The 72089-nt window shown below is 45.5% G+C and overlaps 2 protein-coding genes and 1 pseudogene across 2 annotated transcripts; 2 read left to right on the top strand and 1 right to left on the bottom strand.

The window, feature by feature from the left end:
- The first annotated feature begins 38505 nt into the window (after positions 1-38505).
- LOC136449828 (histidine biosynthesis bifunctional protein hisIE, chloroplastic-like) lies at positions 38506-47890 on the top strand. The gene is made up of 5 exons (XM_066450024.1): positions 38506-38778; positions 45781-46026; positions 46117-46212; positions 46291-46442; positions 47402-47890. Exons 1-5 carry the CDS (start codon positions 38515-38517, stop codon positions 47601-47603), a joined length of 960 nt encoding a protein of 319 aa, XP_066306121.1. The 5' UTR covers positions 38506-38514; the 3' UTR covers positions 47604-47890.
- LOC136449829 (uncharacterized) lies at positions 38786-43530 on the bottom strand (annotated as a pseudogene).
- Positions 47891-50042: 2152 nt separating the features above from the next.
- Positions 50043-51929, top strand: LOC136451951 (presenilin-like protein At1g08700). Its single transcript, XM_066452628.1, has one exon. The coding sequence runs from the start codon at positions 50137-50139 to the stop codon at positions 51577-51579; it is 1443 nt and encodes a 480-aa protein (XP_066308725.1). The 5' UTR covers positions 50043-50136; the 3' UTR covers positions 51580-51929.
- The last annotated feature ends 20160 nt before the right edge of the window (positions 51930-72089 follow it).

The raw sequence follows: 72089 nt of genomic DNA, 5'->3' as shown, positions 1-72089 counted from the left end.
GGGTTTTTACTTCGTTGTCCATACGGCGTGCTATAGTATAGATGCCATTCACTTGAGTGGTAATGTATGGATCAAATGCCTCTACGCCAAGGTAAGATGAGTGTATGACCGCAAGATGTGAGCGTGCGGTCGGGAAGAGTTAGCTTTGGTACGGCTATGTATGCATGCTTGCATGTGTATATGGTATGTATTTAATTGTGGGTTTAAATTATTGTTGGGTAGATTGATACGGAAGTATATGTATGGGGATACATATATGAAAGTATTTACAATTACATTCTGCATATTTCATTATGGGTTTAGGGCTGAAATGAAATTTTATGCAGGTACACTAACAACGAAATGTGTAGCTCGACTAGTTACGATATATATGAGAGAACGTATGTATGCCACCGTGTCTATCGTTAGAAACAAATTTTTCCTAAGTTTGTAAGGACGTACGGAACGAGCATGCATCATGTTAAATTACCATACACATAACTACATTGTTCCTCCCCTTATAAAATTCTTACTCGGTTATGTAACTCTTATCCATTATGGCTTTGTCTCACCAAAGGGTACATGTTAATGGTGCAGATGGCACGCACCAAGCAAACTGCTCGCAAGTCCACCGGAGGCAGAACTCCTAGCCGTCAGCTTGCTCCACGTACCCATCAACGTCACACGTTCCTTGGAGAGTTTGGGATGCCTACACTCTTGTGGAGAGTGCTCAGCTATGTAGGTTATCCTGATGGAATGGAACCCCGCTACTTCTGGGCGAATGAGCGGTTGGGAGAAGGTCTCTTAGTTACTGTGGAGGCTGTTGTTCATCCCCGAGGTGACGATTCTGAGTGGACAGGTTGGTGTTATGAGTCGACTGGCAGGACTGCTGAAGAAGCAGCTTGTAGGGCAGCCTTTGGGATCCTGAGGGATATCATGGATCATTTTCCTTAGGAGCTGGCAGCCGCTTTGGTTGGAGTCTTTCCAAGAGGTAATCCCTCCACTGACTCATGGCAGCAGGCAAGAGGAAGATCTTTGGAGATTGGTGCCATGGAAGGGCAGAACAGTGATAACCCTACCATGAGCGCCATGTTCGCAATGATGAGAGTGTTAGATGGAGTAGAAGGTAGCCTCAGACATGTGTCTGGTGCTCTTGGTCATGCCCGCGAGGACCGACATCAGCTTCAGAGGGAGCATGATGCCGAGATTGAGAGGCTCACTGAAGAGATGACTCGGTTAACTCACCAGCGAAATGCAGCTTGGTCCAGGGAAGATGTCCTGAGGGCTCGACAGTTTGAGCTAGGACAGTAGCTGGCCAATGCAGAAGAATACAACGATAATCTGCATGAAGAGGTTCATCTACTGCACAATTAGCTCCACCCTTATGTACCACCTGGAGCCGCAGAAATGGATCTAGAAGGGTACGAGGAAGAAGAAGTGGAGCCTGAAGAAGAAGTAGAACTTGAAGAAGGAGATGATTCTGTGTCTGACCTCGATAGTGATCATGATGAGGATTAGATCGCTCAGCACTTAGTAGAAGGACTAATGTATCACCTTTATTCATGTAATGGACCTATGGTTCCAAGTTGGCATTAGTAACCGGACTATCATGTAATGTTAATCGCACGTTTGGATGAACGTCAATGCAATTCCAGTACTTTGTCGGTAATCACGCTTTAAATTTGCATGCGTTTTGAGCACGATAAGTGGTCAAATTGGTGATGTCATGTTGCGAGAATGAATTATTATGCCTCTATTTTTATTGTGATTTTGAGAATTTTCTCCAGTAATTTCAGTTAGGCATGAGTATAAAATTCCTCTGTAATCTCTTGACCTCAACCAATAATCGCTTATTGTTGCAACTTCGCAGATGACGCACACCCGTGCAGGAGCTAGTAGCAGCCAGGATGGCAACCAGGATGATTTGCCACCCCCACCGCCACCGTCTGCTCAGGAATTCTTTACCCAATTCCTAGGGAGCCAAAGGACAATGGAGGAAGCTTTGCGCCTCATCGCGCAAAACACTGCTTGTGGCCACCCACAGCAACCAGGGGCCGAGCCAAATCAGCACAGTTCATTTAAGGAGTTTCTGGACACGAAGCCTCTGATCTTCAAGGTGGCAGAGGAACCACTACAAGCCGATGAGTGGCTGAATACCATCGAGCAGAAATTTCGTCTGCTAAGGGTCACAGAGCACCTGAAAGCTGAATATGCTTCTCATCAGCTGCAAGGACCAGCAGGAATCTGGTGGACACACTTCCTGTCATCTCTGCCTGCTAATGCGAGAGTGACCTGGGATCAGTTCAAGCTAGCTTTTAGGGGACACCATATTCCCCTGAGCCTAATGCACATGAAAGCAGCTAAATTTATGAGGCTCACTCAGGGAACAAAGTCACTTACAGAATATATGCATGCATTCAACAACTTGTCAAGATATGCTCCAAGTTTCGTGGATACTGAAGAGAAAAAGATTGAGAGTTTCAAGCGAGGTCTGGGTACCAAATTAATGAAGACTATGGCAAATTCTAGATGTGCCACGTACAATGAGTTTATTAGTGATGCCTTGACCCAAGAAAACCACAACAACATGCATGCAGTTGCTAAAGGTCGCAAGAGAGCATATGAGGCCGGTGCATCCGGATCTTTCCAGTCAAAAGCGCCTGTCACAGCTAGGCCCCAATTCCATCCACCTGCACCCAAGTTCAGGCCTCCACCACCGAAAGCTCAGAATAATAGGCCACAGAAACCATTCCGTAAGGCGTTCACTATTGCCTTACCAAAAGGAAATGGCAATCAGGACAGCTCCGCCGGATTCAGAAGTAATCAACCTTGTTTCAACTGCAACCAACTGGGTCATTGGTCCAAGGAGTGCCCCCACCCCAAGAGGAATAGCAACCCAAATCAGAACAATCAGAGGCAGGTGAATGCCAGGGCACATCAGGGACAAGTGCATTATATCGCTGTGGAGGAAGTGCCCGCCGGAGAAGTTGTCACGGCTGGTATGTTTCTCATCAACAAGCATCCCGCTGTTGTTTTATTTGACTCCGGAGCTTCTCATTCATTTATGAGTCAAGCATTTGCATCTAGACATGATCAAGAAATTATAGAAGTAAGTAAAGGGGGTTTTAACATAAGTTCAGCAGGGGGAACTGTTACTACCAAAAAGATAGTCAAAAATGTACTCATCTTGATACAAGGGAGGGAGTACACAATAGATTTGATAATATTGCCGGGGTTGTCGATAAGTGTAATCTTAGGCGTGAATTGGATGAAGGATCATGGTGTTCTTATTGACACTAGCACCCGCACTATTATGTTGAGAGAACCCATGGGAGGGAATGCTTTTCTAGTCCCACTCTCCCGCGATTTTGAACCCCAACATTTAGCCTGTGCTATCCAAACCACCACCATATGTGATATCCCTGTGGTTTGTGAGTTTCCGGATGTATTTCCAGAGGAATTACTAGGTCTACCACCAGATAGGGACGTGGAATTTAAGATTGAATTAGTGCCAGGTACCGCACCCATATCTAGAAGGCCCTATAGAATGCCACCCAATGAGTTAGCAGAACTTAAAGTTCAATTGCAAGATCTATTGGACAAAGGTCTTATCCAACCTAGCTCATCTCCGTGGGGATGCCCAGCATTGTTTGTGAAAAAGAAGGATAAGTCACTGAGAATGTGTGTGGATTACAGACCACTCAATGTTGTGACCATCAAGAACAAATATCCATTGCCCCGCATTGACATCTTGTTCGATCAGCTAGCGAAGGCAAAGGTATTCTCCAAAATTGACTTGAGATCAGGTTACCATCAGATAAAGATCAGACCGGAGGATATACCTAAAACTGCTTTCTCTACTAGGTACGGCTTATACGAGTATTTGGTTATGTCTTTCGGACTAACAAATGCCCCAGCCTATTTCATGTACCTAATGAACTCGATATTCATGCCCGAACTTGATAAGTTCGTGGTCGTGTTTATCGATGACATATTGATTTATTCAGAAAATGAGTCAGATCATGAAGAGCATCTGAGGATTGTCCTATCCAGATTGAGGGAGCATAAGCTATATGCCAAGTTTAGCAAATGTGAATTTTGGATGAGCAAAGTACCTTTCTTAGGTCACATTTTATCAAGAGATGGAATCTCAGTAGACCCATCAAAAGTACAAGAGGTCATGGATTGGAAAGCCCCAACTTCGGTCCATGAAGTTTGGAGTTTCCTGGGGTTAGCAGGATACTATCGTCGGTTTATTCCAGATTTCTCAAAAATAGCTAAGCCTATGACCAGACTACTTCAGAAAGATGAGAAATACAAATGGACACAAGAATGTGAAACAGCTTTTCACACCCTCAGAACTTTGTTGACTATAGCACCTGTGCTAGCACAACCAGACATTGAAAAGCCTTTTGATGTATTTTGTGATGCATCAGGAATAGGTTTGGGATGTGTGCTTATGCAAGAAGGGAGAGTAATTGCATATGCCTCTCGGCAATTGAGGAAACATGAAGTCAACTACCCTACACATGATTTGGAACTGGCAGCCGTTGTCCATGCATTAAAGATATGGAGACATTACTTGTTGGGCAATGTATGTCATATCTATACTGATCATAAAAGCCTCAAGTATATATTTACCCAGCCAGAGCTGAACATGAGACAACGTAGATGGTTGGAATTGATTAAGGACTATAATTTGGAAGTGCATTACCATCCGGGTAAAGCTAATGTGGTAGCCGATGCACTTAGTCGGAAGTCCCATTACAACACTATGGAAGCACTATTGGAAGATGGATTCAACTTGCTACATCCTGCTGTACTACACAATATCACAATCAGTTGTTCGCTTGAGGGCAAAATCATAGAACTACAGCAGACAGATGTAGGAATAAGTCACATCAAGAGAAAAATGCAAGAGCAAGAAACCAAACATTTTAGATTGGACGAAAGAGGTGTATTATGGTTTGAGGACCGACTAGTGGTACCAAAAGACCTTGAGCTAAGGAAACAAATTTTAGAAGAAGCTCACTCGTCCAAATTGTCTATCCACCCGGGTAGTAGTAAGATGTATTAAGATCTAAGAACCCATTTTTGGTGGACTAAGATGAAGAAAGAGATCGCAGCCTATGTTGCTAGGTGCGATAACTGCAGTAGAGTGAAAGCCGTCCATATGAAAACTGCTGGATTACTTCAGCCCCTGCCTATTCCAGGATGGAAATGGGAGGAAATCAGCATGGACTTTATCACAGGCCTTCCAACAACGCCACAAGGTCATGATTCAATCTGGGTTATTGTTGATCGTCTCACCAAGTCAGCACACTTTATACCCGTGAACACGCGGTATATAGTTGGGAAATATGCTGAGATATATGTATCCCAGATCATGAGATTGCATGGAGTACCCAGGACCATAATCTCAGATAGAGGACCACAGTTCATAGCTCGTTTCTAGGAACACTTACACCAAGCTTTGGGAACCCAGCTAATCAGAAGTTTAGCCTATCATCCGCAAACTTCAGGATAGACAGAGAGAGTAAACCAAATCCTAGAAGATTTACTTAGAGCTTGTGTTATATCTTCAAAAGGGTCATTGGAGAAATGGTTACCTTTAGCTGAATTCTCCTATAACAACAGTTATCAAGCGAGTATCAAAATGGCTCCATTTGAAGCCTTGTATGGTAGAAAGTGCAGAACTCCATTAAATTGGATTGGGCCCGGTGAAAGGAGATACTTTGGTATTGATTTTGTCAATGAAGCCGAAGAACAAGTACGTATCATCCAACAGCACATGAAGGCAGCTCAATCAAGACAGAAGAGTTATGCCGATAGAAGAAGAAGACCACTAACTTTTGAAGTGGGTGACTATGTATACTTGAGAGTATCACCCATGAAAGGTGTGAAAAGATTTGGGATGAAAAGGAAGCTTTCACCAAGATATGTAGGGCCATACAAAATTATGGAGCGAAAAGGAAATGTTGCGTATAAGCTACAACTACCACCAGAGATGAGTGCAATCTTTGATGTGTTCCATGTTTCTTAGCTAAAGAAATGTCTTCGAGTACCGGAAGAAGCGATTGCACCCACCAACGTGCAGCTTCAATCGGATTTGACCTATGAAGAAAAGCCAATTCGAGTATTAGAAGAAATGGAGAGAGTAACAAGGAGTAAGATTATTAAGTTTTATAAGGTGGTGTGGAACAATCATAGTGAACAAGATGCTACGTGGGAAAGAGAGGATTATCTGCGAGAAGTTTATCCCGCCTTTTTCCAAGAATGGTAGGTCTTGCAAATCTCGGGATGAGATTTTTATAAGGGGGAGGGGCTGTAACACCTCGGGTGTTAGCCTTGCATAACTTGACTTGCATAACATGAGCATGATCATCAAGCATTCATAAATCATCATTTACAATTGAAACATTTGATCGAAACATATGAAACATTGCTTGTTATCTCGTGTTTCTTGGAACATATGCATATGATCTTGTACAAATGAATGCAAGTGGGTAATTCTAGTCACTAAAACACCTTAGCTACACTTAGGTTAACAAAAGTAACCTTGTTCATGAAGGCCACATTTCATGGTCAAGTCTTTAAGGCATATTTCATGTGTTGACCTGGATAGCTCTATGAGTGACCACTGCATAAAATGATTGGATGGCCTTGCAAGTTGCTCAAACATGCTTAGGATATCATCATGAACAACTTTGGTATTTAAGGCTAGGGCTAGTTTGGTCATTTAGCCATGGTTTGAGTATATATAATGATTTCAAAGTGACATGTTTGACTAAAGTTGAACTAGATGTTAGAGACCTTGCATGGAGGAGTTCACTAAAGCAAAGTTGTAGTATTTGACATAAGGAACAACTTTTATTTTTGGGTTAGGGACTGATTTAGCTTCTAACATGCTTGAACAGGTCCCACAAAAATCAGAAAAATCAAGAATTCAACACTTGTAAAATTTTTCTAAGTCTAGGTTTACTGACCGACTGTCAGGCTGACATTGGCGATGATATAACTTGGTTTTGGTTGCGAATTAGAGTATGATCCTTTAAGAACAATTGAAGCTGGTACATGGGTCTACAAAATCTATTCAGGATATTTGCATGAAGGAGCCACGGATTAGCCGATAAATTGTTTTGAAAACTGGCTATCAGGCGTCCATTGCAGTGTCTGAATCGGCCAATCGGCTATCTTCGGTGGCCGATCGTTGCCAGGACAGAGCCGCCGCGTGGAGCCAGCGGCTGGCCGTGCGTCGTCGGTGTCCTGCCCCGCGTGGCAGAGCCAGGCCCAGGCCGCCTTTATCACTCGCAGCGCTCGCTCGCTCCCACCCAGAGCCCCATTTTTCATTTTCGCGGCCTCCTTCCTCACCCGCAGAGGCAGCCGAGCCTCCGCCATTACGGCCAAGCCATCACCGCCGCGCAGCTCCATCGCCGACCCACCACCTCGCCACGGCTTGCAACCGTAGACGCGTCGTGCTTCGCCCTGACTCCTTGAACCCCTTCGCTGTCACTTTAAGCCAAGGTAAAGGCCCATTGGCCGTTTCCATCGCTATCGCCATCTCTGGCACCTCGCCGGAGCGCGAGCTCATCATGGCCGGAGCGCCACAGTCCACCTCTCCATGCGTTAGCTAGTGCGTCGAGTGCGTCTTGGGTAGTATATGCTCGTCCGAGCTTGAGCTTACTTCGCCGTGGCCTCCTCCGACGTGTCGCCGTCGTTCCGCCCCGCCGTGCCGCCATTGTAGCCACCGTAGTCGCTAGCTCCGATGAGAAGGCCACCCACGTAGCTCAATCAATGCGCCAGGTCACCTAGGTCATGCCGTGATGATGTCACCGCCGGCAAGTTCGCCGTCAACGAGCTCTAGCCGCGCCAGCGCTGTGCAGCGCCGCTGCCCTGTTTCGTGTCACTGACGCGTGGGGTCCCCTGACCTGCGGGTCCCATCGGTCAGTGACAGTAGTGTTGTAGGCTAGTTCAAATATTCCAGTTTTTGATTTGTTTTGTGAATTTTGTATCTTCAGTTTGGTAGCTCCTAAAATTGTGAAATAAATATGGTTGTGTTCCTTAGGAAGTGTAGTATTTAGGAAAAATATGTTCTTGGCTTCAACAGTAGAAATTTCTGAAGATTTAAATAAGGATTTGAGATGTGCTTTTGAATACATTCAAATTTGTTTATTTTATATCTAGAGTTCCTATGCTCCAAAAATTATGAAATTTTTGTGGTAAGATAGTCTTAGCATATGTGAACTCTGGTAAAAATTTGAGGACCAGTGCATGTGTAGATCTATAGTTATAGATTTTTCTTTTATAAATAGTTGATCCTTGCATAAATTTTTATAAATTAATTATGAGTCCAAAATTCATGAAATTTATTGGAGGTAATACTAGTACCATATGGATGTTAAGAAAAATACGAAATCTATTGCTTGACACATTTCAATAGGATTTTCCATTTATGCTATTTCAAGCCTTGCTTCCTTATCATTTTTGTATAGGATGTTCTACTTAGTAAAATGACATGAAATTTTTATGGTAGTCCTTTTATAGCATTAGTAAGGCACTGTAAATTTTTGAGAATTTATGAAGTACATATGATATATGTTTATTATTTAACCTAGATATCTAAATAAAATAATAAAGGCATTTAAATAAATAGTTTGGACTTCACCTTTATATTATCTTAACTGTATATGGTATGCTTAAACTGGTGGTAGAGTCTAGGTTGTCAAATTTTGAATGATTACATGAAGTAGAAGTATTATTACTTTACATTGCATGTTAAATAGTCTCCAGACTGATCCTAGAGTGTGATGAGTTGCATGTTGAAACTGATGTGTACTGTAAAAATGGTTAATAACAAAGTTGTAGAGAATTTGATAAGCTTTTCAGAAAGTCCTAGATCACTGATTTTGGATTTGTAGAACTCCAATTATGAGTGAAACAAGTAGCTACTGTTTGTGGCATAGTCGATGCATTGTAGAAGTAGTTAAGTAATAATCGAGAAGAGATATGCACCTACTCAAACAACGTGATGCACTTGTTAACATATATGCATTTGTAATACTCATACCATGCTCATGCATCTAGGATCGGAGGAAGAGATCACGTTGCTGGAATTCGAAGAAGCAGAGGAAGGGAACCCGCAGGAGGATCCGCAAGCCGCAGCTCCCGAAGGCGTGGAGCAGAACCCTGAAGAGCTTCCAAAGTGTCCTGACCATCGCCCTACTTCCTTTCTGCGAGGCAAGCCCCGGAGCATTATAAGTCTCCCAGTAATTTACAAATGTTTACTTACGTATTTATGATTGATGCATTAGGTTATAAGAGTTGAATGAAACCACTTGATGCATGTACATTCCTTGTCCAGATATTAACCCTTTAACCGGTATAAGTCTAGGATCGAATATATGCTTAGCCATGCTTAGACCGGTAGAAGTCAGGTGATGTCCTATCACCTGCGAGATATAGGTGGATACCGGAGCATAGTTGGCTATATCTGCTATCGTGGAACAGAACCATGGGGTAAAAGTAAATTGAGACCGGACGGGAAGTCGATAGAGAAGCGACAAGACATGGAGGTCTTGGGTGTGGATTTATCCCCGTCTATGTTGATTAAGGACCGTACCGTTGTTGGCGCTTCTGACAAGATTGAACGCATGCCTCTCACTTAGCTGGCCGGATAACTCGTTCCGACCGCGAAGCCGAGTAATTCAACTCAGGCCGGGAACCGTTCTGTTGTGCGCTCCTTCCAGGGAACGATTAGACTGAGCCCAAGGGCAGGCTTGGCCTGAGCATCCTAGCATCTGGTGTTCCAGATTGTGCGGCACGGTATGGACCCGCAAAATGTGTACCTGAGTTGTACCAAAGGTGACCTAAGACTATCGTGGCTGGTAGATCTAGGTTTGTGTTAGGAATAAATTCCCAGCTGATTGAAATCGATTCGAATCGTCATCTCTCCCAGATAGTGAGAAACTTGGCTAGTCCCAACATCGTAGTAACTATATCATGAAACATGATGGTTCAGATGAATATGGAATTACAATACCTGCTATGGTTACTATTGTATGCTTCTAAATAATATACCACATGTTTGGCATAGGATAGTTGCTAATCTAGAAATGGATAGTCATAATTAACTTGATAAAGGAATCATAATGGTACAATGGGTAATTTGCTTTTACGCAAAATGTTGTCAAGTTACGTCCACTTATACAGCCTTGCATAATCCTTGGAGTCATTTTATTTCTGGTTCATGACGGGTAAGTCTAGCTGAGTACCTTCTCGTACTCAGGGTTTATTTTCCCATTGTTGCAGATGGCACTGTGTATCATGGTTATTGCAAGAGTTGCTTCTATCCCGCTGTGGATGAGGAGTAAGCCTTGGGCAGGCTTCTGTAGTAATTCCTATCTTTGCTTTTGTGGACCGTGATCTGGCTTGGCACTGTATCAAACTATGTTGGAAACTTTATCTTCGAACTTATTTGCTTCTGCTTTATTTATCAAACTCGGTTTGTAATAACTTTTATTCGTACTCTGATGATGAAAAGTATCTGTGAACTTTATGTAATATGTGGCATGTATGTTGAATCCTGTATGATCTTGGTTGTTGTAAATCGTTTATCGAGACCCGTCGTGGTACTCGATGGACTACCGGGTTTATATGGGTTCAAGTATGATAGTGCGACCGCTTGCAGATTGCCATTGTACTTGTATTCTTATAAATTGGTCGGTTCTGCGACAGCGGATTTCAAGCAGTAGTTTTGCACCTTGTTCTCGAGTGATGCATTTCTGCAATATCCCTTCCTTGGCACTTTTCCTCATCAACTTCCCATCCACCAGCACGTAATGCTTGCTATGACGGACGAGGCATTCATTTTTAGTCTTATTAGCGGGTACATCGGTGTTGGTGAGGTACTTGACAAACTATTCCCTCCAATCTATGACCATCGAGGGTACTACAAGTACTAGCTGCTCAGTAGGGGGGGATTTCTTGAACTTCCTTCTCTTCGTTAATAGACAGCATAAAGAGGTCTTGAATGAAGACCCTAGGCAGAATCATGATGCGAGAAGAGCCTATCATAGATAGGTAGTCGGTGAGCTGATTTTGGTCTCGTACCACGTGGTGATACTCAATACCATAAAACTTTCCTTTGATTTTCCTAATCTCAGCGCAGTATGCGTCCATCTTCTCACTAGAACAGGACCAATCTTTGTTGACTTGGTTGATGACCAGTGTGGAGTCTCTGTATACCATAAGGTGTTTGACGCCAAGCTCAATGGCTATACGAAGTCCGTGGAGACATGCTTCATACTCTGTGGCATTGTTGGAAGTTGGAAAATGAATTCAGAGGACATAACAGAGCTTGTCCTTAGTTGGAGTAATGAATAAAATGCCATTACTAGCACCATTAATGTTGAGGGTGCCATCATAATACATCACCCAGTGCTCGAGGCAAGCAGTGGGGATGGGCTCTTAGATCTCAGTCCACTCAGTGACAAAGTCGGCCAGCGCTTGTGACTTAATGGTAGGCCTACTTCTAAATTCTATGGAATAAGTGCCAATCTCGACTACCCACTAGATGATGCATCCATTGGCCACTTTGTTACAAAGGATGTCCCCTAGAGGGAACTCGGTGACCACGGCGATCTTGTAGTGCTCAAAGTAATGGCAGAGCTTGCGTGACATGACCAGGATGGCGTATAACAACTTCTGAACCTGAGGGTAACGAGTTTTGGACTCATTAAGAACCTCACTAATGAAGTAGACCGGGTGTTGTACCTTATAGGCATGTCCAACTTCCTCACGCTCGATGATGATAGTTATGCTAATGATGCAAGAAGTGGCGGTGATGTAGATCAATAGGGTTTTGTCTGGTTAAGGCACCATCATGATCAAAGGCTTCGTTAAAAACAACTTGAGTTGCTCAAAGGCCGTATTAGTTTCCTCTGACTAGGAAAAGCACTTGGAGGCCTTGAGTAGTTTGAAGAACGGTAGTCCCTTTTTGCACAGGCATGATATAAAGCGGCTGAGAGCAGCCATGCACCCTGTGAGCTTCTTTATATCCTTTATGTAGGTCAGCCATTTCATATTGGTAATGGCAGAGACCTTGTTGGCGTTGGGTTTGATACCGTGGGCACTGTCGATGTAGCCTAGGAGTATGTCGGGTGAAACTCCAAAGATGCACTTTGAAGGGTTCAACTTCCATCTGTATCTTTTCAGGTTGGCAAATGTTTCTTTAAGGTCGGCGATGAGATTATCGGCGATTTTGGATTTGACGACCACATCATCAATGTAAACTTCGATGTTGCGACCTATCTATTGGTCAAGGCACATATGGATGGCCCTTTGGTAGGTTGCCCCAGTGTTTTTTAGTCCAAAGGACATGGTGGTATAGCAAAACGCACTGAAAGGCATGATGAATGATGTTTTGATCTGGTCGTCTTCTTTGAGGGATATCTGGTAATAGCCGGAGTAATAGTCAAGGAAGGAGAGTTCATAGCCAGCAGTGGAGTCTACAACCTCATCTATATGAGGTAGACCGAAGGGGTCTTTAGGGCAGTGTTTGTTGAGATTAATGTAATCATCGCACATTCTCCATTCTTTATTCTTTTTTTGAACAAGAACTGGATTTGCTAGCCACTCAGGATGATACACTTCTTTAATAAATCCAACTGCTAGGAGCCATTTTATTTCTACCCTAATAGCCTCCTTCTTGTCTGGCATGAATCGTCGGAGCTTCTGCTTGATCAGCTTGGTGGGCGACGAGACATTCAATGAGTGCTCGATCTTCTCCCGTGGTACCTCCGGCATGTCTATAGGTTTCCAAGCAAACACATCAGCATTGGCACATAGGAAGGAGATGAGCATGCTTTCCTATTTGGGGTTGAGATGAGACCCAATCTTGATGGTCTAGGTGGGGTCATCGAGGCCGAGGTCGACCTCCTTCGTTTCCTTAGACTTGGCGGAGGCACATGGAGGCTCTAGCACTAGGATCTCTAGGTCATCAGTAGGCACCGTCTTGGCATCATTGACCATGCTGGCCATCTAGATGGAGAGGTCAGTGGCTTTGGCGAGGGAGAGACTCTCTATTTCACAGGTGTAGGCGATGGAGAGGTTGGCCTGTGGAGCTAGAACTCCTACAGGTGAAGGCATCTTCAGTACCAGATAGGCATAGTGTGATATGGCCATGAACTTGGCTAGAGCTGGCCGACCAAGTATGGCATGGTAGGCGGTGTTGAAGTCGGCAACGTAGAAGTTGATATGTGCTCGACACGGAAGTTGCTAGCCATGCCAAATTGTATCGGGAGGGTGATCTCTCCAAGCGGTTTGGATGCCCGTCCAGGTACAACACCCCAAAAGGAGGAGTCAGAGGGAGTGAGGTCTTCTATTCCAAGGCTATGGGGGGTATGACCCCGGATACCCATGGCAGGCCACATGGGCTACGCCTCCAAGGGTGGTCCAGCCCACGAGAAGGAGCCTTGCGGGGCATGATTCTACTTGGTGCCTCCCGCAAGGCATGGGGAGGATATCCGGAAGATGTTACGTGATCTGATAGGATATGTACGATCCCATGTTTCTTGTAATCTGTTATTACTTTCCAGTTATCTCTTAGATCTAACCAACTTGTAACCTTGCCCCCTGGACTATATAAGGCGGGCAGGGACCCCCTACAAAATCACGGCAAATCATACGATAGCTAATACAAACCAACAGACCACAGGAGTAAGGTATTACGTTATACTAACGGCCTGAACATGTATAACTCGTGTGTCTTTGTTGTCTTCTTGTTCTTGATTACACGCTCCTCTGCCGATCAATCTACCATCGTGGGATACCCCTCGGTGGACTACCGACGATATTCTGTCGACCGTTGGCGCGCTAGGTAGGGGTGTGCGTGCTGTTTCCTTGTCGAACAAGATGGCTTTTTCCATAGGCTCTTCATTCCTCTCGCAGCCTGGCCAGATCTTCACGGTCGGATCCATCACGTGGGTCATCAACGCCGATGGAGATGGAGAGCTTCTTGAGCCGGTGTAGATCCATTCTGTGCCGACCACCCTCGCACCTGCGACCACAGATCCAATCTCAGAACCACTTCTGGGGTCAACTTCACTAGCCACTCACCGCTCGCTTCCTTGCTATTGGAGGAGGCACATCAACAATGACGATCTGATCGAGTCTATCGATCGGGTCGGCCTAAAACTCACTGATTGCCTCTCTATTGCTGAGTCGGCTCTGGACACCCTTGTTCAGCACCGACCACCTTTTGATCCTAATCTGTCGGTGTTTAGTGCTCAGCAAACCCTAGGGCTCACCGCCCTGCCCTTCGGGCTCGTCAACACTGCCGCTACATATCAGGATGCCCTAAGGGGCAAATTCACCAACCGGCTTGCCGACCAGCTTCCACCAACCGTCAACATGCTGCACGCCAGCCGGGGTCCCAGAACATCCCTCCAAACTATCCTTAAGGAAAATCCGGACTTCGAGTCTCAAGGCTCCACGGAGCCCCTCGCTGAGACATTCACCAAGCAACCTCCTCTCCTACCTTTCCGGGGTGGCGCAATCTTTAATGTCAGCATCGACAGCCCCCCTCAGAACGGTGAAACAGATGAGGAACGCGCCGCCCATGAAAACAGGAATGCCAACCGCGTGCAATGCCATGATAACGAATGTGCCATTGCGATGGCCAAGGCTGCTCAAGATAACCAGTTCGATTCACAAGGAAGGCCCCTCCATCGCAACCTCAATGAAGAATTCCTCCACGTTGACGGCCACGATGTCTTCAAAACTCTGAGCGCCAATCTAGCGGTGGCCGCCAACGAACTTGCACACCTCCCATAGACACCTGAGCCTGCCAAGGTCGCCACTATGCTTAAAGCGGCACACTGTCAAGTTAATGAGATCCGAGAGGTTTAGAGACCTTCATGCTCCACAAGCGTGATTCGCCGATCAGTCGATCCTAGATCTAATCGCCGCCCTAGTCAAAGCCGTTTCGCCGACCAGTCACTACCTCCCCAGGGGGAAGTTGGAGGCCACCACGCCGAGCACCATCGCCAGCACGACCAAGAGGTCGAACAGGACGCTCGAGTGCACCTCAGTAACCTTTGGGAAGCACGACGGTGTATTGATCAACGATGTTTCGGGCGCCATGTAGATGAAGTACGATGCCACCAGGAGTACGAGCAAGAGTACAGTAACTCGGACTTAGCTCTAGAGCTAATCATCACCGGCAATACTGCCGATATTGGCCCCGATAGCCCAGAAGGGCCCCCAGCTTTCACCAGGGCGCTCCAAACGCTCCAGTGGCCCTGTGGTTTCAAAATCACCAGAGTCGAGCCCTATAAAGGGAGGATGAACCCAACTCAGTGGCTATAGGCTTATGCCACCGCCGTCTGCGCTGCTAGAGGAGACACCAACATCATGGCAAATTATCTCCCCGTCATGCTCACGCCAGCCGCCATGAGCTGGTTCACAAGCCTTGCCCCAGACTCCATCGGATCTTGGGAAGATCTGAAGAGAGTCTTCACCGACAACTACATGGCCACATGTAGGTGGCCGGGCACCAAGCATGATCTCAATCACATCACCCAAAAGCCATCCGAACTACTCCGCAGCTACATCAGACGCTTCTCCAAGATGAGGAATTCTATTCCCAACATCACGGAAGCTGAAGTCATCACCGCCTTCGTCCGAGGACTTCATCACTGAGAACTCCGTTCTAAGTTCAATAGGAAGCCACCTACCGGCATCGGCGAGATGATCACAACTGCCAACCAGTACACCGACACCGAGGAAGCGGAGGTGCATTTTAATGAAGATACGGGCACTAATCGCCCACCTCACCACCACGATGACCGCAACGATGACCGACAGCATAACGATCGCCGCCACGACGACCGCAACGACGACTACAGTTTCCATCCGGACAGCAGACGAGATTGACCGGATGGATTCAAACCTAGTCAGAATCACCGCCACCGACCAGATCACTTTGTCGCCAATGTCAATGAGCCGCGTGCAAAGCGTAACTACGATGAGCAGTACAAGAAGATCCTTAATGGACCATGCCCCCTGCACAAGAACGCCAAACACAAGATGAAGGACTACCTTGGTTTGGCTAAGGAGTTCCAAGAGAAAAAGTACAACGATGACAATGGTGGGAACGGAGGACGCCGACCTCCTAGGGATAATAATAATGCCTTCCAGGACCACAACAAGGTGGTCACCACCATCTTTGGGGGTTTCACCTCCAATGAGAACAGAAGGGAACGGAAGCTCGCCGCCTAATGAGTGCTCGCCGTCATTTTAGAAGAAACTACCGCCAACCCCAACTATCGCCCATAGTCTGAAGTCTCCATCACCTTCAGTAGAGCTGACTAGTGGGCGGACATACCCTACATAGGGCATTTTCCCCTCGTCCTTGATGCGACTGTCTAGAAGGTGCTCTTCAGAAAAGTCCTCATCGATGGTGGGAGCGCTTTGAATCTACTCTTCACCGGGGCCCTAAGGGAGCTTGGCCTCGGGCCAACAGATCTCACGCCTTCAGACTCCTCCTTCTAGGGCGTGGTACCTGGCAGGGCATCCAGACCGCTTGGGGAAATTACCCTAGCAGTATAGTTCGGCACGGCAACCAACTACCAAGTGGAGCATATCAACTTCTACGTCGCTGACTTCGACACCGCCTATCATGCCATACTGGGGTGACTAGCTCTAGCCAAGTTCATGGCCGTTCTGCACTATGCGTATTTGGTGTTAAAGATGCCTTCGCCCGTAGGGGTCCTATCTTTGTGGGCCAACCTCTCCGTCACCTACGCCTGTGAGACAGAAAGTCTCGCCCTCACCAAAGCCACCGACCTCTCCATCCAGATGGCTAGCATGGTCACTAAAGCCAAGATGCCGTCTGCTGACAACATGGAGATCCTAGAACCTCCTTGTGCCTCTGCCAAGTCCAAGGAAGTCAAGGAGATTGGCCTCGGCCTCGACGACCCTTCCAAGATGGTGAAAATTGGGGCTCACCTTGACCCCAAATAGGAAAGCACGCTCGTCTCCTTCCTACGTGCCAATGCCAATATGTTTGCTTGGAAACCTGCAGACATGCCGGGGGTACCATGGGAGAAGATCGAGCACTCCTTGAACGTCTTGCCGACCGCTAAACTGATCAAGCAAAAACTTCACTGATTCGCATCGGACAAAAAGGAGGCTATTAGGGTAGAAATAAAATGGCTCTTAGCTGCTGGATTTATAAAAGAAGTGTATCATCCAGATTGGTTAGCTAATCCTGTTCTTGTTAAGAAAAAGAATAAAGAATGGAGAATGTGTGTTGATTATACTGATCTTAACAAACACTACCCTAAAGACCCCTTCGGCTAGCATGTCCTTCGGACTAAAGAACGCTATGTCCTTCGGACTAAAGAACGCTATGTACTCAATCCTCAAATTTTCAGTGCATACTGCTACACCACTATGTCCTTCGGACTAAAGAATGCTGGAGCGACCTACCAAAGGGCTATCCAAACATGCCTCGACCAATAGATCGGCCGCAACATCGAAGCCTACATCGACGACATGGTCGTCAAGACTAAAACCGCCGACAATCTTATCGCCGACCTTGAAGAAACTTTCTCAAACCTAAGCAAATACCGATGGAAGCTGAACCCTTCAAAGTTCATCTTTGGAGTTCCATCCGGTATCCTGCTAGGCTACATCATGAGCGCTCGGGGCATTGAACTGAACCCTAATAAGGTCTCCGCCATCACCAACATGAAATGACCGATGTGTGTCAAGGATATACAGAAGCTTATAGGCTGCATGGCTGCGTTAAGTTGATTTATCTCGTGCCTCGCTGAAAAAGGGCTACCTTTCTTCAAGCTCCTCAAGGCCTCCGAGCTTTTTTCTTGGTTAGAGGAGGCAGACACAGCTTTCGAGCAGCTCAAGTTGTTTTTAACAAAACCTCCAATCATGACAGCGCCACGACTAGATGAAACTCTGCTGGTTTACATCGCCGCCACTTCTCGAGTGGTCAATACGGCTATTGTCGTCGAACGTGAGGAAACTGGACACACCTACAAGGTACAACGTCTGGTCTATTTCATCAACAAGGTACTTAATGAGCCCAAAACTCGTTATCCTCAGGTGCAAAAGCTGTTATATGCAATTTTGATTACCTCACGCAAGCTTCGACATTACTTCGAATACTACAAGATCGCCATGGTCACAGAGTTCCCTCTAGGGGATATGCTCCGCAATAAAGAGGCCAATGGTCGTATAATCAAGTGGGCTATTGAGCTCGACACTTACTCCATTGACTTCAGAAGCAGACCAACTGTTAAGTCATAGGCGTTCGCTGATTTCATCGCCAAGTGGACCGAGATCCAAGAACCCATTGCCGCCACCTGCCCCGAGCACTAGGTGATGCATTTTGATGGCGCCCTTAACATCAATGGTGCTGGTGCGGGTATTCTGTTCATCACGTCGACAAAGGATAAACTCCGATATGTTCTTCGCATACATTTTTCGGCCTCCAACAACACCGTGGAGTACGAAGCATGTCTCCGTGGTCTCCATATAGCCATCGAGCTTGGCGTCAAACGCCTCATGGTATATGGGGATTCCGTGCTAGTTATCAACCAAGTCAATAAGGATTGGTCCTGTTCTAGTGAGAAAATGGACGCATACTGTGCCGAAATCAGGAAGCTTGAAGGGAAATTCTATGGTATCGAGTACCACCACGTGGTACGGGATCAAAACCAACCAGCCGACCAGCTGTCAAAGATAGGATCTATTCACGCTGCGGCTCTGCCATGGGTTTTCGTCCAAGACCTCCTGACACCATCCATTAAAGAAGATAAGGAAGTTGTAGAAGTACCCCCTGCCGAGTAGTTGGTACTCATGGTACCTTCACCGATCGCTGATTGGAGGGAACAGTTCATTAGATACTTCTCCAACGACGAAGTACCCGCCGACAAAATCGAAACCGAACGACTAATGCACTGAAGTAAGCATTACGTGTTGGTAGACAGTAGCCTGATGAGGAAAAGTGCCAAGGAAGGGATACTGCAGAAGTGCATCATCTAAGATGACGGTGTGAAGCTACTTTCCGAAATTCACTCTGGTTCCTGTGGCAATCATGTGGCTTCGAGAACACTGGTTGCCAAAGCTTTCTGAGTAGGTTTTTACTAGCCCATAGCCATCTCCGATGCGGAAGATCTCGTTCGACGATGTGAGGGTTGTCAATTTTTTGCCAAGCAAATACATGTACCATCACAGGAACTATAGACCATTCCAGCCTCCTAGCCATTCTCATGCTAGGGACTGGATATGATCGAGCCTTTCAAACCAGCGCCAGGAGGTTTCTAGTATGTGTATGTCACCATTGATAAGTTCTCCAAGTGGATTGAGTACAAACCACTCATCGTAGCTACTGCTAAGAAAGCAGTCGAGCTCTTTGAAGACATCATACACAGATTCGGTCTCCCGAACAGCATCATCATCGACCTCGGGACAACTTTTACTGGCCATCATTTTTAGGACTTTTGCGAAGACCGATGCATCTCTATTAAATACGTTTCCATTGATCATCTTAGAGCTAACGGCTAGGTCAAACGGGCTAATGGTATGATCCTCGACGCCCTCAAAAAAAGGCTCTATCAGAAAGAAGAAAAGCATCCAGGCAAATGGCTCAAAGAACTACCAGCTGTGGTCTGGGGACTACGCACTCAAGCTAGTCGCAGTACTGGCGTATCTCCATATTTTATGGTCTACGGCTCAGAGGCCATACTCCCAGCGGATATTGCATTCCGAGCACCTAGAGTAGAAAATTATGATGAAGAGCAAGCCACAGCTGTTCGGACAGAAGACATTGATCGGGCTAAAGAAGAACATCTGATTACTTGCGTTCGCATAGCCAAGTACCTCGAAGGTCTGCGGAGGTATTACAACCGTAACGTCAAAGGTCATTCGTTCATGATCGGCGACCTCGTCTTACGTCGAAAACAAAAAACCAAAGGGCTTCACAAGCTGTCTTCACCCTAGGAGGGCCCTTACATCGTAAAAGGTGTTACTCGACCAGGGTCTTATCGCTTATGTGACTTAGATGGACTCAATGTTCCCAACTCCTAGCACATAGATCACCTTATATGTTTCTACCCCTAAAATAACACAGATATGTATTCTTTACTTTTATATTAATAAAGTTCTGGTCTCCATAATTTTCCTCCATTATAAGCTTCACTTACCGTTATCGGGCTATACGCCACTTCGTGATGACCTCCAATACGGTCACCAAGTACACCCAAATCGCTGAACACGTTAACTCCAAATCACCGAACACGATTTCTCCAAATCGCTGAACACGTTAACTCTAAATCGCCAAACACGATTTCTCCAAATCGCCGAACACGTTAAGTCCAAATCGCCAAACCCGATTTCTCCAAATCGCCGAACACGTTAACTCCAAATCACCGAACACAATTCCTCCAAAACGCCGAACACGTTAACTCCAAAAATCGCCGAACACAATAACTCCAAAAATCGATGAACACGATTTCTCCAAAAATCGCCTATTATGTTTTCTTCGAATCACATAAGTTTTTCCTCCTAAAAATGACGACGATTTTTGCACTCCAAATTTCATAACATAGCTCACAGATCGTCAAGCAACACACGTTTTTCTTTTCTGTTTTCTACGGGGAAGACCCAGTCTCCGATTACTTCCTACACACGCTAAGGGGCTCCGCGCTCTGCGTTTCGGTTGGTCGGCTACGGTTCCTTTGTCATGCCTGTTAATCCTACACATGTCAGGGTCTCTGCGCTCGATGTTATGGACTATGGGCTAGTCAAGGCCTAGATTTCAGGCATAGACTAACTGCTCGGACGCCACTTTAACTATTTTTCTCGGCAAGTTACTCAAATTGGCCACTGGGCAGCATGTGTTTTGCTTTGATAATTATGGAGGAAACCAAGGCTCTAACATCCCACCACATGTGTTATGGGCTCCATGCTCTGCGTATCGGGCAGTAGGCTATGGTCCTATTGTAACACTTGTTTTCCCAACATGCACACGGGCTACGTGCTTTGCGTTACGAATTACGGGCTAGCTAAAGCATCAGGTTTAGTGCAAACTAACTGATCGAACACTGCTTATATTATGCATAACGGCGTCAGGTTATTAATACAAATGACTCTTCATCGCTAAATAAAGTAAGTAGTACAGGTGACAGTATCCGAGCAGTTTGTTAAGATTCGCCACTAGCTTCTGTTTTGCCAAACAGGTCTATATCGCCGACAAGCATTTTTGCTGCATCTTTAACATCATCCTCCAGTTGCTGGGTCTGCACATCGCTCAGCCCATCTACGAACCCACCACCTATCGACTGGATGTCGATAGACGGATAGTGGGACCGAACCGGGCATGAGTAGTGGCGGTCAAAACGACGTCATGGTTGAAATTTTTGAAATTCTCCCACGCTGCCTTGCATCTCTGAATGATGGTGTCTGTCCCTTGCAGCCTGCTGTCAAGACGGGGTGTCGGTTCAATGTTGATGCAGTCGAGTACTGGTGCTATTGCGGTGGATATAGTGTTGAAGTTGTCTTTCTGGACTTTGGCTTCCTGTACTAGCACATCGAATTGTGCCTTGGTTTTATGGCGGTAATCTACAAAAATTAGAATGGTTCGTCAGACCAAAAAAGTACTACAACATTACTTTCGATCAGGGGGTATCTACCTTTTAGTTCTTCGGCCAGTTTGGCTACTCGCTCCGACTCTTTCGCTTTCTCTTGTCGAATTTGCTCGATGGTCTGGCAAAGCTGGCTTAGTTCTACGTCTTGCTCTGCAAGCACAATAGTTATCATAATAGCGGATTGGCAAATTATTGCAAAGTACATTATGTAGTAAGGCATACCGGATTTCTGCTTAGATATATCCTCGAACTGCTGGCACTTCCGATCGAGTTGCTCAGATTTATTTTTGAGTCCTCCGGTTTTCTTGCCCAGTTGCTCAGACATATTTTTTAGCTCCTCGGATACAATCGCCAGTTGCTCGGACTTCTTCTTTAGCTGCTCGGATGCAGCCATTAATTGTTCGGATAGAACCCCTTCTGATGTTCAAGGTCCCGTGAGTTAGACTCTGCAAGGTCCTGCTCGCGCTGGGCCCTCCTAATATCCTTCTCTAAAAGATTTAATGCCTCCCAGAGTTTCTTGTTTTCCTCAGCGAGGGCTCCATCCTCTTCATCAGTTGATGTCGCTGCTCGGCTGTTCGAGCTATCCCCTGTGGATGAACAATGCTAGAGATAAGCCATGGTTTCCAACAACATATATCAGTGTTTCAGGTGCGGTACTCACCTTGATTTGAGTCATAACACCAGCATCGGCAGATTTTAACCTCTTTATTTCCCTGGTGGTGTCCTCTTCCTCAACAACTACCACCTCTTCCCTACGTTTTTAGAGAATCCGGATGGACTGGGGCTTGGGTGCGGCATGCTCGATCTCCACAACCTCGTCCTCCTCCGCCGTCGATTGAGGCACCACTGGGGGACTCCGTGGTTGGACAGCTGCTCCGACCAATCCTAGCATCGCTACGGGTGGTGAAGGTTGCTCCTCGGCCATCGACAAAGTTGCATCCTCAGCCTCCGATGCATCAACAATAGCTACAGTTTTTGCTTCCAAAGTACCGACCTTTTCAGTCATAGCCTCGGTCGTGGTCGCCGACGCACCTGTCGTGTGCGCCAATGATTCACCATCGCCAGGATCGCTGGCAGCGGCAGCTGGCCCGTCCTCTGTTGGCCGAGCACTCGGAGACTCCCGGATAGGGGCAGTTAGCATTTTTCAACTGAGGGTATGGGCCTCGGCGTCGCCCTGCGTAATATCGGCTTTTCAGTAATCAAGAAAATTCAAAGAACAATATTATTACTCCAAGGCAAATATACTTATGGTTTGGTCTTCCGATTAAATTTCTTGAACCGGCGATGCCTGCTTGATCCCCCAGGTGCTGCTGCTTGGTCCGCCTAATGGGAGGACTCCTGCTCCTTTACAACTGAGTGTTGCTCTGCTTGGTGCCCCGGGGCCACCTCTGAGTGCTGCTCTATGGTTATCCCCTCTTGCTACTCGGGGACTTTGGTCATCTGCGCCGCTAGGACTTTCGTCATTGCCCGCACATAGCTTCTCCTCGCTTGCTGCTCGAGAGCTTCAGCATCCGTTGATGGCTCTTTCATGCTCGGCGGATGCGCTGTCTGGTCCTCGTCATCGTCCGACCACTCTAGCACAGCGTTTCTTCATGGTCGAGCGGTTCGGTCTTCACCAAGTGAGACGTCGCCCATTTTTGGTGCAGTAGAGCTTGCGGTTTTTCTCCTTTTTTGGACCGGCTCATCTACTACCGGTCTTTTCCCATGGATCTTCTCTGATGCTGGGGATGGACTACCCAATGAGGTGCTCTGCTCCTCCTCTTCAGACTGTAGCGGCCACCGAATGTCCACTCCTTTTGGCCAATTGGCTCTCGGCATGTTTGAAAAGTATATTGCCCTATCCTATGAATGGATCTTTACATAAGTAAGTCAGTCCTTTGCTCAGAAATTGATGCCTAAACAATGCAAGGTGAAAAAGGGTTACCTGAGGAGGTGGATTGGTACAGTTGAAAGCCTTCATTCCTTTTGGCCAACTGAATGAGACATTGGAAGTAAATAGGTCCATGGCACGGTCTATTACTTCTTTCTTCGTTAGACGATCTGTGTTTTCTCAGGTACCATCGTTGTCACCTTTATAGTCGAATGTCGGGTGGGCCCTCTCTTTGCAGGGCTAGACACGCCGCACTATGAAGCTAGCTGCCACCAGTTCACCCCTAAGCTCCACGCCCTTAATCAAGTCTAGAAGTTCCATTACCTGCTCCATGTCAGCATTGTTGGGTCTCTCCGACCAATTACTATGATTAACCGAGATGTGGTGGACGTCGCATCGAATCATTGGGTGACTTTGTTTGATATAGAACCATCTGGCGTTCCAACCTTTGAGGGAGGTATTTAGTGGTACGCTAATATATTCGCTGACCATCCCATCCCTGAGTTGCAGGTACACACCGCCAACCACCTTGGAACCGCTGCCCCCCTTCTTCTTTAGATAGAACAAGTGCCTAAAGAGGTTGAAGTGCAGAAGAACACCGAGAAACGCCTCATAGAAATGGATAAAGATAGACACATGCATAATGGTGTTGGGGTGCAGATTACAGAGGCTAATCGCCCAAAACTCCATAAGATCCCTCAAAAAGGGGTGGACATGAAACTCTAATCCTTGCTAGAAATAATCTTCAAATACTACAGCCTCATCAGTATGTGGTGTTGGGAAGGGCTCACCACTAGCCGGTCCATCCAGCAGTGAGGTGGTCTGGGAGAACACCCGCCGCCACCATCCTATTAAGATCCACCGCCGCCGTCCTCGACGGCACCCACTCCTCGTCGCGGTTGGCTCCGGTGGCCACCTTCCTTGGCTTTGTGGCTCCTTTTTTCGGCGCCATTCTCTTCGGATTGGGACTGGGTTGGAGGTGAGTGCTCGCGATGGTGCGGAATGTGGAGCGTAGGGATTGCGAAGGAAGGAAGAAAGGTAGATTGAGTGAAAGGTAGATTGAGTGAGGTAGGAGGCGACATATGTGGCGGCATGGTTATAAAGCACTTCCTCCAGTTTTCATTGCGTTTGAGGGTTTTTGGGAAACCGTTCCCGCTATTAGCGCTACTCCGACACCACCAACATGGTTTAATGGGCCGCAAATTGGGCTATCACGTAACAATAGCCCACGTCGCTCATTTATTGCTGCCAAATATTCACCGATTTCTCCGCAATTTAATGAGGCTTAGTACCCGATGCTACACAGCCATTACTCCGATTTTTTCTCCATGGTTTGATTTATCCGGCATCTATGCCCGACACATGGGGACTGGCTACTTGCTCGGGTGGATTACTTTTTTCTGAGCCTGGCACCACATGACTACGTCACCTACTGTCAGGCTCGGGGACTAAGTGGGCACACTTCACCTTGCGATGAATGTGTTTGTTTTTCATCTCGAGGCTATGCTCGGGGGCTGGTTACCTGCTCGGCTGGTTCAATATTTTCTGAGCCTAGCACCATGTGACTACGTCACCTACTGTCAGGCTCGGGGACTAAGTGGGCACACTTCACCTTGTGGCGAATGTGTTTGTTTCTTCTGAAAGACTCTGAGCCTCTAAAAGTTAAACCAAGGTATCTTTAACCTCGTGGTCAGACTCTAAGTGGGCACACTTCATTTTACCGTGCAGGAATTTTCAATTCTAAAATTGAGCTCCTTACACCCTTATGTCAAGCCATGCTCGGAACACAATGGTCGGCGATCGTGCACGCTGCTCAGAAGCTGCTCACAACTGATCGACGATTCATTATGGTGGTTGGACCATGATTTGGATAGCTTGGTTTTTGTTCGCACCTACTCGGAAAAGTTCAAGACGACGTTACTCAATGGGTACAAGGCTCTCGGGGACTAGCTGTGGGGGGTATGACCCCAGATACCCACGGTAGGCCACATGGGCTATGCCTCTAGGGGCAGTCCAGCCCACGAGAAGGAGCCTTACGGGGCACGATTCTGCTCGGCACCTCCCGCAAGGCATGGGGAGGATATCCGGAAGATGTTATGTGATCTGATAGGATATGTACGATCCCATGTTTCTTGTAATCTGTTATTACTTTCTGGTTATCTCTCAAATCTAACCGACTTGTAACCTTGCCCCCCGGACTATATAAGGCGGGCAGGGACCCCCTACAAAATCATGGCAAATCATACGATAGCTAATACAAACCAACAGACCATAGGAGTAAGGTATTACGTCATACTGACGGCTTGAACCTATATAACTCATGTGTCTCTGTTGCCTTCTTGTTCTTGATTACACGCTCCTCTGCCGATCAATCTACCATCATGGGATACCCCTCGGTGGACTGCCGATGATATTCTGTTGACAAAGGCCTAGCTCCTTTAGGGCTCCGATGAAAAGGAGGTTCAGAGCACTTTCGTTGTCGATGAGTACTTTCCTAAAGAGTACTTTCTTGATGGTTGCATCGAGAACGAGGGCGAAACGCCATGTGTAAGAGATGTCCACCCACTGGTCGGCTCTGTTGAAGGTGATGGGGACCTTAGACCAGGGACGATAGCTTGGGTTGGTGATAGCATCTTGTGTGTCGACGGCAAGCACCCAGCGGCTACGAGGCCCCTGAAGATAGTGGTGACCACTTTGTCATGATCCTAGAAGGTGTTGTTGTTGTCCCTAGGTGGTCGGTGACCTCTGGCTCCATCGTCGTTGTTGTCATCCTTCTTTTTGGTCTGGAACTCCTTAGCCAATCCAAGGCAGTCCTTCATCTTGTGCTTGCTGTTCTTGTGGAGGGGGCACGAGCCTTTGAGGATTTTCTTGTACTGCTCATCGTAGTTATGTTTGGCGCGAGGTTCATCAATGGTGGCAACGATGTTGTCTGGTCAGCGGCAGCAATATTGGCTAGCTCTAGACCCTTCTAGCTGATCGTAGCCACTGTCCTAATGGTGGCCATGATCATCGTGGCAACGGTCACTGTTGCATCATTTGTCGGGGTGCTCGTCGCTGCTTCGAGTTGGGCGGTGAGTGCCCATATCCTCGTTGAAGCAAACTTTGGCCTCTTCAGCGTTAGCGTATTGATCGGCGGTTGTGATCATCTCACCAATCCCCTTTGGTGGCTTACGATTGAATTTGGAGCGAAGGTTGTGATGATGGAGTCCTCTGACAAAGGCAGTGATGACTTCTGCTTCTATGATGTTGGGAATAGAATTCCTCATCTTAGAAAAATGTCTGATGTAACTATGGATGAGCTCAGATAGTTTCTGATTGATGTGATTCAGATCATGCTTGGTGCCCGACCAAATACACATAGCCATGTAGTTGTTGGTGAACACCTTCTTCAGCTATTCCCAAGATTCAACGGAATTTGGGGCGAGGCTCGTGAGCTAGTTCATTGCAGTTGGCGTGAGCATGACAGGAAGATAGTTTGCCATGACACGGGTATCTCCCTCGGCGGCGCGCACAGTGGTGGCATAAGCCACTGTGTGGGGTTCATCCGCCCCTCATATGGCTCGACCCTGGTGATTTTAAAACCATGAAGCCACTAGAGTGTTTGAAGTGCTCTCGTGAATGCTCGAGGCCCTTCGATATTGTCACCGTCGGGATCTATAGCATTGTTGGCGTTAAGTGGCTAGAGGGTTGCATCTGGATTACTGAACTCTTGCTCATATTCTTAACGCTGGTGCACTTCCTCTTCATGTCGAGAGAAACAACCCCCATCGATGTGATGCCGCGCATCTCAGAGATTGTTGATGTGTGCTCAAACATCTTGGTCGACTTCTAGGTCATGTTGGCAAGGGTAGTCGATACGGTTTCCACTAGCTCCCCTAGAGCATCCATCATCACAATGCTGGTCGGCAAAACTGCTTCTACTAGGGCGGTGATTGGATCTTGGCGTGGTAGATCGACGATTCAAGCTTATCGAGTAGGAAGGTCCCTGATCCTAGCGGATCTCATTGACCTAGCAGTGCACAGCTCTAAGCATTGTGGCAACCTTGGTGACTTCTGGCATTTGCTTGAGCCGAGCGAGCTCATTAGCGGCCACGGCCAAGTTGGCGCTTGGGGTCTTGTAGACATCATGGCCATCGATGCGGACGAATTCATCATCGAGGTTACAGCGGAGTGGGCGTGGCCTCCCTTGCGAGTCGAGTTGTTCTCCGTTGCGAGCAACCTTGGCTAACACAATGGCAACCTCATTTGCTCGGCACTACGCGTGGTTGGCATTTCTATTGGCATGAGTTGCATGGTCCTCGTTGGTTTACCCATCCCACGGAGGGCTATCGATGCTAACATTAAAAATCCCACCTCCTCAAAAGGGTGGGAAAGGAGGTTGGACGGCGGCAGTTTTGGCGATAGCCTCCATAGAGCCCTAGGACTCAGAGTCTGGACTTTCCTCTAGGATGGTGTGGAGGGATGCTTTGGGGCATCGGCCAATTGGCCCCTTAGGGCATCCTAATGGATGGCGGTCGTAACTCCTAGAGTTTCCTGATCAGCCTCCGATAGATCAGAAACAGAGGGTGGTTGGCGCTGAACTAGAGTGGTCATAGTTGATTCCACGATGGAGAGGCAGTCGGCGATCTTTTGGCCAACTTGATCAATGGATACGATCAGATCGTCGTTGTCAATCTACTTTCTTGGGTAGCAGGGAAGCAGGCAGCGAGTTGTTGGTGAAGACAACCTCGGAGGTGGTTCCGAGACCGGATCTGCTGTTGTAGGTGTTGGTATGGTAGGCACAGAATCGATCAGCACCGACTTGATGATCTCTCCATCTCCATTAGCGTTGATGACCTAGTAGATTGATCCAACAGTAAAGATCTAGCTGGGCTTTGGAGAGGACGGAGAGCCTGCAAAACATACCATCTTGTTTGTCATAGAAACAGCATGCACACCCCTACCTAGCATGCCAACTGTCAATAGAATATCGTTGGTAGTCCTCTGAGGGGTATCCCACGAAGGTAGATTGATCGGCAGAGGCGCGCATAATCAAGAACAAGAAGGCTATAGAGACACAAGAGTTAGATAGGTTCGGGCCATCAGCACGACGTAATACCCTACTCTCATGGTCTGTTGTTTTGTATTGGCTATCGTATGATATTGTGTGTGTTTTGAGGGGTCCCCAACCCGCTTTATTTAGCTAGGGGGTAGGGTTACAAGTTGGTTAGATCTAGGAGATAACTGGTAAGTAATAATAGATTACAGGAATCATGGGATCGAACATATCCTAATAGATTCATAGCATCTTCAAGATATCACCCTTGATGTCTTGCGGTACATGCCGAGTAGTACCGTGCACCATAAGCCTTCATCTTGTGGGCTGGACCGCCCCTAGCAGCGCAGCCCATGTAGTCTGCCATGGGTATCTAGGGTCATAGCCCCCACAATCTCCCAATATCTCTTGTCATGGCCGCCGCTCTAATCCACCAAGCTATCATTGCCACCCCAATCCTATCGATCATGGTGGCCAGCCACCCGAAGAGAAGGCGATTCCATAGCCCCTTCCCCTGAGCACTCCCATTGGGTGACTCGGGGGTGACCACGCCAACGTCCAAGCACCCCCCTCCCGACCTCCTCTCTGGCCACTGTCGCCAGCCTCCGACGTGTGGCGGCAGCGGCTAGTGGCGGTCCCAAAAAGTGGTGCCCATTCGCACTTACCCATCCCTCCCTCTCACTCCTCCACCTCCCCCCTCCACCATCTTCACCTCAAGCAGCGTGCGACGGTGGCTGGCTAGATCCATGCCTCCTAAGGTTAGATCTATCATCCGGTGGTGCCCTAGACATTCACTCTTCCGTCCTCATTGGTGGCCGGTGGTGTTTCGTCCAGGCAGCTGATGCTGGGGCTTGGGCTACGCGCCAGTGCACCAGTGCTCGGATCTACTCCTCTACGATAGTTGGCCATGGCTAGGCCGATCGGTAATGGCGATTGGGGCTTGCGGCTGCTGGACACCTATGGCCAGATCTGATGGCTAGGAATCCTATGGTTAGCTAGCTACTGGGCTACGGCCATCGGTTGGTGGCTGCTTGGGACTAGGCTGCCAGCAGCTAGCGACTGGTTCTGGATGGACATTGCTTGGATGCACCCTACCTTGACTGGGTCGCGCCCTGTAGGGCCTCTGCCTACTGGGCTGCAACTGGCTGCTACTCTCCTATGGCTAGCCAGATTTGCCTATAGGTCGGCCTATAGCCCACCCGGCATGGCTAGACGGTGCTGTGGTGGCTAAGGTGTGGTGCTCATGGGTCTCTCAATGATGCGGCAGTGGTTGCATGGGTTCTGGGTGAAAGCTCATCTTGGCTTTGGCTAGGCGGATGACGATGATGCCTCGGGCGCCACATACCTCTTTAGAGGCATCGTTGTTGAACACATGCTTCTATGTTATCATTGCCAGATTCTAGGCATAAGCCTTGCCTTAGAAACTTCTAAGGCCAGTGTCGATGACATCCAGGGTGCTACCCTTGGGTGTCACCTCCTTCCTGAAGGCGTCGCTGAAGAATTGACAATGGCTCATTGCTTTTCCCTCATGTGGTCGCTGTCATCCATGGTTGCTGCCGAGCTGTTGGATTCTGGTGGACCTCCTCGCTATGCCTATGTGTGCCTTAATTCTACTCGCTTTGGTCTATCCTGTAGCTCTTGACATTGCCATCATCGTCTATCGTTCTCGTGCGGATGCTTTGTCGCTGTTGTTGCTGGTCTCCTCTCTAGCAGATGCATTACTACCGAGGGTGTCATGGCCGCTCCCCTCTACAGATGCTTTGCCATAGGAGGCGTCTTTGTTTCTTCCTCAGTGGATACTTATTGGCCATCGATGGAACCCTTGGCGGATGGTTTGCCGATGTTGGCTCTTTGGTCCCCTTGCTTGGTCTTCACTGGTGGATGCTTTGCCGCCGTTGCTACTAGATATTGATGTGTCTTCTCTGGGTGGATACTTTATCACCACAGCTTAGTCTTTGCTGTGGGCAACCTTAGCATTGATTACTTTTATTGTAGGCACAGTTGTACATCTAGGGTGTTGAGGGCAGTCGCTCTTTCTTCTGTCTTTTTATTGTTCCTATGTTTATTCCAGGTCACTCACTACTATCTTAGTGGTTTGTAATATGTGCTATGTGGGTTCTCTCATAGCTGACTTGTAATTCACTCCTCCTAATGAAAAACGGGCTATATCCCCGATCTAGAAAAAAAGAAGGTGATTCTCGTCAGCCATAGCTTTGCATAGGTCACCATTGTCATCTTCCTCTCGGCCACCATGCTTGTCGCACGGGAGCCAATATCGCTGCCCCAATCCCTAGGCCGACGCTGTTGCCACGCTCCTATAGATCATCGCCAGGCCATGCCCCGCTCCTATAGATTGTCATCGGCACCCGAGTCCCTAGGCCCGCGGCGCTACCCCGCTTTTGTAGCCCACCACTGCCACCATGCCCCGAGGTCGATGAGGACGAGTACCAGCACATCTCTACTCATATCCATTCCAGAGCTATGGAGGTAGCTGGCAGTAGTGGTAGTAGTGGGTGATGAGTGAAACATTATTTTATCACTTTGGCATCGGTGGGCATCGACGCAAGTTCTTGCACCGATCTTCATTTTGGTATCATCGCTGAAAATTGGCTTCACTAGGTGCAATGGACACGACGATGTTAGAATCCTCTCTCTCCTCTTTTGGGCATCACTCAAGAGCATGTTATGGAGGGCCTAAGGCCTTCCACAATGTGAAGCTTAAGTGATGCCCAAAGGAGAGAGAGAAAATTAAAGCTTCGCTTCTGCCATTTGTGGCCAGCGATGCCCCAAAACCAGTGGTGCCATAAAATCCTGAAGCAATGCACGTACTTGCATCGATGCCTGGCGATGCCCAAACAATAAAGAAATATTTTATTGTGCTGATGATTCTATGCTGGAGCCATAGACCTTGGTGCCTAGACAAATAGACATGGGTCTCAGCAGATTAGATGGCTTCGGTGCCTATATTTTAATAGCGACAAATGTTCAGGCTTTGATGCCCATTGCTTGACATGAGACCCATTTTTTGGGGAGCATCATTAGCCCATTATGGAGGTCCTAATGGCTTGTGGCCTTAAAAGGAAGAGGACACCTTGACAATGACCGATTAGCGATGGTGGTGGTTGGAGGGGTGCTGGGTGAGGCTAGGAGCGCTAGCAAGCAAACTGCAGGGGTGAGGGCCCAAGCTTTCCTCTTCGATTGGGACTAGAGGAGAGCAGGTTGGAGCAGTAGGAGAAGTTAGAGTCGGCAATAGACATGTGTGGTAGAATGAAGAAGAAAAAGGAGAGCGAACTGATCTTAGATCAGCTGGTTGGGTTCCTTGTGGTGGAACCTACCCATCTAGGTTCAAGTCCTTGACTTGACATGGGTGCTCATATTTTTCTAGATTTATTCCAAGATTTAATGGTGTTATACTTTCATTGGTAGGCGATGTCCCTGTCGACAATGAGGTGCCTGTGGTGACTTTATGAATTTCAAGATCTACTGGCTTAGTCCTTCAAAGATGCTCATAGGGGTAGGGTTTGTGTATGTGTATTCATAGGAGTGAGTATGCATGTGCATTGTGTGTGTCTACGTTGTACTATGTAATTTAAAAAAAAGAAGAAGAAAAAGGAGAAGGACAAAGGAATCCATGTGTCGGTACCTATTTTTGGCACCTACGCTGCTTAAGGGGTGTCCTGGCTGTAGAGGACCGTGACGCCTAAGATGGGGGTTGAATTAGGCAACTTAAAAATCTACTCTAAACTATGGCCTCTAATTCCACCTTAGCAAAACCTATGCAAGAAAGTAATCTATCTAAATCTGCAACTATAGTTTTGCTAAGTGTGTTGTTATCTCTACCGCAAAAGAGTTATGCAACCTAGGTTCCAATCCTATCGACTAGCCTATCAACTAAGCTAGGAAAATAAAGTACACACCAAGGTAGCAATATAAATGCGAAAGGTAAAGATGAGGTAGAGATGCAAACACCCGCCGACAACTCTGGTCTTTGTACCGAGGTATCAAGAAGCACACAAGCTTCCCCCTAGTCCTCGTTGGAGCCCCTTGTAAAGGCCAAGCTCCTAGTTGGGTAACTCTGTGGATAGCCCCAGGCCTTCCCCATGCGTAAGTGGGTCTCTGGTGTGCCTTCTGGCAAGCCTCTCCTGGACCGCTCCCCACCGTCTTCACTACCAAGCTTCCGGCTGAACCGTCGTTGGCCTTGTTCTCTTCAGTACACGGTGATGGCCACACCACAAACGTGGTTGGTGTGGTCTCGCAAGACTACAAGCCCCATTGAGTACAAACACGGTGCACGCAAGCACCTTGGGTTTAGAGGTATGCAAACCTCACTAGCAACTAGACCTAAGCCTAGAGTAAGCGCAAATGAGCATGGTCTAACTAAACTAAGCACTTCGCAAAGCACCTAAGCTAATCACCAAGTAATCTTTAAGCTCTATGCATGTGGAGAGCACAAATGAGGTGTAGCAACACCCTCCTATCTTCCCTCAGCTCCCTCACACTCCAAATGGCCAGTTGGGGCAAGTATTTATAGCCCCCAAGTCTAAACTAGACATTGTGGCCGATATCCTCTTCTCTATGAGGTCACTGGATAGGGTGGTGCCTGGCACCGGATAGGGCAGTGATTGGCATGTGGACTAGCTATTGCTCATTGACAGACCGATCGTTGAGGATACTGTTCATAGGGCGATGCACCACCACCCTTAGGGCAGTGCCCGAGTCCCCCTTCGCTGCTCTCTGGAATTTTAGGGCGGTGGCACCATCACCCCCTATCCGGTGCATCACCACCCCATGGCGATGACCAGGGCGGTGCACATGTTGTCCGGTGCCCCCCTCTCCTTCTAGCTGCAGCAACCCTTTGTTTGGTGGCACCGCCACCCCCTGGCGGTGCACCGCCATGCCTAGGGCGGTGACCAGGGCGGTGCCCCCTCTTACTGTTTCTTCGTGTTTCTTTGTCGGGGCTTCGTCATCTTCGCGTCTTGGACTCCTTGCTTCTCTCCTAAGCTTTAACACCTCCTCCAATGTCTTCTCTTAAGTGTTGATCAATTTCTTCACATTCCAAAGTTGGTCCAAGTCCGCGTTGCATCCTATTTGACTATAAAATAGACACTGGCAAACACATAGTCCAATTTGGTTGTGTTGATCATCAAACACCAAAATCAAAGTAAATGGACCTATGGTCCATTTTCCTTACACTGGCTAACCCTCCCCACGTCAGAACAGATGTGTGGTCATCTGAATTGCCCCTCCTCCACCTGCTCCTTGAGAGCACTAGTAGTGTCGCCATACTAATGCTACGGTACAATACAAAACAAGATAAAATTTATAAAAATAAAACAAATAAGATAGAACCTACCTCATTTGCACTCAACCCCAAATCAAATGAGTTTATTTTTCTAGCCCATTCCATCCAAAACACAATTAATTAACCCATATCTCACATGCTAACCAACCTCTATTTCACTGTCCGCACACATGAATCACATGTTGGCTTCCTTATTTTTTAGAGAGATATACTAATTAAACAAGGTTCAACAACAAAGTTACATAGATTGAAGTACATGATTCAGTAACAAAATTATAGGGATCCAAGTACATGATTCAGCAACAAAATTACAGAGATCAAAGTATATGATTTGCTAAAATATCTGATGAGGAAGGCGATGTCATGTACTTGACAAATGTTTACGTAAATAATTTAGTACAAAGCCACCACCCTAGGCGTGCTTGGTGACTGGTGCCCAAGAAATTTTGGGACAAAAAAATGAGGTCATCCGGTAGAGCATAGTTGGATCTATCTGCTCCATCCATCACCCTGTCGGAGTGCTGGCTGGGTGACCAGAATAGTGGATGGCGACACTAGGGTCCATTGAGAAGGAAGGGGGCGGCGTGAGAGAAACATCAAGAAAGGGTTGACGGACAGAAGCAGTCCTAGACAGAAAGGAAAGGAAACGTCAGTATTTGTGTAACGAGTGGCAGTTGTGGGTATTTTTTCTCCAATTCCATGAGGAAGCACAAAAGGTAAAATTCTAGAGCACCCTCTAGAAAAAATGTGAAGTTGGCCCTTAACTCCATCTTTTTTGTGAAGCTTAGTTTTAGGAGCCAGAGGTGTTTGATCGGAGCACAAAACTCGAGTGGAGTAGTCCTAACAACCCTTAAGCCCTATTCGTTTGATGTTGAGATGGGAGGAATTGAAGGGGGTAGAGGAGGAATTTGACTTGTAGGGGATTGAATCCCTCTCAATCCCTTCTAACCCCATGGATTTGGGATCAAACGAACATGTTGTCTTCCTTCCTGCTCGTAGGGGGATGGGAAGTGGCCCACATGCGAGCTAGCTAGATGAGGGGAGGGGAAGTTCTGCGTATGAAGTGGAGGAAGATGCAGGTGGCATGTCGACGGGGAGGAAGCAGCGTGAGCTGGCAAAGAAAGCACGGCGCACACGGCTTTTGTTCGCGAGTAGGAAGAAAGCCCGCGCCGAGGAAAATAGCCGAAACGAACGTTTTGGGGCTCTGCATTGAGCCCCTAGGGATGGGTGGCGATGGCTGAATTTGGGTGTCCACCCAAATTTGGATGTCGTAGCAGAGGCCCTACTAGACCTCATGTTTTGGCCTGAACACCTATATTTAGCTCTCTCTTTTTACTAGCAAATATGCCCATGCGTTGTAACGGGAGTACAACTTGTTGCATAGTTTGTGCAGATGATTTGTAGCTTAAAACTTTATCCAACAAACACGTGCATCACGAATGGCCTGACCAAGATCATTAGCGGGCTCATCTTCTGCCTCTATCTCTTCTTCCGCTTCCCCCATTACAGTATCATTAAAGGCACCATATTCAACAATAATGTCATCATCGTCCCATTGTTCTTCTTCACCTTCTTGCATTACAACCCTGGTTTCTCCGTGCTTCGTCCAACAAATATAGTTTGGCATGAAACCCGACTTCAACAAGTGTGAATGAAGACTCCTTGAGTTAGCATATTCCTTCAAATTCTTACATATGGCACATGGGCAGCACATGAAACCATCACGTTTGTTTGCCTCGGCCACATGTAAGAAAGAATGCACGCCCTCAATGAACTCTTGGGAGTGGCGATCAGCATTGTACATCCAATGCCGGCCCATCTGCATTACATGATATACATACCATATTAAAACATAGAACATAATTAGTTAATTATACGACATGCATGTCACCACACAAGGTATTAATTTTTGAAAGTCTCGCTACAATGTAGACAATCCCAACTACCACTAAAAAAACTAAAGCTAAAATGCACTTCAGCAGTATAAGGATTTCGTGACCAATCCCAACTAAAATAGACAGATCATGCGTTTGTTCAACATCTATGGGCTTCTTCCGCAGGATCACTGTCTCATCAGTCGCCGTAGCCGCCTGTGCAAGAGAGTTTTGCACGTGTTCAACATATTCTTCCTCCCAGTACCAGCCTGAACATCCAGTGCCATCCCACTAAAATTAAAACAAAAAATTAGAACTTTAATCACAATTATCATGAAAATAAGTATAAATTAACTATAATCATTAAATACGACAAAATAACTCATATTGCGATCCGGACACTTATAGAAGATACGGCCCTTGTTGGGACACTCTTTCCTCACCCGGTACTCCATCACAATCTTCTCCTCACACTTGCCGCATGCAATGAGAGGAAGGTCCGGCCTCAGTCGCTTTGGAACCCAATGAGAGGCCGAGGACCCGAAAACAATTGTCATCTACTCTCTATACTCATTTTTAATATAATATAAATTTCTTATTTTATAAACAAATAAAATTAAAAAAAAACTCTAAAATTCTCTATATCTCTAAACCATGAAGTGTGCTATGCATGCTAGAAATGAAAGCTGAATACTAGTTTTGAATAACTACTTTAACCTTCCTTCATCCAAATATGCAAACTTTAAAGTGATTTTTAACTTAAATGGCTTACAAATAAAAAATCCACCATAAAAAACCACATATATCTAGTCCACAAAATGAGATATGCTACTGATGAAACATGAGAGTATAAAGTTGGTAACCTTTAGAACCGAAGAATCGATGGAGGAATCGAAGAAATCTTGTGATTACCAGCGATGAGGAAGAAGAGAGGCCGGCGATGAAGCAAGAACACTGAGGTCGAAGTGACTCGGGCTCGGGGAGGAAGAAGGGGTATATAGGAGGGGACCTTTAGTCCCGGTTAGAGACATCAACCGAGACTAAAGGTCCCTTTCTAGTCTCGGACGGAGCCTCCAGCTGGGAGTAGACTTTTATTTTTGGTTGGAGGGACTAACCGGGAGTAAAAGTTAACCTTTAGTCCCAGTTGGTAGCTCCAACCGAGACTAAAGGTCCCCTGCAGCAAAAGCCTGCCGCAGTAGCCGTTGGGCAGGGACCTTTAGTCCCGATTGAAGCTACAAACCAGGACTAAAGGTCTCTCTAGTCCCGAGCACGAAAAATACCGGGACTAAAGCCAAATTTTGAAGTGGATCATAAATCGTTTTTCTATACTAGCGCGTGGTGGTCTAACTTGTATACAAGAAGTTTTCAAAAATAACTTGTATACATGAGCACGAGACGCTTTGACATTTATGAAATGGTTGTCAGTGCATTTTAATTGTCTTGAGAGATTGGACTTAATAGTGTTTGAGATTGCATCATGTGTTTAAATTCATCTTTAAATCGAATTGTATAACGTGCCTGTTTGGAGAGAAAAAAAAAATCACACCAGAGGAAGAGGATCTCTCTATGCATAAAAAATAGCACGAGCATGCCATTGTATTAAAGTACATAAAAAGAAACAAAAGAAGAGAAGACATACATGGGCCGGTATAGTGTAGCTAGAAAGAACCGCTACCCGTCTGTGCCATTCACCTCGTCGGTATCGAACGCCATGTAGTGGTGGTTACACAAGCATGGAGACGGTGTAGTCGAACCGTCTCGATCGAACGTCCTCGGTCGTCGCATCTTCGGGATACGCTAAAGAGCATGGTAGAGGTAGAAGTCGTTGAAGTAGAAGCCTGGTCCGCCCATTTGTTTGTGTTGTGTCGATCGCTAGACTGCCATCTTCACCTGCCTGCATCATCCCCGCCGCCTGCCCGTGTCGCCCGCCTTGTCGGTGTCGAACGGTGGTGGGCGACGTAGAGTTGCACCATCTGCCTCGTCTGCCCGCATCGTCCGCCTCGTTGCCCGCTCGCTTCGTTGGTGTTGGCGGCATGTAACTGGTGCAGTAGGCGGGTCGTAGTAGTAGATGGAGCTAGCTAGCGCGGCACAGCTGGAACATCAGCTAAGACCTATAACATGTAGAAGTACATTGGGCAACGATGGCCCCAAGCGGGGGAAAAAAAAACGAACCTCAAGATCTACTTAATTAAGAGTCTCTGGGCTTGCTCACTCCTGGTGCATTACGTGATACACATGCATGTGCAAGACTGCAGACATGCATCCACACGTGAGCGGCCAAACACAGCTGGTATGCGCGACCCTGTGCATGCACTCGAACGTATTAAAATTATATTTGGTTTAAAATTCCTATTCATATTAAGATATATTTGGATTACTAGGATTCGTAGGTATCTAGGTTACCTTACGAATACGTTTTGGAATCGGAATCTGTGTCGCGCTAGAAAGAGCTATTATAACTCATATGAGCACGGTCATATACGTCTAGACGGAAGAAACTTTTGACTACCGGCACTTAGGAGAGGTGGACGAAAAAATGAATGGACGAAAAAAACTAGCTGAAAATTTTCTCTCTCTATTATTATTAGGTATAGATAAACATCTATATTTAGCTACGAGGGCTTAGGCAGGGAAATGCGCATGCGGAAGTTGCATTTGGTCGTCATTCATAGTTTCATACAATCATAGCTCTGTGCCTTTCTGGGCCTCAAGCAACCAGGCCCGAGGAGGCCCATCACCTGGCTGAGCAGAGAGTAACGAATCACTGATGACTCGTGAAGTCACGAATGAGCAGGCCACGTCACGACTCACGGCGACTCGGGGTTTCGATTCCGATGGCGGCGGCCCCGGCGGCCGCACCAACTCACGCACCCGTGTCCTCCTCCTCAGCGTGCCGCGCGGGAATCTTCTCTAGCGGTACATCCTTCCCCAATTTTCGCTCCGCGGCGGCTTCGGTCCCTGGGTGGCGGCGCAGGGAGCCGTACCCGGCAGTCTCCGTGGTGGTGGGCTCCGCGCAGTCCGCGCCAGGAGCTGTAGCCGTCGACACCGAGGTTTGGAGTTTTCTTTCCTTCTTCTCCCAGCGAAATCTATTTCTCTCTTATTACATTAGGACCAAAATAGTTGTGGGATTGGAGCGGACTGTAAGCCACTGTGGCGGCAATCCGTTCCCTGCCTTAAGTGCCCTGGTGAGGGTGAGGAGTTCCACACTGACGCTGTGACCAAAGTTTTGCTAGGCGCTAGGCGAAATCTAGGCGATGACCCTTAGCCTAGCGACTAGTCCAGCCTAGGCTAGCTAGGCGATGCTAGGCGTTTTGCCAATTTATATTTATATATCAATATATAATATATACATTTATAGCACAAATCATGAATAATTTAGATAAAAAATAGGGAAGGACCAGTAGACATACCTTAGGTCCTTTGTCCTTAGTTGCAGTTGATACACTACTGATCACTGAATTTCCTACAGCACTGCTGCAATAGAAGTGGACAACACTTTTAGATGCAATTGGGCATCAATACAAGTGATACAAAAAATAGAAAATAGCAAGTTAGGTACTTATCTGAGGTCTGAGCCTTCTCCCATCCATTATCAGCATTTCAGCAGCATAGGATAGCCTTTTGAAATCACAAACATGAAGGGACAGCAGGCAGCAACACAGAATATAAAATGGATAGTAGACTAGCAGTACATTACATCACATGATTGATGATTCTCAGTTCTCACAACACAAAACACAAGCACACAGCAGGAGTTCTAAGTTCATAAGTTAAAGATACATGGATGCATAATAAAAGCTAAAACATGACATGAAGCTGTCTCACACTTCTTCAGTAGGGTTCATCCATCACATAGTCATCCTCATCTTCATCAAACTCTTCTTCTTCGGACTCAAACTCTTCTTCATAGAGCTCTCTCACCCTTGCACTTCTACGCAGCTCTAGTTGTTCTTCTGCTCCCACTGCATCTCCAAGCACAGACCAAGGTATCCCTGTACCTTCCATCTCATCTTCCTCATCTCTAAAGACAACTAATGCACAATCATCTCCATTCTCTTGGAGGAAACCTTGAGCTTCAGTTGTATCACTAGACAAGAGAACATCAGTAATTTTCTTTGACTTGATCTTTGCTCTCTTATTAATCAGCCTGTTGTTGAATTGAATGTAGACCAACTTGTTGAGGCGGTCTGTAGTAAGCCTATTTCTCTTCTTAGTGTGCACCTATAAATTAAAAATAAGAGCACTTTTAGTTCTGCAATTTAATTGTAATGCTGCTGAAATTTTGATAACAGATAGGTACTAACCCCATCAAACCCACTCCAAGTTCTTTCACAACCAGAAGAACTTGCTGTTAAAGATAGGATCTTGGTAGCCATCTTCTGTAGAGCTGGTGTTTCAGTTCCATAAAGCCGCCACCATGATGCTGAAATAAAAAACCTCTCTATTAGTTAGTAGGCACAACAGATTTCTTGTTAGATGAACACAATAAACAACCATGTAAAATCAGCAAACAACTTTTACCTGGATTATAATCAAAGTTTTCAAAAGTCCTTGCAAGCTTCTTGCCAAATGGTCCTTCTCTATTCTGATACTTCTGGAGTTCAATGTTGGCAGCTTGTTCTTGCATGTCTTCATCATGATAATAAAAAGTCTCCACACAACTGATAAATCCTTCTGTCATTTTGGGAGCATCAAAGATTGAAGGGTTAGCATAACTGTAGTGTGGATTCAGCAAATAAGCTGTCAAATGCAATGGAGAATCAAGTCTTCCAGCCATTTTCTTGTCAACAACAGCAATAACATCCTTGAAACGGGACTCATTATTGCCAAGGGCCTCTTTGACCTGTCTCTTTGCCTTTAATAGTTCTCCATATACAAAACCCATGGAAGGCTTCACATCTCCATCAACCAAACAGAGAACTTTGAACAATGGCTCAAAAACAGCCAATGTCAACTTCACATCCTTCTAAAAGTTTGGATTCAATATAGTTGCTGTGGCATTTTTTTTCATTCTTTGATTTCACATCCTTCAATGAGTCCCACCTACTATGCACCACCATCTTTCTTAGTTGGTCCTTCTTCTCTTGTATGCTGTTCAAAGTCAAATAGTTTGAAGCAAACCTAGTCACTCCTGGCAAAGTTTGGCTAGGCGGCGACTACTCGGCGACTACGCGCGCCTAGTCGCTGGGCGAAGCCCGTCGCCGCGACTAGGGGCATAGTCGCGCATCGCGGCGCTAGGCGGCGCGGAGGGCGGCCAAAGGGGCCTGGAGCTGGACTGTTGGAGGGCAGGGGTTGCTGGCGCTGGGCTCGAGCCAGCTGGAGCTGGAGCCTGGAGGGCAGGGACGGTCGGCGCGGCGCTCTGCGGTGGTGTGGCCCGCACCCTGCGCCTGCAGGATGCCGGGGCCAGGATGGGATGGGCGCCTGGGCAGCGGCATGGCGGGAGGGCTTGGTGCGCCGCGGAATGGCGTGCGGCGCAGCGCTGTCCGGCTAGGTGGCGCCGACAGGCGGCTGGCAGGCTCTTCGCCTCCTCCCGTGCGGCGGCGCGGGTGCGGCTGTGGGCGCGCGCTCGTGCGAGGGACGGAGGGAGGCGGATAGGAGCAGAGGCGGAGGGTTAGGTTTGCTGTTGCCTGGGCCTTCATTATTGGGCAGAAATTACATGGGGTATGTGGTGTTGATGGCCCAACGACTAGGGCCTGGGCCCTAGAGGCCTGGGCTGCAGATCCGCCCCTGGTGTTGTGCACTTGTATTACTGTCCTATCCATTATTGTAATTACCAGCTGCTGATATGGTGTGCTCATGGATGGGAGGCTGCTGAAATCATCCAGATAAGTCACAACTTAGTGTTTTCTATTTTTTTTATGAACAGCTAGCTATCTATTGACTAATTTACTAACTACTAGTTATATACATAATATATATATATATATATATATATATATATATATATATATATATATATATATATATATATATATATATATATATATAATTTATGGCTATATTGCGAAAACGCCTAGGAGCGCCTAGGACCGAGTACTCCCGACTAGGCGCTAGACAATGGGTTAGCGCCTAGATTCTGCCTAGCGCCTAGCTGAACTTTGACTCCTGGCCTTACTATCTCTTTGCCCTCAGTGAAGTACCTCATGCACTCTAGTGTTCTTGTGTGCCCATAGACAAATATGGTGAATGCCTTTGTTTGGTCAATCACCTTCTTGAACCGAGGCATGTTGCCAATTCCTTGGAGCATCAAGTTGATTGTGTGAGTTGCACAAGAGGTCCAATAGATCTGTGGTCTCTTCTCATGCAGTAGCTTCTTTGCTCCCATGTTGTTAGAAGCATTGTCAGTCACAACTTGCACCACATCATTTGGACCAATATCTTCGATTGCTTTGTCCACTAGTTCAAAGATGACTTCACTTGTGTGTGACACATCTGACATCTCTTTTGAGGAAATAAAACCGGTTCCATCAGCACAATTAGTGCACACATTCATTATGCTTCTCCTCTTCTTATCTGACCAAGCATCGGTCATAATAGAGCACCCATTCTTCATCTTCTCGACTTCACGTTCTTGCAGCAAACTCTTGGTTCTTGCATATTCTTCTTCCAGCAATCTTCCTCGCAGGTCAAACATAGTTGGAGGTTCAATTCCAGGCCCAAATTATCCAATTGCTTCACACATTTGCTTGAACTCATCATTGTCACATGCATTGAATGGTATTGCTGTCAATGTTACAAAAAAAGTAAATTAGTGTTCAGTTCAGTACTACAGCAAGGCATCCAATGAAATTGAAATCTGAAATAAAAAAAACAGCAAGGAAATTACCATGGTTATAGGCCCATCTTGCAATATATTTATGCACCTCATGTAATCTTTCTTTCCAAAGTTCCTTGTTCAGCTTCTGTTGAGTCAAAGATTCAGATTTGGTTGCTGTAGGATCAATAGCTTTTGTCCATTTGTCCATGGGGCCTAATTTGTGAGGCTCTGAACTTCCAACACAAGTGACTTCCTCTGATCCTCCAACCCTAGATACATGAACTTCCTCTCTAAATTCTAGCTCACGAACAGTCTTCTCCTCCCTCTTCCTTTTTGCTTCATCTAGTGCTTTCTTGCACTTTTCTTGAGCCTCTAGCAACTTCTCTTTGGTGGTCTTCATGCCCTGGCATTTCTTCGCATTCTTTCCTTCCTGGGCGATATGCTGCTTCAACCGATAAACCCCTCCAAACATTTGCTTGTCACACAGTATGCACTTCACCTTGTCCTTGTTGTTCGGATCAACAAGAACCCCATACTCCCATCCCACATCATCTGAATTCCTTCTCAAGACAGTTGCTCCCTCTGTTCCACTTGCAGTTTCAGATTGACCCTCTGTTCCCGTCATCTGAGTTCAAGCCATCAATCAACAAATTACAAACATATACATGCAATCGCCAATCAGTCAACAAATTCATATATATATATATATATATATATATATATATATATATACATGCAGATGCAGTCAACAATTTCACAGATTCATCATAGTAGATACATGGAATCATTCAACAATTTCAGATTTCAGAAACAGAGGAGAGGAGAGCAGGGAAAAGGAACAACTGCAGGGAAAGGAAACAGAGGAGACCGGCTGTATATGTTTGCAAACAGACAAAGCAGGGGAAGAAAACAGAGGAGCAGGGGAGGAGGACATACAGACCTTGGGAGGAGACCGGCGGGGAGGAGCTTCTGGCGACGAAGACGAAGAGACCGGCGAGGAGGAGCACGACCCGCGGGGACGAGCTCGTCGAGGAGGAAGGAGACCGGCGGGGAGCAGCGTCGCCTGCGGGTCTTGCCAGGCGGGGAGGAGGCTCGCCGGCGGGATCTGCTTCCAGGCGAGCAGCGCAGCCGGCGGGACCTGCTTCCCGGCGGGGAGGAGCACGACCCGCGGGGATGAGCTCGTCGAGGAGGAAGGAGACCGGCGGGGAGCAGTGTCGCCGGCGGGTCTTGCCAGGCGGGGAGGAGGCTCGCCGGCGGGATCTGCTTCCAGGCGAGCAGCGCAGCCGGCGGGACCTGCTTCCCGGCGGAGGTCGAGGTCGAGGCGAGTACGACTTTCTCTCCCCTTCTCCCCCTTATCCTTCTCCAGCGCAGCAGCGCGCGGCTTTTTCCCGCGCCTGGAGCTCTGCGCGCGCGCTCGCCCGTGGAGCCATTCTTTCGCGCGCGATGGCCCGCGTCGCCCGCCTAGCTCGATTCCGCGCCGCCTAGGGCTCCTGGGCGCCGCCGAGTTGCTCCGCCCGCCTAGAGGGGCGATTACCCCCCTAGTCCAGGCGCCAGGCCATAGCCTAGCGACTAGGCGCGCCTAGACGAGACGTAATCGTCGATTTTCAAAACTTTGACTGTGACACATGATGGATACAAGCCCTGGATGAGGTGTTGTGCAAGGTTGTTTTTGGCACTCAAGGGGAGTTGCAGCAAAGACATTTCATGTTGCCTGTCGATTTGGATAGCTCATACTTTGCTCTGTTTATGCTAATAAGATGGCATGCCGTAATAGTGTTTGACGAAATTATGTTGCTAGTGCATTGCTTGCAGCCAACTTTCTGGATGCACCATGAAGCTTGTGCAATTAGATGCATATTTATGTCAGATGTATGCTTTATCAAGTGTTAAGCATTAAGCCAATGAAGTGCAGACTTCATCATGGAACGCAGATAAGTAGTGTACATGGATGAAACACCGAATGGTCTTGTTTGATTTGTTATGTTGCTAGTAGTTTATCTTGTCCATTACCATTAGTGGTGATACTATATAGTGTTCCTGTAATATGATTGGATGATTTAGTTGCATCAATGTTGTATGGTCCATTACAAAAGGCAGTCATCAGCTGATATCTTTATTTGTGTGTCTGATACTCCTATTTCTGCATTATTTCTAAATAGCCCTTTGTATATGTTGAAAACATGTATTGATAATGTTTCTTAGTTTGCGTTGCCTTTTATTTGATGATTTATTTGATCAAAGACTCAAAATAAATATCTGGTATCATCACGGGTGAAATTAGTATGGCGAAGCATGTCAGTGAGGCATTCTTGGGTTGCTCGTTGGGAGTAACTTGTGTCATGAACAAATGGGTTTAGTTTTTATGAAATTTTTGGGCAGCATTTTGTGTCAGAATTTTGAGGATTTGGCTCATGTTTCTTGGCATTTCAGATTTTGCAACTCGATATCTCACATTTTGATTCACATATGGATTGTAGGCACTTCATGTTAGCCAGAAAACAGAGCGTGACCCCCCCCCCCCCCCCCCCCCCCCCCCACCCCACCCCACCCCACCCACCCACCCAAAAAAAATTCATTTGTGTTGATCTTCATTCTTTAGAAATTAGAATGCTCAATTAGAAGTTGAAGTGTAGACTTAGTCCTGGTTTATCCTATATGTATTGCCATTGCTTATAGTCTGGTAGTGTTGGAGGCTTAGTAAGTTGGTATGCTAGTTGCTTCATAATGCATTAAGAATGGCGCAATTAGCTTCATTCTTTTACTGTATATAGTGCTTCCATTTTTTAGACATATATCCATAGCTGGTATTGTTTCACAAAAGTGTCACTTTTGGGTGCTGTGGTGCTAATTTTTCCACAAAGTTTAGAGGAAATAAGAAAAATATCATAATATTGAACCTGCCATTTTTTTGCTTAATTAAAACTAAGATACAATTTCTCACAAAATATACTTTTTTAAAATGCAGTTTCTAAAACATACGGGTACTGGTGAAGTGTGTGTAATTTGCTTTAGGTAGTTATATCTTGTGCTTGTTCGGAGGGTTTAGGATTCATCTATGTATTTCCTTGTACATGCAGATATATTCTTCTAACCTTTTGAATATCAAATCTTTCCAGTGTAGACTCTGGCATTAATACGAACTACAGCAATTGAGTCTTTGCAGTAGCTCTGCTACAATTTTGCATCAGTTTTAAATGGAAAGGAGAATGTATGTTTTTTATTGTTCCTCTAATATAGAGTTTAACTATCATTGAAGCCTAACATAAGTTTATTATTGTGCTGCATAAAAAATTAGGTTGACACATTACTAGACAGTGTGAAGTGGGACAACAAAGGGTTGGCTGTTGCTATTGCACAAAATGTGGATACTGGAGCCATTCTTATGCAGGGCTTTGCTAATAAAGAAGCCCTTGCAAAAACTATATCAACCAGGAAAGCTACATTCTTTAGCCGCTCACGGTCTTCCTTGTGGACTAAAGGGGAGACATCCATGAACTTCATTAATGTGCATGACATTTTCCTGGACTGTGACCGTGATTCTGTAAGCATGTTCTGTGTTGTGAATAAATACTTTCACTTCTACTTCAGAGGGTACTAACTGCACAGATGTTTTATTTTTCGTACAACTTAGATAATATACCTTGGAAAGCCAGATGGACCTACGTGCCATACAGGAGCAGAAACGTGTTATTATACTTCAGTTTATGATGCTCTACAAAGTTCAAAGGTACTCATTATTAAGTTACCCTTTCCTGAAATAGACTTCGATTCACGATTAAAATTAATATACGATTTCCCTTCACAGCCCAATGAAGGCAGGCAGGTTATGACAACCCTATACTCACTTGAAGATACAATTAGTAGACGACAGGAGGAGATAGTCACTGAAGGAGGTGGCAAGCCATCATGGACGAAAAAACTACTGCTTGATAACCAGCTACTTTGCTCGAAAATACGGTATGTGATGTTATCGTTTTTCTGAGCCATCATGGTACTACATTATGAAAACTGTTAATAGAATTAATGGGAAAGACAACAAATATAAAAGCAATGAGTCTTTTCTCTCTTTTTCTTAGCCTAGTTCATTAAGTTCTGCATTTTAAAATAGATTATTGTATTTGCTGCTATCCTTGTTCTCTTGTTGTATATCTGTCATCTTTGCCATCTTCAGCTGTCAGGTTCTCAGATTGTTCACATTTCACAGGTTTTTGTAACCTATGGGTTTTTAGTTGCAGTGAGCATGCCACATGCATACTCCTTTATACCATTAGGGTGACATTAATTTTAACTGTTCATGGTTTCTGAAATGAAGTTCGACCAGTGTTTTTGGTCATGATATTTTTGGGTTACAAAATGACAACATTATGGAAGTTATTTTTAAGGAAAATAAATAGGTGCTTATAAGTTTTAGGTAAGTCTAAATGTTCAGAAATATATTGTTCGTCATCAAGGATTTAAAAGGTTCGACAGGACAATTCCCACAGCTTTAAATGTTTATGGCAGGATGTAGGTATCCCACTAGAGAAATCTGATTCTGAATTATCTGAGCATGTGTGCCTTTTGTTTTCTAGATTTTGAAATTCTATATTTAATATATGTTGAATGAGTCCAATATTGAAATTGTAATTACATCTTCCTTCATCTTCATTAGATGTTGAATTAGCTTGATGCCTCAGTTGTGTTTATTTATGCTCAGTGTCAGAATTTGTTTATTGATGGTTGTCTATTGAGTTTATGACTTGGCATCAACAAGTGTGTGAGAGAGAATCCATTTACCCGACTCGAGCGCATTTCATACTTTTTCTTTTGTTACTGCTATGTTTTGTTCTCCCTTTTCCTACTTTTCTTTTAATGAGAATGCCAATATATTTCTCTCTTAATTAATGCCAGTGCTGCTATTTTTGCTTATAATCCAGTGAAGAAGCTGGTGAACTAATTCAAACGCTGCTCGAGAACGAGGACCAATCTCGTGCAGCTTCGGAGATGGCTGATCTGCTGTACCATGCTATGGTGCTGCTCAGAGTAAAGGATGTAAAGATGGAAGAAGTCCTTGAGGTCCTGAGGAAGAGATTTTCGCAGTCTGGTATCGAGGAGAAGGCCAGTCGCAATAAATCTTAGTGTGATTGGTTAATGCCTTAATGGTGGATGACTTATCTGGTTTCCAATCGATTCCAGCATCGGTGCCGAGTGTGAACTCTGGAAGAATTTTGTGTTTGATGATCAGTTGTGGCTTATGTTTTCTTTTTTCTCCGACAAGAGAACCAGCATGAACTTGTGGTAATCTTGATGACAACACAGGGGTCAATAAAGTTATCATCGATATGTAGTCTTAAAAAAAGACAAGAGCATGTTCTGCATCGTTGATTTATAAAACTAAAAAAAGTGTCTTCTGGAGATAAATAAGATAAAACTCTGAGTGTAGCGCAGTCGATTAAGTTTTTGGTGTGGGACCTATCCATTCATCTTCGACTTATTGGCTTAAGTGGATGCATTTTATGTGTAGCTAATTGTTTTTAATCGATAATTGCTTCTTCTTCTTCTTCTTCTTTTATTTATTATTATTATTTTATTTTATTTTTTGCAAATTGAGTATAGCTCTCAGTTGATTGAGTTTTTTGCAGTAAGTTGTCTACCTGAGTAAAGTTTACACTTAACGACATCTAGTGATGGTGCTCATAATGGTAGGTATATATGTGCTTAGGACAAGGGCAAATGTTAAAGCACAATGGTAGGGTATTATATATATGTGCTTAGGGCAAGGGCAATGTTAAATGGCCAGGTGGCCCATATGCAGTTGTTGGCATTAGTTATGACTGACTCATTTGCTCTTCTTCTCAACTTTGACCCTCACAGTGTTCGAAAGCAGGATAGTAAATAAAGACCAACCCCACAGATAAAAAAACAATCCGCTCTTCTTTCTCAACTTCCAAACAAGATCAAACATTTTATGTGGAGAGTTGCACGCAACAGCCATCCTTAAGTGTGTTATCTGCAACCAGAAGGGTGAGGATGGAGGCCACCTTTTCTTCAAATGCCATTTGGTTAAGACCTTTGGGCCGGGCTAGGTATGGAAGGGTGGAGAGAAAGATTGGCTCACATGTTAGAGCTGAAAGGGGATTCCCAAATGAAAATGGCAACAGGAATGTGGTCGTGGTTGTCAGAGAGGAATAGAATTAGAGAGGAGGGAAAGAGGAGACCAGTGCCGCTCATCGTTAATTCTGTCCAAGCCTACGTGGGAGGGATGTCGCGAGAGCAAGAGGTAGAGTGAAGGAGGGAGCAGGTGTGGCAAAAGCCAGTTCCAAATTTCCTGGAAGTTAACTGTGATGCTTCCTTTCACAAGGATACCGGTGGAGGAGGGTTGGGCTATATCATCCATGATGAAGATGGAGACATGGTCTCTACAGGGCAAGGCTGATTATGCCATGCGGAGGTTGTGGCCTGTCTGCGGGGGTGTTTGGTTCCTACAGGAAAATTTTAGTCCCTGTCCTATCGGATGTTTGGACACATGTATGAAGTATTAAATATAGACGAAAAAAATAACTAATTGCATAGATTGTGGCTAATTTGCGAGACGATTTTTTAAGCCTAATTAGTCCACGATTTGACAATGTGGTGCTACAGTAAATATGTGCTAATGGCGGATTAATTAGACTTAATAAATTCGTCTCGTAAATTAGTCTCCATCTATGTAATTAGTTTTATAATTAACTCATATTTAGTTCTCCTAAATAGCATCTGAACGTCCGATATGGCATGACTAAAATTTAGTCCAAGAAACCGAACACCCCCGCAGCGACTGCCATTCATCTAGGCGTTAGCTAAATTCTGATGTCGTGTAATAGGGTTGCTCATGCCCTAGCGGTGTTTGGGAATGAGTGTACGAAGGAGGATGATCCAATTATGGATTCTATCCTAGATTGTATCTAGGCCGTGTTTAGTTGGAGCGCCGCCGGATTCGGTGGCACTGTTCATGCACGGTAGCGTTTTGTTTTTATTTGGTAATAATTGTCCAATCGTTGACTAATTAGGCTCAAAACGTTCGTCTCGTAGAGTACAACCAAACTGTGCAATTAATTTTTGATTTCGTCAACATTTAGTACTCCATGTATGTACCGCAAGTTTGATGTGACAGGAAATCTTCTTTTTGTATAGTGCTAAATTCTGGAAAATGGGGGAACTAAACATGGCCCTAGTCGATTTGTAGCTGCCGATTGTGCGGGCTCTGAGTAACGGAATCCCTTTCCATTTTTTTAAAAAAATACAGCCAGGCGCGAGGAGGAAGGGACCAGAAAGAATACTCCATCGTAAGCTTTTATCTCCGACATCTATATAGACCGGTTTATGAGTGAGCTTAAATGTGCGTGCATATATGAGTGTTGGTTGCTGCATATACTTATGTTTGATTTGAGTGTCTATTTTTTGAAGTTTGAACTCAGTATAGAAAAATAAAATATTTTTGTGCTGCTTTCTAGATAATGCTTGATTGGTAAACATTTCAACAGAGAAATTTGAGATTTTGGACGCAATTGCGCACAAACGCGTGGACCAAATCGAAAACCTGAAAGCTCCTACCCTGGTCGGTCTCACGCCGAGGAGCGCGAGAAATTCCCCATCGATCTCGGTCTCCCCTCTCCTCCTCCCTCTCCGCGGCATGGATCCCGCCGCCGCCGCCTTGTCGGCGCCCGCTGTGGAGGAGCCCGTCAGCGCCACCTCCGTTCTCGACACCCTCGGCGCGGAGGTGCTGGCGGTCATGTCCCCGGTCTCCATCTGCATGGCCCTCGTCGTGCTCCTCATCTCCCTCCTCTCGCCGCCGTCCTCCGGGTCCGCGGCGGCCTCGCCCCCGCCAGTCACCGCTGCCACACTCGTCTACCTCGAGTCCCCTAACGACTCTCCGGGCCAGAAGCTCCTCGGCGCGCTCCTCGACGCCGCCGTCTTCGTTGCCCTCGTCGCCGCTGTCACTTTCGTCCTCGTCGCGCTCTACTACTACCGCTGCACGGGCTTCCTCAAGAACTACATGCGCTTCTCCGCCTTCTTCGTCATCTTCTCCATGGGAGGCGCCATCGTCGCCGCCGTGCTCCGCCGCCTCGCGGCCCCGCTCGATGCGCCCACCGCGCTCCTGCTCCTCTTCAACGGCGCCGCTGTCGGGGTTCTCTCTGTCTTCGCCTCCGCCGTCCCCATCCTCGTCCGCCAGGGGTACATGGTCGCCCTCGCCGTCATCGTCGCTGCCTGGCTCTCCAGGCTCCCCGAGTGGACCACGTGGATCATGCTCGTCGCGCTCGCCGTGTACGACCTCGTCGCCGTGCTTGCACCCCGGGGACCGCTCAGGATGCTTGTGGAGCTGGCCTCCTCCAGGGATGATGAGCTACCGGCACTCGTCTACGAGTCTCGGCCTACTGTCGGACCAGCCACAAGTTCTTCCTCTTATGCTTCAGCCATGGGGTCTGTGGAGATGCAAACCATGACAGATTCTGGTCAGATCGGTGGCAGTCGGTATGACCGGGTGGAGCAGGAGGAAGATGCCAGCCCTGCCGTTGTGGAAATGAGGGATCTTCGAAGAGGCCGATCAAGTATTGGTGAGATAAACAGGTCAAGAGGTTCTGTGCTCCAAATGGAGAACCTTGAAAGGGAGGTACCAGTGACTTCAGCAGAGCTGACAGCAAACCAAGGTGGGAGTTCACAGCATGCCATCATTCAAATTGAACATCCTGACGAAGAAGAGACATCACCTTTGGTATCTGCAACATCTACCAACAATGCAGCTTTGGATGAGGAGCATAGACAAAGTTCATCGTCAGAGCCTCTGGATTTTGAGATGTTTGAATCTACCAGGGGCATCAAGCTGGGCCTTGGTGATTTTATTTTCTACAGTGTGCTTGTTGGGAGAGCTGCCATGTATGATCTGATGACTGTTTATGCATGCTACCTCGCCATCATTGCTGGGCTTGGTTGCACCCTTATCTTGCTTTCCATATGCCGTCATGCGCTACCTGCACTCCCAATTTCTATTATGCTGGGAGTGACATTCTACTTCTTGACACGGTTGCTGATGGAGCCATTTGTGGTTGGTGCTTCGACAAACTTGGTGATGTTCTGACTTTTCACTGATCTGCTGTTGTCATTTACATGTGGATGAAGCCCTCAACCAAAAGAAAGTTGTTGGTCAGCAACTCAGCATTCTATGTGAGAGTGACTAATATTTTGTTGGTCACTTATCGTAAACTGCCAATTGTATTTACTGCTAGGAATGCTTAAGACCATAGACTCTGAGGTAGCATCATAGATAGATTTAGCTCATGTCTTGTTGTAGTTGTGTCAACCTGACATGATATTTGAGAAGAGCTATTCTACATTCCGTGTTCTTTGGCTTATTGTGTTCTTCAAAGCTGGTGTTTTCACCCTAAGATTAGTGATAAAGTAATTGATCATCCATTATGTTGCTAATCATTCTATGCTCAATTAACTACTCATTTTCCACCAGTACAAGAAAGATTTTTAATAGGAAGCTAGCCGTCTTACTTTGTTTTGAGGCTTTTTCAATATTTGATAGATTCAGTAAGTCAAGTGTTTAATTTTGGAGTCTGTAGCTAATGCTTATGTACTGTTTTAATTGAACAGTGGTAACTGAATGATTGTGAAAGAATTAGTACAGACTTGAATTCTTCTTTTTAAGTTTTAACTGATTTTAACATTGACAATACATAGGCGGTAGGTGGGGCTAAGCATCTAAAATATTTGTTCCTGTCAAAGTTTTTATTAATTATCATTAGTTCAAATTCTTTTCTGTCTTAGGCTATCCAACATGATATACTGGGAAGGAATACATTTTTACACCCTTGTCAATTCCAGCCACTTTTTACGTTGCCTGAAAATTCTGCTAGAAACATTAGTTTTGCACTCTCCCTCTTGTTTTCAGTTTAGTGTTTTCTTCTTTGGTATGTCAGCACTTTAGCTATTTTAAGCTCCGGCAATTTATTTAGTGGGAATTGGAATATCATTTGGAAAATAGAAACCTGACACTATCTCTGAGAAGTGACAAGGTAACATCGCAAAACTGAATCTGATCTCGAAAACTAAATCCATCTTTGTCCAAGTTCAATTTGTACACAACTTGAGCCTCATCTTTTTTGGGATGACTCCTACAAACCATAGTGCTTAACTGGTGGCCTAAGCTTTTAATAAAATCAAAGGAGGACACAAATTTCAATGGCTTGAGCCATGGTATTGATTAGCATTCTATAATTACCCACTTTTGACAACAGCTTCGCTTTTGATCCATGGGTTGCACATATCCTCTGTTAGGCAAGCTAAACTTTCTCCTTTTGATTACTAAAGATGTTTTAGCTATTGCCTTACATGTTTTTATTTTATTGTTTTCCTTGCTACTACTTGTATCGTTTTCTCAATTTGAGTTCAGTGTCATGTATTCATGTAGTATTATGTTTTATTTGATATGCGGACTATTAAATGATAATGTATTGTTCCAGAGTTGATAGTAGTATACTGTTGATTATGATCCTTGGACAGCAACTTACTTGAAAGTATATTTCTACAGAGCTGTCTTGATGTATGCACAATCACATAAGGTGATTGTGAAATGTCTGAGATATTATCTTGCTAGTTTACTACGCTTCTGTAGTTCTGTTGGCCCTATGCCCTCACGTCTTTGTGCCCGAGCTTGTAATAGTATAGTTTACTTAATTCCCTTGGATTAATTTGTCATACGGACTACATAAGCTAGCCACATTTAGTTGCAGCTTCTGTTTTTCATATGACTGTCATTGCCAGCCATTTAGCTGCAGCTGATTCGTAACAGAAATATTCGGTATATATAAAAGAAGTCACTAGTATTGAGTAAATTACATTAACATAGGGTGAATGGATGATTGATTGACGGCTCAACTCTCTCCTTGCATAACTTTCTGGTTCAGGCCAAGACCATGATACTTAGCAAACAGCATAATAAGCAAGGAAATGGTCCTTTTCCATACCCTGTACTTTCCCTGATTATTGCTCTCGGTTTCTTTGCTTGGCTGACTCTTTTGCGTTTTGATCCTTTTCGGGCAATTGTGCCTCGAAGTTCTGTACCGAAGTTTTGAAGCAACTATCACCAGTTCACCACGTTTTCATGGTTAGGTCGCATAGCAAATTGTGGCAATAACAAAGATAAGTGGTGAATGGGTTCATATGGAAACTAAAAATAGTTTATGTTCAAAAAGAGCAACGGGCATGGACTATCATAATTGTTTTGAAACGATTTTTTCAATAAATACAATTGTACAATTATAATGTACATGTTTTGAAAGTAAATAGTTTGACTAAATCATGTCCTAAATGTTATTATATGTTTCTATGATCGGAGGGACTACAATGCTCATGGTGAATCAACATGGTAGTGGAGCATAGATTTTGGAATTATAAGTTGCTTCCAATTTTTCATGAACTATCATAATCCCTTTTGGTTTAGTCCTATCTGATGGTTAAGAGTTCGGAGGGACTGCATCCTTGGTATGAGGTGCCGTGCAATCAGTGTTCAGTGAGGCCGTCCCCGACGCGACACGGTGGACATTAGCCCCATGCTCCACGTATGCAGCAAATCTCTATCTCACATAAAGTAGTGGTTCTGCAGAGTAAAGTAGTACGTGCTAAAGTAACAAGTGCTTCACCTGATAAAAGTTTCAAGCACCTGTTCTAATATGCGTTTGTGGCACGTACTGCTGAGCGTTGGCCTGTGCTACGAGAGAAATAGCTTCGCGTGCTCCCTATCTTATGTGTCCAGCAACTTCCCCTGAAGCCAATACCAGAGTTAGCCTCGTGTTGCTGCTGCCCTGATAAACTAAGATCCTGTTTGGATTTTATGGACCACTTTAAGTCATTAAACTTTAGACCACTTTAGATCTTAAGGCGTGCTCCAATTAGGAGTCTTAAGTGCTGTCTAAAGTTTAGACAATCTCATAAAACTTTAGACCGCATAAGTAAACTAAAGTGGTCTAATGTTTTAGTCCTCAACTTAGTTAACTAAACTTTAGACCTAATAACCCAAATAGACCCTAATCCAGTCATCATTGGCATCATCTTCCCTTGTGATCATTAGTTAATACTAGAACATTGCTTTATTAACCTTACTAATGAAGTTGTTACTAAGAGTGTAAAAGGTATGGATATTTTTTGACAGACCGTCGGAAAGAAAGGGTTGGATAGTTATTTGGAAACATTTTCTGAATATCCACAAATTTCTTTGAAAATCAAATACAAATACATATATTTATTGTGGATATCAAATAATACAAATGCAATTTAACCATTATTTGTCCCATATATCATTCTAATATATCCGAAAAATATCCAACTAACATTTAAATTTAAATATTATACTCCCCCGTCCAAGAAACTTGATTTTCATGATTTTCAGGATAGATTAGTGCTCAATAAAAAAATACTTATCTACCCTATTTATTGAGGGCGTAGTCCATGCCAATTAAAGAATGAGTCGTTAATTAAATGGATGCATTGCAAGTTACAACCTCAAGCTGATATGACCTGATCTAGTGTCCAAGAGCTACAGCATTAAGTTTTCTAGGACAATATAAGAACTAACATACAATTATTATACAAGAGTAGCTACCCTAACCTGAATTCTCACACGTTGACCTTTGCTTGCTACGTCCTACGCTGCTACTGGTAGTTGTACTGTATGGCCCTGTTCGGCTGGCTGAAACTTGACTGAATTGGCTGAAAAATATTGTTCTGGCTGAATTGTTGTGAAAAAAATATTATTCTAGCTGAAAAAACAAGCTAAATAGTGCGGATTATAAGATAAGCCGAACGGGGCCTATATATGGCCCCTCGGCTTCCACCCCCACCCACGAACTACTTTTATGGACGGGAGGGGCTAGCGCTCGAACGTTCAAACGCCCGCGACTGCTCTGTCCACTGCTAGAAACTGAAATTCGGGCGGATTCGCCCACGACTGCTCCTGTAGTGGCATGTCCACTTGGATTCGCGCGCCACCCGCGCAGGCACCGTTTCGCATGCACTCGGATTCGCATGCTACCCCCACACCGCCCTGATGACTCGCCCCCGTCCTCGGCTCAATCCCTGCACAGACTCTTGTCGGGCACCGATCACCTCCACCGCGTCGGACTCTTCTGCTGAGGAATCGGATGAGCCTCTTCCACACCGGTGCCGCACTACCCTGCGTCTCCTCTCCACACCGCGGACAGTGGTATGTGCCTCCTCCCCGCATCGGTGGCTGCGGCCTGGCTGTAGGGTCAAAATGGCGGACTAGAGGGGGGGTTTGAATAGTCCTTTCTTAAATTAATCGCGTCGGCTAACCGAAATAAGTGCGGAATTAGAACTATCGGTCTAGTCAAGACTACACCCCTCTATCTATGTTCTCTAGCACCTTTCAAAGATACCAATTAAGCAACAAAGGTGCCCGGGCTAGTTAGAGCTCACCTAACCAATTCTAGGAGCAATGTCACACAAACCAATGCCACTAGTACTTTAAGCAACAAGGGAGCTCCTACGCATGCTAGTAAGCAAAAGCACAAAGCCAACTAAGCTCATTAGCAATGCTCAATAACAAGACAACCAATGCTAAATTAGAGAGCGCAAAAACTTAGCTACATAAACTAAGCAAAGTGACTAATAAGGTTATACAAACCTAATTAGCCACGCAAGGGAGCTACTTCGATGCTATACAAGCAAGAAGGTAACTAGTAAGCTACACAAGCTAACTAGTTACAAGAGAAACTATACAAGCACAATGTATATGAAAATAATTACAAGCTTGTGTAACGAGGATGCAAACCAACGGGAAGAACAAGGTTGACACGATAATTTTTCTCCCGAGGTTCACGTGCTTGCCAACACGCTATGTCCCCGTTGTGTCGACCGCTCACTTGGTGGTTCGACGGCTAATTGGCATCACCCGCTAAGCCCGCACGTCGGGCACTGAAAGAACCTACCCCGAAAGTGAGGGTAGCTCAATGACACGCTCAACTAGAGTTGCTCTTCGCGGCTCCCGCGGGGCGAGCACAATGCCCCTCACAAAGCTCTTCTCCAGAGCACCGCACAAGCTTCTTGCGGGCTTCAACGGAGACCACCACCAAGTCGTCTAGGAGGTGGCAACCTCCAAGAGTAACAAGCACCACCGGCTTGTAACTCGATCACCTAGTGCCACTCGATGCACCCTCGCGATTCAATCGCACTAGAATCGCTCTCTCACACGATCAAATGATCACTATCAAGTATATGTGAGATGGAGGGCTCCCAAGCACTACTACACAAGCCACCAAGGCTCTAGTGTGCTCAGCTACTGGTCCAAGGCCGACCATGGCTTCTATTTATAACCCCACGAACAAATAGAGCCGTTACCTCTTCACTGGGCAAAAGTCGGGACGACCGGATGCTCTGGTCCGATCGACCGGACGCTAGACCTCAGCGTCTGATCGTGTGGTGCACGCCACGTGTCCCCTACTTCAAATACTGTTCGCCCGATCTCAACGGTCATCTGTCGACCAGACGCAACAGCTTGAACTGACCGGACGCACCAACCCTAGCGTCCGGTCATTTCCAGTAAGGTATCGGACATAACCGGACGCGTCTAATCGATCACGATCGGACGCAGCACCAGCGTCCGGTCACTCTCTGGCCTTTCTGCTCTGCCTGCGTCACCACACGTCACCCTGACCGGACGCACACAGTCAGCATCCGGTCACTTCCAGCGCGAGCGTCCGGTCGATGATCGACGCCTGCACGCTGTCTGTCGCCATTGATCGGACGCAGGACCCCAGCGTCCGGTCACTGTGTGACCAGCGTCCGGTGCACTCTATGAGACCCTATCTTTTCTATCTAGTGCGCCGATGGCACCGTCGGACTATCTGCACTCTACGGGCGGATACTCCGCCGGTGGAGTTTCAAACCCTTCTCACCTCCGTTCCATCGCTGAGTTGATCCACATCAACTCCAACTTCATATCCTTTGTAAATGTGCCAACACCACCAAGTGTACACCACCATGTGTATGTGTGTTAGCATTTTCACAATCATTTTTCAAAGGATTAGCCACTCAACTTGCCACGCCACTCAATCCTAGCGACGATGTAAAGTTAGATCACTCGAGTGGCACTAGATGACCGATATACAAACAAGTTTGCCCCTTTTGATAGTACGGCCATCTATCCTAAACCCGATCATCAACTTCTCTACACACCTATGACCGGTGAAATGAAATGCCCTAGGTTATACTTTTGCCTTGCGCATTCCATTCCATCTCCTTCAATGTTGATGCAACACATGCACCAACATGATCAACAATGATATGATCCACTTCATATCATCACGTGATCATATTGGTTCATAGATCTTGACATCACTTGCTTTTCACCGTTGCCTTCGTCCATTGGCACCAAGTCTTGCTCAAGCTTCACCGCCACATGGTCCATCGCTCCAAAGCCTCCGACTTGCCCTTCATGCTTGCAACCGGTCCATCAAACCAAGTCTTGTCTTGATCTTCTCCACCTTGATCACATGACTCAATGTCATATCTCATGTGCAATGAGCTCCTTCATCATCACATGTGTGAGCTTTGCAACATCTCCAAGCCATTTTCACCTTCATGGCATATGTTGCTCACACATATGTACCTGTGGACTAATCACCTGTGTATCTCACATAAACATAATTAGTCCACCTAGGTTGTCACTCAATTACCAAAACCACACAAGGACCTTTCACTGGCCCTACCACCCTCGTCGACACCAACGCCGAAGACTAAAATCAGGTGAAACATTTAAAACATACATTTGCAACATATATGTATTGCCACTTCAACATATGCAACATCCAGATAAAACACTTGCAACTTACGTCTAAAACATATAAAATATTTTGAATAGACGCTTGCAATATGCCTCTAAAACACTTGCAACATATGCGACATATGCAACATCCCGATCTACGTTTACAACATACATATGAAACGCTTGCAAATACCTCTGAAATATCTAAAACATTTGAAATATACATTTGCAACATACGTTTTTATCGCAACATCTCCTTTCTAAGGTCGCGCGTCTCGGCAACCACAACCTTCCTATTGGGGAACTGTGGTAGCGGAAGCACCTCGGCAGTAGGCCAGCATCTCGGCGGGGACGGGGCACTGTGCGCAGCGGCGGGGGATGGAGCACGGCGCGACGGGGAACAGAGCGCGATGTGGGATCCGATGGGGTGCGCGGTGGGGAAGGCGGCAACAACGAGGTGGATGTGCGGCGGGCAGCATCAAGACAGACGGACGCCAGTGTCTAAGCATTAGTAATGCAACACGTAATATATATGGATGTTGCTTTTTTCCAATATATGCCACCAGTACTGGAATCCTCAAATTTGCCGAGTGTATTCCTTTGGGCACTCGACGAACAAGATCTTTGCCAAGTGTTGCGCTAAAAACACTCGGTAAAAAAACACTCGCCAAAGAGGTGGTTTGCCGAATGTAAAAAAACACTCGGCAAAGAGGTGGTTTGCCAAGTGTCAAAAAAAATACTCGGCAAAGAAATAAAATCTTTTTTCTAGAAAAGAAGGAGAAGAAAAAAAAATAAAAAAAAACTTTGCGAGTGCTCAGATCTAGAATACTTGGCAAAGAAATAAAATATTTTTTTCTAGAAAAGATGGAGAAGAAAAAAAATGAAAAAAACTTTGCCGAGTGTCCCGATCTGGGACACTTGGCAAACAAAAAATATCCTACTTAACCCACCCCTCCCATCCCTAGCGCCTCACCCCTCCCATCCCCATTCCCCTCTCCTCCCGGCCCCAGCGCCCCCTCTCCTCCCGGCCCCCAGCGCCCCTCCTCCCACCGGCGCCGCCTCCCTCCCCTCCTCTTGCCGGCGCTGCCTCCCTCCCCTCCTCTCCTGGCCGCCCTCTTCCCCTTCGGCCACCGCCCCTCTCCTCCGCTCCCGGTCCCCTCCTCCCTCCCTCCCTCGCCGGATCCGATGCCCCCTCGCCGGATCCGCCGCCCCCTTGTCGGATCCGACGCCCTCTCCCTAGATCCGGCGCCCCCTCCTTCCTGGCGGCGTGGAGGCGGGGATCCGGTGGCCCCTCCTTCCCCGGCGGCGTGGATCCGACGGGCCCTCCTTCCCTGGTGGCGTGGCGGCGGGGATCCGGCGCCCCTCCTTTCCCGACCATGTGGCGGCGGGCGTGGCGTGCCGGCGCTCATGGCGTGGCGGTGGCGGCGGCATAGGCGGTGGTGGTGGCGGCGACGGAGTAGGAGGTGGCGTTGGGCGGAGGAGGTGGCTTTGTGGTGGTGTCTGCAGCAGCATGGGCGGTGGTGGCGGCCGACGGCGCGGGGTGCTTTTTTTCCAAAAAATGTTTGCTGAGTGTTTTTGGGGCACTCGGCAAAGTCTTTGCCGAGTGCCCGATGATTAACACTCGGCAAACAACTCTTTGCCGTTAAAACCCGCGTCGAGTGTCGTTTGCCGAGTATTACACTCGGCAAACCCTTTGCCGAGTGTTTTTGGGGCTGGCACTCGACAAAGCTCTGGTTCCCGTAGTGCACATTATTCGTATCTGGCCCGTCTCATATTCCATTCGCACTTATTGGTATTCGTAACCGTGATAATTCGTCTTCATATTTGCATGCCTTAGTTATTTATCTATATATAAAAAAAACTTTAAATGTGTGCCATTTCACTGCTCATCCGGCGCTCCCCAAGACGCAGATCACTGTATATCAGCAGTACCAGGTACCGGATCCGTGCTGAACAGTACCGGTTCCACGATGAACAGTACCCACCCGATAAGAAAACAGTACAGCTCCTATGAGGAACCGTACAAACCTGATACGGAACATTATATGCCCGTTATGAAACAGTGCACACCCGTTGCGTCTTTTTTTCTCCCTTTTTTTTCCCAAACACCCCCCCCCCTTCCACGCGAAGCGTGGGCACCCACGCTAGTATTATATATATATATATATCTGTGTATGAACAAATATGAGATTGATAATATTCGTCCGTATCCGATGGAGTTACATCCCAAACGTGTAAACGACCACAGACGTTGTGGGCTTCGACAACTCATGATGTGCATGCACGAAAGCACGATCGTTAAGCCTGCAAATTTGTTGGAGTACCGACATTTAGAGTACATATTGTCCGCATCCGTCTCGGCGTCTCGCCAGTCGCCACTCGTCTTCCAGAGAGTGAGAGAGACGACGCCCGGCACCCCCAGTCGACGGGCTCATGGCCGTAGCGCCGCCGTGCGACGGGAAGTGCAGCGACGGCAGGCGCTCCGAGGAAACTGCTTCTCACCAATCACGTACGTGGCGCGCGCAGAGAGCATTCGCGGGCTGGGCCGGAGAAGAAACCCGAAGGTCGTCAATATAAAGCCGCTGGGCGGACGGCCGGGGGCGCGCGCGCGGCGGCCGCGAGCTCGCAAAGCACGCTTTGCTCACAGTCACAGCAGTCGGTCCCACCTCGCCATTCCGCGCGGAAATTCGCGGCTGCATCGCCGGCCATGGTAGCGCATGCCTGTCACTCCAGCTTCTTTGGAGGGTAGAGTTGGCGAGGGACGCCGGATCTCCTTGAGATGATCTCGTCCGGCGGGGGGCTCCTAGAGCCTCCGGGTTTGAGCGCGCTTGAGCCCGAGATTTCAGAGACCGCCGCGTCCGCCCACCGGACCCACCGTACCGTCGCGCCTAGGCCCGTTGAGAGACCATCACAGGACGCCGCGCGGCTCTCTCAACCTGGCACACACCGGTTCCGTCCTTAACCGGCGGGGCAGAAACGTGCCGGAGAAAGAATTCGGTACGAAGCCCACAATGTGTACGGACTGTATGATGAGAGAGAGAGAGAGAGAGAGAGAGAGAGAGAGAGACTTGTGTGCTGGGTTTGGGTTCGCACGCTTTAATCCTCTCTCGCCAACTCTCTTTTTTTTTTGATTAATTGCATCCATCTTGCCAAACGAGGCATCGAGAGCAACCTTCAACAATAAAATTAAAAAGATATTTCTAATCTACAATAAAAAGATTAAAAAGAACACTAAAATGGAACTACTATGATTACTAAGAATTGAACCCTCAACATCATCCATTTGTGTTCTCATGAAAAAGATATTTTTAGGCATTTCTTGATGCAAAGTCAAACTGCATATTCTACAAGGGAACCCATTTTCAGTTAAGATATCCCTTCCCTAGTTATCAATATCTGCCCAAGTTGTAGGACCACATAGACATAATCAACTGAAGTTTCTTCCACACCAATAATTTGGTTTCCCGTGGTGATGAAGCCCGTAGACTCCCAACACCTAAATTAGGAGGGGAAACACATGAGCAATAAAAATTCTAACCAATATATACTACACGTGTGCTTGGTTGCCTGCATCCCCTTCATTCAGCTGGTGGATCGGTATAATTTGAGAAAAAAAGTTGTTTGGTTGTCTGCTGAGTGGATGCAACCTGCATGAGCGGATGCAAAAATACGCCCTCATCTAGTCCGGTGGATATGCTCAAAATGAGCTTCGCTGGACATCCTGGCTGGATAGATGCAGTGCATTTTATGCTGGCCCACATGTCATCCTCAGATAAAGAGTCCATGTATCCACCCATACAGACAACCAAACATCTTCATAGGGGATTAGTGTATCCACCCATGCAACCATACCAACCAAACAAACAACAATCTTTTTAGACCAATGTATCCACTTAGCTTGTATCCACTCATGCAGGATATATGATTGCAAGGTTATGAAACCAACAAAACACAACCTACACTTATTATCTACTCATCTAAATTCCCAACACCTACATCGAAAATTTGTATAACTATAAAATAAATGTACAATAATTCAACAAGACAACAATAGAAAAAGAGGATCATAGAAAGAGGATTGAGCCCTAACATGCACGTACTGTTGGAAACTTAGAGGAAATCAAACGGTGAATGGAAAATGTCCATGATGGGAAAACGAAATCACATGGCACCACGTGCCTGGCTGTTGGCGGTTTAATTGTGCTATGTGGAAGCATGGCTGAAAGAATCAACTAGGCCTAGAGGGGGAGGTGATGAAGACTTGATCCCGATTTCCATGGCATAGGATCGATCTTGATAATTAACTGTAGAATAGGCGAATAACTTACTGCAAGTAGCGATAAGCCGATAACTAGTGCAACCCGATGGCGCGCACAAGTAGCCAACCATCGTCTCTATATACAGCCTGAACCAAGGATTCACCCAACCATACTTTCAAAGAACCAACAAACGCAACCTGGAATCAATGTACTAGGAGCACGAATTGGGTGCCGATGATGCGTCCAATTCTGTAAATTCCACGAAAGAAAATACAAAAGCAAAAGGGTAGAGACCACTCTCTGAAATTTGTTAACACACAGTTGAACAAAGAGTTTTGCATTGGATTATCGAAGGAATTTTCTTGCTTAGATATAAAGGGATACTTATACAAGAACAACCATCTTCGTTGGGTGTGAATTGGGCTTTGAGTTTTTGAAGATAAGCTAGGTGAAAAGTCTCCACAGGATGAATTCCAAAGGAGTCTTTGCACAACTATTGGTCTCTTGAGCGCAGTCTCCACTAATCTTGTCATAATTCCTTGTTTGAAAGTCCAAATGATACATCATTTGTGGCGTAGGAAATAGACTTGAATGAGTTCTTCATCCATATATAATATGAAACCCAGATATTCACATTATAGTGTGCATGGCTCATGATATTTGGTGCATCTTCCTGCAAGCATTGAAGTCAATAGTTTGTTGCGACTTCATGTAATTGTTCGCCATCTTTGTGTAATCCTTTCTCCACTTGTGCAACATACATGCTGGACTCTCTATAAACCCTGTTATACTCTATGTCTCTATGTAATCTACCTTAGCTTGGATGAAGAGTAGTTCCATCTCACGTATTATTTTGTCATCTTCATGTAACCAATTTCAGCTTGTGCAATAAATGTCCTATCACGCGTAAACCTTGTCTAATCATTTGCACAACTGTTAGGTAGTATAAAGTTCTTGTCAAAATTGAAGTATGGTATATAAAGGAATGGCTTCACCTCTTATTGTAACTTGTGTGGCATGTCTTTTTGTAAATATTCTTTGGTTTACATGAGTTAATCCATGGTTGACGCTCGTTACTTTATAGATTAATTATGGTGATCACCGAATGATTGAGAGTCCTCATCAGGAGGGGGTTTGAATAAGCTAGTTGTTGAAAATTCAAAACAAACTCGTACCAAAATTAGATATAGAGCAGAGGGCCAGTTTTAACCGGATATCCAGTGCTCGACCAGATACCCACCCAAAACTAGGGGTCCAGTCAGATAACCAAAGTCCCTACATGAACTACAAACTTGACCAATGAAATTTAGATTGACTTGTTACCGAGACCTTTAGGTGAAGTAAGAAGTTGTCTACAAATGTAACCTGCAACCATAAATACTTGGACAAGTAGATCGGGGCTTCTTCCCAAAAGTCATCCACATAATACACAAGCACAAAACATGAACAACATAAGAACATAAGGAGATACAAGATTTAACGCCTGAGGTTTGACCAATCCACAAATAAATATTTGCGTCCTTGTTATTGACGAAGCCACCAATGCTTAGGTCTCTTTCAATCCTATCCTCTTCTCAAGCGATTCACAAATATCAAGCTCAATGGTTGTTACTAGAATAGTTGAGGTTATACAAACTTCTCAGAGCAGTCCACAAAGAGGATGGGTGCTTCAATCATGTAGTAAAAAATTCTAATCTATGTGTTGCAAATCTCTGAATACTTGGGAATGAACTTCTTGTATTCAAATCTCTCAACTCCAAGCTCTCTTCCACTCAAATCAACACTCCAAATCTCAAATCCTACAAAGACGCAAATGAGAGGGAGGAATGAATGCTATGGATGGTTTATCTCGAAGTGGTTGAAGAGTTACGAGCGAGAGGGTGTAGGATTATATATACTCAACCCCAAAATCTAACCATTATTGTGCATGTGAGTGCATTAACGAACCTCTAATCGATCCACCAAATGTCTGAGTCCTAGAGACAAAAACATGCACCGAACGAACCCAAAGCTGGACCCGCCATCACTGGTGCAGCAAGGCTTTTTGCTCCCGGTTGGAAACCCCTTTAGTCCCGGTTTCCCAACCGGGAGCACCAATCCGGGACTAAAGGTACCCTCCTTTAGTCACGGCTTGACGCCCGGGACTAAAGGGGACCTTTAGTCCCGGTTGGAAACACCAACCGGGAGTAAAGGGGGCCTCCAGGCCTGGCCAGGGACCGCCATGGGGCAGGACATTAAGTCCCGGTTGGTGTTACCAACCGGGACTAAATGTCCCTCTTTTTTTTTTCCTTTTTCTGGTTTCTATTTTAGGTTTCTTTTTTCATTTAATGATTAGTTTTGATATTAAAATACATTTTCGAATATGCTGCTAATAGTAATATATATGTGTACTTCGCATGCGTAAGTTTTTGTTCGAACTTTGTACATAAATAACAAACGAATATATATATATATATATATATATATATATATATATATATATATATATATATATATATATATATACTACTCTGCAGCTGGCTATAAAATAACTTATTCTGTAGCCACTTTGAGTTACAATAATTATTATATTAATTTACGAGATTATAGTAACTCCTTACTAAGTGGTTTACTATAATGTTATGGTAAATATCCCCATGTGTTATAGTAACCCAACTATCAAAAATTTGTATTGACATTATCATAAATTAGTATATAAATTTATCGTAAATGTAGGTGGCTATAAAATAACTTATTCTGTAGCTAGCTACTGAATATACTCTCCATATATATATATATATATATATATATATATATATATATATATATATATATATATATATATATATATATTATACAAAGGTTTGATATATAAATTGTTTATGTCCTTAGCAATTCACTTGTCCAGATTTGGCATCCACGTTTCGTTCGGGTCATTGTAGAACTCACCATTGGGGTTGATGACCCGGTCATTTAGAAATCCTGCTATAGTCTCTCGAATTGCTTTAAGTTGGTCAAGTCGTATGACTCTTTCTCTCAACCATTCAGTCTTCAATAAAAGTTAAAGGAAAAAGTATTAATATATATATATATATGTATGTATGTGTATTGCTCATGTAATTACTTATACAAATGAGAGCAATAAAGAAATTGTAAATATACGATCGAAATAATATAAAGGAAAAAGTATTTATATACGTACTTTGAGTTGCTCTTCAGGAGTTCTCTTTGAGTACGCCATGATGAACTCGCAAACATAGTATCCGCAGTACTTGTTACCTTGCTCCTGCCTTAGAACCCCTTTTACGACAAAAAAATCAATTAGGGTGAATTGAAATCATCATATGGTGTTAATTGAATATAAATGTGTAGTTATAGTACTTACTTTGTGTGCGATTACACCCAGTGGCGCTTTGCAATGTTTCATTTTTTTGTTCCTCAATGAACCTTTTTCAAACCCTGCTCCCAATAAAATAAAAAAATAATTTAACCTTTAATAATTATTGAGAGATCGGCGCCATTATATATATGTTGTTATAGAGAAACTAAATTAATTACCCTTGTATAATATCTATCATGTCTTGATACTCCGTTTGCGGTTTTCTCAACGAGTCTAAGATTTTCAATCTACTATTGGCCATATCGATGACCATCAATATTCAGTGATTGCTGCATAAACATATATATATATATATATATATATATATATATATATATATATATATATATATATATATATATATATATATACCTCACCTGTATTTTCTTTTATGTGGACCAAGTGGTTCACCTGTCTCGATGTTGAATTCCGATATTATGTACCGGCCCTCCAGTGGTTTCTTCGGTCCTCGAACATTTTTGCTCTTCGCCATTGTGGTCACCGATCTAGAGGGCTACATATAAAAAAACAATAAATAAATATCTTTTGTACACAGAAATATATACAATATTCACATATAATATATATTTAGTATATATACCTCGCCTGTATTTTCTTGCTCATTTTCAAGAGCTAGGTATTGACTTCCGTCATCAACATCCTGCTCACCAGCATTGGCAATAATATTCATCATTTCTTCCTCCATGTTGTCTCCCGGGGCAGCCATATCTAACAAATTTAACAAAATTTAAGTCACATATATAAACAAGTCATATATATACAATAAGTCATATACAAATTTATCTAAGTCACATATATATATAAACAAGTCATATATGTAAACAAGTCATATATGTACAATAAGTCATAAACAAAATAAATCTAAGTCACATATATAAACAAGTCATATATATAAACAATGCATATATGTAAACAAGTCATATATGTACAATAAGTCATATACAAAATAAATCTAAGTCACATATATAAACAAGTCATATATATAAACAATTCATATATGTAAACAATCATATATGTCAACAAGTCATACATGTAAACAAGTCATATATGTAAACAAGTCATATAAACAAGTCATATATATGAACAAGTCATATATGTAAACAAGTCATATAAACGACGAATTCGCCCTAGCAAGAACGACAATTCGCCCTAGCGAGAACGACAGGGCGAATTCGTCGTTCTCGCTAGGGCGAATTCGTCGTTCTTGCTAGGGCGAATTGTCGCGAATTCGCCCTGTCGTTCTCGCTAGGGCGAATTGTCGTTCTCGCTAGGGCGAATCGTCGTTCTCGCTAGGGTATACAACAACGGGGCGGCGTTGCTCCGCATATACAATAACGGGGCGGCGTTGCTCCGCATATACAACAACGGGGCGACGTTGCTCCGCATACAATACAACGAGGCGGTGTTGCTCCGCATACAACACAATGAGGCGGCGTTGCTCCGCATACAACACAACGAAGCGGCGTTGCTCCACATACAACACAACGACGGCGTTGCTCCGCATACAACACAATGAGGCGTTCCTCTGCATATATCACATACAAACACATATCGGCGTACGTAGGGGTCGGCGGTGACGATCGACGTACATAGGGGTCAGCGGTGATGGGCGTCCGGAGGCGGTGATGACGAGGGCGGTGTCGGTGGCTGGGCCGAGTGGCGTCGATGGTGGCGCGAGCATCGTGGCCGGCCAGGCCGGGGTGGAGTCGTCAGGGCCGCGCGCGCGGTGTCAGTGGCGGCGTGGCATCGGGCGCTAGGGGCGGCGTGGCGTTAGGGGCGGCGTGGCGTCCGGCGTCAGGGGCGGCGTGCGTCAGGGGTGGCGTCAGGGGCGTGGCGCGGCGTCAGGGACGGCGTGGCGTTGGGCCAGGCCGTAGTGTGGCATCGGGGCCGAGTGTCGGGGCGCCGGGCCGGGGTGGTCGAGGGGCGGCGCGTCGGCGAGTGCGCTTAGTCGGGGCGTGCGACGTCGAGGCGGTTGGGCACCGGTGTGCGTGCGGGCGCTCGTGAGGTGCGGCATCGGCGGCGGGTCTGTTAGGGCTTGGCTCGGTAGTGGGGAGGAGGAAGAAGAGGGGCCGGGGTGGGCGCAGAGGCTATATAAGGGAGAGGACCTTTAGTCTCGGGCGCCACCACCAGCCGGGACTAAAGGCCCTTTAGTCCCGGGCCCTGTTAACGCCCGGGACTAAAGGTCGCACCTTTAGTCTTGGCTGGTGGTGGCGCCTGGGACTAAAGGTAACCTTTAGTCCCGGCTGGCGGTGGCGCCCGAGACTAAAGGTTTTTGGCGGGCAGCCAAACTACAGTTTCGCTGCCCGCAAATTCATTAGGATTTTAATATATTTCTTTTTACATAAATAATAAAAGGATAGTTAATTGCACAGAAAATTAAATAAAAGATATAAAAATATTTAAAAAAATATAGATTCTATTTTGCTTTATTGCACACAGGAAAATTATGTGACCTAAAGTTTTAATTTTTTTAACAAGTTTTAAAACACAATATAGTGTTTAAATTACTATTTCGATAATGCAAAAATATAGTGTTTAATTAAATTCAGAAAAACTCTTGTGTTTCGACTGGAAATTTGTTTTCACATCATTTGAACGTGATATAATCCCACCATCAAACATAAATTTATTTTCACATCATTTCAACATGTCATAATCCCAACATCAAACATAAATTTGTTTTCACATCATTTCAACGTGACATAATTCAACATCAAACATAAATCGTTGATGCCCAAGGTACACGACCTTGCGACACTTTTTCAAGAATATACCTTTTATGTCACCGAAATAGTGCGTGCATGCATTATATCTCTTGTTTGATTGTCCTGAAAGATTACTTAGAGCTAGCCAATTATTAATTGTTACGAACAACAATGCTCGCAAGTCAAAGTGCTCCTGCTTATGCTCATCCCACACACGTACACCTGGCTTATTGCACAAAAGTAGAAGTTCTTCAACTAGTGGCCTTAGGTACACATCGATGTCATTGCTAGGTTGCTTTGGGCCTTGGATGAGCACCGGCATCATAATAAACTTACGCTTCATGCATAACCAGGGAGGAAGGTTATAGATACATAGAGTAACAGGCCAAGTGTTGTGACTACTGCTCTGCTCCCTGAAAGGATTCATACCATCCGTACTTAAAGCAAACCTTAAGTTTCTTGCGTCACTTGCAAACTCGGGGAATTCTCTATCGATTGCTCTCCACTTGGACCCATCAGCAGGGTGTCTCAACATATTGTCTACCTTACAGTCTTCTTTGTGTCATCGCAACAACTTTGAATGGTCTCTGTTTCTAAAAAGACGTTTCAAGCGTGGTATTATAGGAGCATACCACATAACCTTGGCAGGGATTTTCTTCTTGGGATGTTCGCCCTCAACATCACCAGGGTCATCTCGCCTGATCTTATACCGCAACGCGTGACATACAGGGCATGCATCCAACTTCTCGTACTCCGTGCCACGGTAGAGGATGCAGTCATTAGGACATGCATGTATCTTCTGGATTTCTAATCCTAAAGGGCAGACTACCTGTTTTGCTTCATACGTAGTGCTGGGCAATTCGTTATCCTTCAGAAGCATCTTCTTTTGGATTTTTAGTAACTCCGTGAATCCCTTGTCAGATACACCATTCTTTGCCTTCCATTGCAGCAATTCCAATGTGGTACCTAACTTTTTCTGGCCTGCATCACAAGTTAGGTATAGCAATTTCTTGTGATCCTCTAGCATGCGGTCGAACTTGATCTTCTCCTTTTCACTTTTGCATTCTCTTTGTGCGTCACGAATGGCTTGACCAAGATCGTCAGCGGGCTCCTCCTCTGCCCCTACCTCTTCTTCAGTGGGCTTCTCCTCTACCCCCACCTCTTCTTCAGCGGGCTTCTCCTTTGCCCCCACCTCTTCTTCAGCTTCCCCCATTGCAGTATCATTGAACCATATTCAGCAAAAATGTCATCATCGCCCCATTGTTCTTCTTCACCTTCTTCTATTACAACTCCAGTTTCTTCGTACTTCATCCAACAAATATAGTTTGGCATGAAACCCGACTTGAACAAGTGTGAATGAAGAGTCTTTGAGTTAGCATATTCCATCATATTCTTACATACGGCACATGGGCAGCACATGAAACCATCGCATTTGTTTGCCTTGGCCACACGTAATAAAGAATGCACGCCGTCCATGAACTCTTGGGAGCGACGATCAGCATTGTACATCCAATGCCGACTCATCTATATTGCATGACATAAATACCGTATTAAAACCTAGAACATAATTAGTTAATTATACAACATGCATACCACCACAAAAGCTATAAATTTAAGAAAGCCTCGCTACAATGTAGACAATCCCAACTACCACTAAAAATACTAAAGCTAAAATGCACTTCAGCAGCACAAGGATTTCGTGACCAATCCCAACTAAAACAGACAGATCCCCAGTTTGTTCAACATCTTTGGGCTTCTTCGGCTGGATCACTGCCTCATTAGCCGCCATATCTGCCTGTTGTGCAAGATATTTTTGCACGAGTTCAATATACTCTTCCTCCCAGTAGAAGCCTGAACATCCAGTGCCATCCCACTAAAATTAAAATAGAAAATTAGAACTTTAATCACAACCATCATGAAAATAGGTATAAACTAACCATAGTCATTAAATATGATAAAATAACTCATATTGCGATCCGGACACTTGTAGAAAATATGACCCTTGTTGGGACCCTCCTTCTTCACTCGGTACTCTATCACAATCTTCGTCTCATCACAACACTTGCCACATGCAATGAGTGGAAGGCCCGGCCTAAGGCGCTTTGGAAACCTATGAGAGGCCGAGGACCTGGAAGCAGTTGCCAGCTACTCTCTATACTCATTTTTTAATACACTATAAATTTCTCATTTTATAAAAAAATAAAATTAAAAAAACTCTAAAATTCTCTATATCTCTAAACAATGAAGTGTGCTATGCATGCTACAAATGAACGGTGAATACTAGTTTTTAATAGCTACTTTAACGTTCCTTCATGTAAATATGCAAGCTTGAAGTGATTTTGAGCTCAAATTGCTTACAAATGAAAAAAACCACAATAATGAACCATATATATATAGTGAACAAAATGAGATAAGACAATGGTGAAACATGAGAGTATGAAGTTGGTAACCTTTAGAACCGAAGAATCGACGAAGGAATCAAAGAAATCGATGGAGGAATCGAAGAATGGATGGAGAAAGAGCAAGAACACTGCTTAAATTTGAACTGAAGCTCTCGGGCGGGCTCGGGGAGGAAGAAGACGGCCAGCAGGATTTATAGGGGGGACCTTTGGTCCCGGTTGGTGGATCCAACTGGGACTAAAGGTCACTTTCCAGTCCCGGGCCACGCCACTAGCCAGGACAAGAGCTTTACTCCCGGTTGGAGCAACCAACCGGGAGTAAAGGTCGACCTTTAGTCCCGGTTGGTGGCTCCAACCGGGACTAAAAGTCCCCTACCACAATGGCCTGGCGCAGGAGCCATTGGGCAGGGACCTTTAGTCCCGGTTGGAGCCACCAACCGGGACTAAAGGTCTCTCTAGTCCCGAGCGCAATATTTCCCGAGACTAGAGCCTGATTTGGCCCTTGGATCAAAGGTCTGTTCTCTACTAGTGCATAGTCCCATAGGGATCAGATGTTTGATGCTCTGGATAGAACTCAAAATTGGACCTCCGATCTGACATGGGCTGTAAAAATAGAGAATCTACACATATGGTTAAGTGACTAATTGTCAAATTTCACAAGTAGGTTTATTTATTAGGTACTTCACTTGTAGAAATGAACTTTTCATAGGTGTTATGTTATGTCCACCACTAGTAAAAATTGATCCACATGCCACATCAATAAAAATTAAAAATAGACGTTCGTCTACTCCCCATGGCAAGCCAAGCGTCACCCATTGGTTGGCCACAGGCCTTGTGCTATCGTGGCCCCACACTACTACAGGCTAGTCATGCATCGCATCGAGGCTCATCGATCATTAGAGCATGGTCAATAATAGAGGTAAGTGCTTGACTAGCCAAGTTATACAATAGATGTTTTTCTATTTGTCTATGAAAAAAACTTTATATAATTATATGGTACCATGTGTCAGTGCAGAAAGTGACTAACATGTAAATATTTATAGTTTTGTCATACGTTGTG

This window comes from Miscanthus floridulus, chromosome 5, assembly GCF_019320115.1.
Source record: "Miscanthus floridulus cultivar M001 chromosome 5, ASM1932011v1, whole genome shotgun sequence".
NCBI lineage: Eukaryota > Viridiplantae > Streptophyta > Magnoliopsida > Poales > Poaceae > Miscanthus > Miscanthus floridulus.
The sequence above is the reverse complement of the archived record's forward strand: the minus strand, read 5'-3'. Positions and strand labels throughout refer to the sequence as shown.

Bases quoted from the DNA above. Each gene is read 5' to 3' on its own strand.
- LOC136449828 (XM_066450024.1), top strand. From the start codon at position 38,515: ATGAGCAGGCCACGTCACGACTCACGGCGACTCGGGGTTTCGATTCCG. The intron at 46,027-46,116 runs GTAAGCATGTTC...CGTACAACTTAG, and splicing joins TGGACTGTGACCGTGATTCT to ATAATATACCTTGGAAAGCC. The intron at 46,213-46,290 runs GTACTCATTATT...TTCCCTTCACAG, and splicing joins ATGCTCTACAAAGTTCAAAG to CCCAATGAAGGCAGGCAGGT.
- LOC136451951 (XM_066452628.1), top strand. From the start codon at position 50,137: ATGGATCCCGCCGCCGCCGCCTTGTCGGCGCCCGCTGTGGAGGAGCCC.